The sequence below is a fragment of the Lagenorhynchus albirostris genome, chromosome 14, assembly GCF_949774975.1.
Source record: "Lagenorhynchus albirostris chromosome 14, mLagAlb1.1, whole genome shotgun sequence".
NCBI classification, from domain to species: domain Eukaryota; kingdom Metazoa; phylum Chordata; class Mammalia; order Artiodactyla; family Delphinidae; genus Lagenorhynchus; species Lagenorhynchus albirostris.
The window spans coordinates 47700511-47772599 of record NC_083108.1 but is presented as its reverse complement, the minus strand read 5'-3'; positions in this window follow the sequence as shown (position 1 = coordinate 47772599).

Sequence of the window (72089 nt, the reverse complement as noted above, 5' to 3'; positions counted from 1 at the left end):
AAAAAGAACGAACCATCAGGACGTGTTCTGCACCAGACACTTAATAGGCACTATCTGTATTGTTGGCATAATTTCCCCCTTGTGCAGGGAGAAAACTGAGACTTGGAAAAGTTCAGTAATTTGCCTAAAGACCCAGAAGGTTATAATTTCCAGGTCCATATTACTTCCCTGATACCTGCCTGTGGAAGCATGAGTGAGAATGCACAGGGCACAGACCAGGATCTTGGGCAGAGGAGACAGAGCTTCCCAGGCTGATGTCTGCCAAATCACTTGTGGCCTCAAATCCAGTTTTCCAAAAGCAGTATTTACTACTGCTGACAACCCTACCTTCCTTAGTTTGATCTGTTTTCTCTCTACCATCAACACTGTCTTAAGTGGTAGCTTCTTCCCAGAAAACTAATTTGAAGACTTGCTCTGACACTGGTCTTTTCTCTGTTTATAGAATTGACCTGGAGTTAGAAGCCCGTGAGTCCTTGATATTCAGCCCAGGTGTGGAGGCAGTTTGGCCTCCACCATCCAGCTTGGGCAGCCTTGATAGCACAGCGACAACAAGACAAACGCTAACATTTACTGATGATTACGATGAGCCAGGCACCGTTCTAATTGCCTTGTATGTATTATTTGATTTAATCCTCATAACAGTCCTCTGTGGTACCTATTAATGCCATTTTACAGGTGAGAAAATGGAGGCACAGAAAGACCGAGCAACTTGCACAAGGTCATACAGCACAGCAGACTACGACCCATTACATCCCTAGGGCTCTGGGTTGCCTTTCTGAGCAAGCTTGGGTAGATTGCTATGACCGTGGGTTCCTGCGTGTGTGCTGTGTTTACCTAATCTCTTGCCTTGGGTTGCAAGGTGCTTGGTCCAGGACTCAGGTGTTCCACTCTCCATGTGGCCCCCACGGTACGGAGAAGTTCTGAACAAACAGGTTGTGTTTAGTGAACAGGGTTGACTTTTCCTACATGAAGCACTGATGTCCAAGTGCCTATTGGTGAAGGCAGAGAGAAGTAGCCCATTCTTAGTGGCATGTTGATGCCTCAGTGTATGTATATCAAAAGGGAAACCAGACTTTGACATTCAGTACTGTTATGGGTTAAATTGTTTCCCCCCAAATTCATATGTTGGGTTTCTACACCCTCCACTGCCCGACTGCATACCTTAGAATATGACTGTACTTGAAGACAGGATCTTTAAAGAGGAAATTAAGTCAAATGAAGTCATGAGGGTGGGCCCTAATCAGATTGGTGTCCTTATAAGAAGATATTAGGACACTGACAGACATAGAGGAAAGACCATGTGCAGAAACAGGGAGAGGATGGCCATCTGTAAGCCAAGGAGAGAGACCCTCAGAAGAAACCAATCCTGCTCACATGTTGAGACACAAATTTCTGTGGGTGAAGCCACCTGATCTGGGGTGCTCAGTTATGGTGGCCCTAGCAAACTGATGCAGGTACATTTGGGCAGAAGGATGTAGGGTCTGCCTCTCTTGGCTAGTGGTAAAGGGAGTCGTGGGAACATGGGCTGCAATTTGGGGTATACACACCACAATTCTGGAGGTGCTCTCTCTTCTGCAGGCCTGGCTGGAGAGGAGGATATGAACTGGGGTCAGTAGAGGAGGGAGGTTTCGTAATAGCCTGACACCAGATTTTTAGAGCATGTTTACTTGTTCACTAAAGAAATACCTAATGACCACCTCTCTATCATGTGCTCACCCTGTGCTGAACCTTGGTGACAGATGGTGACCCAGATGGACCACATGGTGGCCCCAAAAACCTTACAATACAGAGGCTCAAGTAGTTGTAATAGAGCGTGGTCAAGGCTGGGCTCTGTCCTGGGGGGCAGCACGTATACTGTTGTGTGTAGGGGGAAGGCTCATCAGAGCAAAAGCATCAACGTTGGGACCTGAAGGTTGGATGAGGAAAAGCTAGCCCAGCAGGGAGGAGAGCACAGAGAGTTACAGAGAGAGGATAGATAGCTCTGAGGTCTTGCTGGTGAAGGAGAGAATGACATTTCAGGAAATGAAAAAAAACATTTTTTTTTAATTAAAAATTTTTTTTCCAGTTTTATTGAGACACAGTTGACCTATAATGTTGCATAGAAGGTGTGCAACAAGAGTTGATATACGTGTATATTACAAAATTATTACAATAAGTTCAATTAACATCCATCACCTCACATAATTATAAACTTTTTTCATGTGGTGAGAACTTTAGCAAGTTTCAAATATACAAGATAGTCTTGTTAACTATAGTCACCATGCTGTACATTACATCCCCAGAACTTATCTTAAAAGAAAGATAACTTTTTTATCTTAAAAAAAAAGTTCAATATGGTTAGAGAAGCACATGTCATGAGCGGCAGGGAGTGGTGGATTGTGGAGGGGTAAGGCCCCGAGCTGGGCTGGGCCAGTGGCATTGAGGCATATGCTTCCTTAAGACAACTGGAGGTCACTGAAGGATGCTGTGCTTGGTCACTGGTGTGTTTGTGTGTGTGTTCTCTCCAAAACTAGCTCAGATCCAATAACAAAGCCAGGAGCACCAACCAGCCTGTAATAACAAATAATGATGGTTAACATTTATGGAACTTTTCTATGTATAAATCACTGTGTGTGTGTTTTGTATGCACCATCCCCCCTTTTTTGCTCACCGTGTTTCCATGAAAGATGTGTTACAATTACCCCTGTTTTACAGATCAGGAGACTGAGGTCAGAGAATTTAAACTGTGAGACCACAAAGTCAGGCTGCAGAGCTGGGACCCCAAGCCACGGCACTGCTCTGTCATGCATGCCTCTTATCTTTCCAATTTTCTTTGACTTGGGATTGAACCTGTCAGGAGGATAGATACACCCATAATTTATTCTGTCACCTAGTACTTCACCGAGCAGGGAGGGACACAGGATTTGAGGGCTGCCACAACCAGTTTGTAAAATTTCAGCTTCTACTCACCCCGGTTGATGAGCTGCTGCCGTGGCTGCTTTCCCTTTTCAGGAAAAGCTTCTAGATAACATCCAGTCGAGGAGGCCTTGTTCCAGGACAATGAACTACCTCCTTCTTCAGCTTAGAGCAAGCTGAATACATTTACCAGTTCCTCCTAGGCACTAGGCCTCGCCAACCCATGTGAATTTGAGTGTGTTCTGCACACAGGCAAGTGTCAAACTCTTATAGGCCTGCATGAACGTTCTAGGCCCTGCATCCCTAGAGAAGCAGAATCTTTTCCAAATTTCCCAAAGATTCTTCTCCCCACAGTCTCTGCGGGCTTCTTCCTGGCTGGTGGACGCTTAGTCTCACGTTCACTTTCTCCAAGTGAAACAGATACTATCACCCAGGAGGTTATGGCTTTCTGTTCTTTTCTTTCATCCTCTCCTTCGTGTTTTTGATCTTAAACCTAGATGACAGTCTAAGGTGTTGAGGTATTAATTTATACCTTCGCTTTTGGAGCTAGAGGAAGCCTGATGGAATTACTAGCGTATCTCCTGCCTCCATCCCAAGAAGCAAGTCAATTTTTGTTCCGAGTTTTGAGCTCCCAACCTCAGGGAGTTGTTAAGGGCTTTTGTGTCAGGGCCACAAAGAGACGTTATATATTAAAGTTGTGTGACTTTAGGGAGTTACTTAATTTCTCCAAGCCTCAGATTTTCCCATCTGGAAAATGGGAATAATTATAGTGCTATCTCACAGACTTGTCAGGAGGATAAAATAAGGTAATGCCTGGAAAGGCCTATAATATAGATTTAGATATTGGGGGAATCCTGCATGATAGGACTACACTAGTGGCACTAAATATAGCTATTGGTATTGCTTTTGGGGTCCACACTGACTAATGCATAACTTGTTTGGAAGGTCCATGACTGGGGGTAAATGATGGCCAGCCTTTGGGTGGATGAAAGAGTTTGGTCACTGGAGTGGCGCAGATTCTTGGAGATTAAGTAAGAGGTGTATTTTTTTGGTGGGGTCCACAATTTGTGGAGAACTGTGCTCTGCTCATGAGCTATGTCCTTCCATGGGGTGGGAGGGACTATAGCCTTTAAATGATGAGGCCCTGAGTAGTGTGGTGATGGTGGGAACCAAGGGAAGGCCTCTCCAGGGCCCCACCAGAGTGCCAGCACCCGCTGCACAGCCATGTCTAGATGCTGAAAGGATGGTGGTAAAGATGGGAGACTGAGCACTGAAGGTCTGGTTCCTTCCTCAATTTTCTGTACCCACTTCAACTCCTGATTCCATTGAGGGACAAGAGAGCTCCAGGAATGATGGGCATCTAGCCTGCCCTGAGCCACTGGGCCTCAGAGATTTGATTTGATTTAGAGAAATAAAAATATGTGACATTTTTTTGCATCTGAGCATTGCATCCCAAACTCATACTGGTTGCCATTATTTAGTTATTTTATTTTATTTTTGTTTATAAAGATTTCAAAAACTCACTTTGTAAAATTTGGAAAGTAGAGAAAAGCATAAAGAAAAAATAAAAATTGTAAACCCACCACTTGGAAATAATCACTTTAATATTTTTCTAAGTTTGCACTGTGTGTATATAATACATATATAGTTACTTAAGTGAGATTGTACTGTGAATAGTCTCTATCCTATTTTGTATTTAACATATATTTTCTCATATAAATTCTTCATAAAACATTTAAATGCTGCATGATATTCTGTTCTATGGGAGTGCTTCAGATGATTTAACTAAATTGTGTTTAGAAAGATTGTTTCTAGTTCTTGCTCTGTTAAATACTATTGTAATGACTATCCTCATATAAATTTGCATTCCCATTTCATTTCCTGAGAGCTAGAAACTATTCTCTCTCTTAAATTATTTCCAATGCAATATTTCCTTTTATTTTTTAAAAAACTCATCCTGGGCTTCCCTGGTGGCGCAGTGGTTGAGAGTCCGCCTGCCGATGCAGGTGACACAGGTTCGTGCCCTGGTCCGGGAAGATCCCACATGCCGCAGAGCGGCTGGGCCCGTGAGCCATGGCCGCTGGGCCTGCGCGTCCAAAGCCTGTGCTCCGCAACGGGAGAGGCCACAACAGTGAGAGGCCCGCGTACCGCAAAACAAACAAACAAACAAACAAATAAAACCTCATCCTGTGTTTTCTTAAATACATTCTAAATCCAAAAATATTTCTTCAAAGAACCTTCATTACTTCATAACATTTACTCCTCACCAGTCATTCCCAAAGACCCTCATTTTGAGATGGTTGAGGACTGTCCACGTGGCAAATTAGCAAGATTAGGAAAACTGCCATTCAGTTGTTTAAATTAAAGAGTTTCCTTAAGCTGCAGCCAAACCGACACTGCCAAAATTCATCCAAAATTAAGCTTTCTTAAAAATTAAGATTATTTGGTTTTGGTGCTGTTTCCACATCTGGCCATACCGGACTCTTGCTGACATCACAGCGTCTACTATTTTGCACAAAACTGCCTTCAGCAAAATTGTAAGGGAATAGGAAGCTGTGGCCCGGAAGTAAGAGCAAGATGCTGCTTCATCATCATGTGTTAACCGGTTGTTGCTTTTCACTCTTTCCTGAAGCTGTGTGCTTGTGTGTGCGTGTGCGTGTGCATGCGTGCGTGCACCCGTGCATGTCTGCACACGTTTGTGTTTTGTGTGCATGCGTGTTTGTGGGCACTGGTAGCAAGGAGTTTCCTGTAGGTGTTTTACTTAACCAGAGCACCAAACTGTCTGAGGCAGTACGAGACAGTCTATAATGCTGGATATCTGAAAGCATAATGGATCCTCACTACAGAACCAGCATGGATACGCCCTACCCTAAAATTCTGTCCTTGTCTGCTCTTCTATTCTTAGTGTGAAATTTATGACTTTCCTAAGAGTTGCCAGTTCAACTCACAATGAAATAGAAGAATACAACTCAAGGGTATTATGGCCATAACAAAAGAAAGCTGTCCTCCCTCCCCGCCCCGGGGCTGCTCTGCGATAGAAATAGCGGCTTGTCAAGGATGATTGTGCATGGAAGATGTGTTTGTCCATCCTTGTCAGGCTTAGCCCACTTCAGACCAGGCCCTGCTTCCCATGGTCAGAGCCAATGGTGCATTTTGCTCGCTTCTGATGAAAAGTAACAAGCACTTTGGTTTTAGGAATCAGATCAAGAGTGATTCTCTTTGAAGCTTTCACAAAGCTGGCAAGAATTTCACACCATTTTGAGTGCTGCAGGTGAAGAATTTAACAGCTGGTGGGAGTGCAAATTAGAGCCAATTATAATTTGATTGACCTGCCTTGACAATAAAACTGTCTTCCCTAATTTAAGATGCCTAGCAGGAGCCTCTCTGCCCTGGAAAGGTGGCGATTCAAACGCAGAGCAGCTCAAACTAGGAAATTCTTTTAACAACACTGTGACAGTAATAAAGATTTATTTATGTAGCCCATTTTTTTCTCTTGGACTGAAATGACTGTGTTCAAACTGAGGGATAGGACATTATGTACAGAAATGAAAAGGGACTGGGCTTGGCAGAAATGGCTCTTGAGGATGGTGGCAGCCGCAGAGAAAACACATGTAAATTTTGGAAAGCAGTGAAGAAAGGGGGAAGTGTCTCGGTTCCTAAGTGTGATGCCAGTTGTCATAATATTTTTGAAGAAACCAAATGCAGAATTGAAAAGAATATTCTTTGAAACTGCTTAAAGCGGCATCGTGGGAAAGCCTGTTTTCTTCCTGTGTTTGATTTTGGAGGCTAATTTATTGTCACCTTATTCAAACAGGTCAAAGAAGGCTTTGAACTCCAGCTCACATGCAACCTCTCATTCCCTTCTACTTATTCACACTAGCTCGGGTTTATTTAACTAGTTAAACTTTACAAGGAAAGAAATGGGTTGCTTTGCATTTTTCATTTACCTTGAGTCAGATCTCTGGGTCATTTTCATTGACCTTTAATCCTGATGCCTGTGATGTCATACCCTGGGCTTTCCCGTTCTTGGAAGGCAGTGCTCACCACCAAGCAGAGATTAAATTATCTACTCTCCAACCCCACCTCTGCCACTGAGGGCTTACTTGATCTTGGGCACATTACCCCTTGGTCTTGGGTCTTCATCTACAAAATGGAAATAATAAAACCTCCCTCGTGGGGTATTGTGGGGATTGTTGAGATACGACAAAGATTTTTCTCCTTGACGAAACCCTAGCCAGGCTCCTCTGAACCCTCTTCCCTACTAGGCTGGGCCTTCACCTACAGAGACTTGAACAAACACAAACATAGTTTCTCACAGCTTAAGGCTGATCCCTAGGCTGACACCAGCCTCCATGAAAGTATCTGCCTGAGAAAACTCAAGGCTGCCCAAAGAATTTACTGTTTGTTCAGCCAACATCTGAAGATATGGCCCCTGTCTCCCAGCCTCTGTGGGAGGGTAGGAGCCTGGCTTTGATAAGCACCAGTTAGCAAACCCGGATAAGTTCGGACCAAACCCCGCTTCCTGCTTTTTGTAATTTTCATTTTCCAGACTCTGCGGCTGCCCTGCTCCCCCCTCTCCCTCCTCCCTCATGCTCTCTTAAAAACACCCAGTCACTTCTGTGCAGGTCAGTTGAGTTGAGTTGAGTTGAGTTCCTGCTGGACTCTTTTCCCAGTCGCAGTAGCGCATCCCTGATTAAAGTCTCCCTATACCACGTTAGCCAGGGTTTGCTTTGCTGACCCTTGACAGATACCGCCCCCCCCCCCGCCCCATACACTGGCTTGGCATAAGGCCTCGTCTAAGCGGCTCTCGGGAGACGAGGTTATTCTACCTGTTAGGACCTGCTTATCCTTATCTCTACCATGGAGCCTGCCCAACCTTATTGCTTTATTCTCTCTTCTTGCTGCCAGTGAAACTCTGCAATGAGTGCAGGAGGGAATACGGGCCATGAGGAGGGCTATTCTCGCCTCCTTGATATCGGACTTAGAATGAATTTCACCAAGTAACAGTGTTCTTCCTGTTGTAGAGGTTCTTATGACACTAATATAATTTGGACCCGCTGTATGTTAAACATACCTTTATGATTGGCTTAGAAATTTATTTTTTTTATCATAAAGTTTATAGAAAAGTAAACAAAAATGTTAGGGAAATCACTGTAATAAAGGCCATCAGTTTTATGTCATAGCAAAAGACATGGAAACTCAGTTTTTGGATGCACTGTATCAGTATGGGTACAACCTGAATTTTACTGCTTTCAATTTTATGACAAGTAAAGTTGCCAAAAGGGAACAGAAGCCTGAGGTCCAAACAGTCAACTTAATATACAAACTTCTGGCTTATCGTATTGTAAGCTGTATACTGCATGTAACCGAGTTTCATCTTAATGGCCATGAACCATCAGGAAGCTTCTCTTTAAGGGGGACAAATAAAGCGCATGGGCTTTGTGGCAGTGTTCTCTCTCCTCTTTTAAGGTTAATTCTGGATGAGGATTAGGGTTTCTGGAAGTTCAGCCTTTATAAAATGAGACTTTTCTTCTCTAATTATTAATGTGGCTTCCAGAGTCACTTTCTACTAAAAAAAAATTACTACTAATAAAGATCTATGTGGTGATGGTTGTTTGTATCCTTGTACACATCCATGAAACTGAAATTTCTTGTGGGCAACACATCTGGTTTAAAAAAATTACCTATAGGGATATTAAATGGCAGGCAAGGATCCTAGTAACCAGTCCTGGAGTGTAGCCACCCCCAAGTAATGAAATGATGATTTCTGCAAGCAGGCTTGACTGCACTGGACCTGTGCAGATGATGGAGAGGGGCAGGATGCTCCAGCAGCTGCTGTCTGGTGAACTGAGACGGGGCATGCACAAGGTGGGCAGACAGATGCTGTAATGACCCACTAAAGAATAACCGTGTGCAATACAACATAGCTGGGAAACAATGGCAGCAGATGGACAAAAACCTGGCTCACAGCAAGCAGGGGAAGGCAGCTCATTTATAGCAAAAAGCCCTGCGTAGCTCAGGGAGGGACAGGAATCCAGACCCATGCCCAGCCTGTAAGTAGCAACAGGCCCTGTAAGCAGCATTCATCCTTTTCAAATATATTTATTGACTGCTCGCTATGCATACCACCCTGGGCCCAGTGCTACGCTATGGGAGCGCAGGGGTGAAGGCAGGCTTACTGACTTCTAGGAGTTTAGAGTCCAGTGGTTTCCAGTGCAGTGGGTTTCTGTTTGTATGATACCATTTGGGAATTAAGTTACTGATATCGCTGCCATTTAATATTCTTTAAAATCTGGTTACTCTTTTCCTAGATCTTGGATGGCATAACTTGAAAACCAAAGGAGATGGAGTTTTAGAAGAGTAGAGGTTGCAAAAAAGAGTTGAAGAGTCACATCTCCAGTAACTCTGTGCTGACATTGTCCAATAGCTTAGGGTATTGAATGAGACTATTGTTCTTCAGTTTATAGCCACCCCGCACAGGGTCACTTCTCTTTGAATACACTGCAGGGAGGATGACCAGCCCTTATCTGAGTTTTAGCTTTATCCAAAAGGTATCTGTGCAAGAAGGGGCATTGTAGTTTCCAAATAGAAAGAGCAGTCCCATTCTGTGTGCGTGCATCTGTACACACGTGCGCATGCACGCACACACACATGCACACACACACATATTCTGGATTATGTGTTGTATTCTTTGGTTCCTAGGTAAACATTCTTCATCGCCATCATCATTATCAAATCATCATCACTGGGTTGGCAACTAAAAGCAGCTAAAAAAATCCCTCCCTGGCAGTTGAGTACTTTTAATTACCTGGACAGAAGGTATTTTCCATTTTTTGTAACGGTCATTAAAGAGAAAAGGGGATTGAAGTGCAATGTGAATTTTGCTTAAATATGGAAAAATTGTTGACTTTTGCTAGAATAGTTTGCAAGGGGTTATGCTATGAAATTGTTGCTCCCCCTCCCCCTACCATTTTTCCACACTAGAATAGACTAACATGGCTTGAAATAGTTTGGCTTTAGCCTGCAGACAGTGGAACAGAGATGACAACCTATGAATGAGTTATTAAAATAGCTGCATGTTAGCATCTTCTAGTTTGACAGATTTAGTCTTGACGATATCACCACATCATGACCAGTTTGATCATCCTCAGAAAGAGCACAAATAATGATGTAGATTCTACAAGGCATATACACATACAGCTTTTAGCCACATCCTAGAATACATACAAACAGTCTGCATTTCCACTAGTGCCTACCTGTAGGTGTTGTCTATGTAAAAACAAGAGAGAAACTTGTGATCAGGAGTAGTTCTCTCTTGTAACCTAAATGGGAGGGAAGTCCAAAAGGGAGGGGATATCTGTATGTGTATGGCTGATTCACTTTGTTGTGCTGTGGTGGCTAACACAACAGTATAAAGCAACCACACTCCAATAAAAATTAATAAAAAAAGAATAGTTCTAATTATGAACAATTTAAATACAAAATAATAGAATGTGCATAATATCTTCATCTTACACAAAATAGGACAGAGAAAACCAAAATATTTATGAATTTACCCTTATCATGTAAGAGTAATCAGGTGTTGGATAAAGACCATCGGGAAATCTTGTACACTGTAGGTGGGAATGTACAACCATTTTGGAGAACAGTTTGGAAATATCTAAAGAAAGCTGAAGATGTGCATACCATTTAAATGAAAAAACTTCAGTCCTTGACATGTATTATCCATTTTAAGTGTATTGTTACATGAGTTTAAGTGAATTTGTACAGCTGTGCAGGCATCACCCCAATCCAGTTTTAAAACATTTCCATCACCCCAAAAGTTCCCTTCTGTATGTTTACAGTCAATATATGCTTCTACACACCAGTCCCATGCAACCACTGATCTTTGTATTACTATAGTTTTGCCTTTCCTAGACATTATATATAAATCCAATTATGTAATATATAGTTTTTTTTCCTGTCTGACTTCTTTTAATTACCACAGTGTTTTTAAGGACTATCCATGTAGCATGTTGTCAATAGTTTGTTCCTTTTAATTGCTGAAGGGTTGTGTGGATAACCATATTTTGTAAATCCATTTACCAGTTGACAGCAGTTTGGATGGTTTCTAGTTTCTGGCTATTATGAATAATGCTAGTATAAGAAATCTTTGTGCGGACACATTTTCACTTCTCTTTGGTGAATACCTTGGGGTGAAATTGCTGAGTCATATAGTAAGTGTATCTTTAAATTTTTAATAAGCTGCTAAACTGCTTTTCAAAGAGACTGCCCCATTTTATATTCCCACCAATAATGTATGCAGTTTCCAGTTTCTCCACTTCCTTGTCAACACTTAGTGGTGTCAGTCTGTCTGATTTTAGCCATTTTATAGTGATTTTATAGAGGTATCTCATTGTGTTTTTAATTTGCATTTTCTCAATGACAGGATTTTGAGCATTTTTTTTAATGTGCTTATTTGCCATTTCTATATAACTTTGGAGAAGTATATTTTCAAATCTTTTGTGATTTAAATTTTTTCTCTTACTATGGAGTTGCAAGTGTAATTTATATATTCTGAATAGAAGTTGTTTATGAGATACATGCTTTGCAAATATTCTCTCCCAGTCTGTGGAGATTAATTTTTTAATGGTGTTTTGAAGAGCAAACTTTTCATATTTGAAGTCCAGTGATCAATTTTTCCTTTTCTAAATGGTCTATTGGTGTCATATTTTTAAAAATTTGCTTAATCTAAGTCAAACAATAATTTTCTCCAAAAAATTTTATAGTTTTAGCTCAGTCTTATATTTAGGGGTAACATTTTGAGTTAATTTGTGTTTGGTGAGAGATAGGAGTCAGGCTGAGTTTTTTAAATATATATCCAGTTGATCTATTGGTTATTGATATATCCAATTGATATTGATTCAGTATCAATAAAATATATGAATATCCAGTATAACTTTAGAAAATACTATTCTTCCTCCATCAAATTTCCTTAGCACTTCCATTGAAAATCAATTGACCATATATGTTTTGATTTATTTCTGAATTCTTTGTTCTCTTTCATTTATCTATGTGTCTGGGCTTATCCCTGTACCACATTGTATTGATTACTGTAGCTTTACAGTAAGTTTTGAAATCAGTTAGTGTAAATCCTAACAAATTTGCTCTTCATTTGTTTTTCAAAATTGTTTTGGATATTTTAGGTCCTTTCTTATTTCCATATAAATTTTATTTTAATTTGTCAGTTTCTATAAAAATGCTTACTGGGATTTTAATAGGAATTGTATTGAATCTAAATGGCACTGGGGAGAAGTGCCATCTTTTTTTTTTTTTGATGTTGGAGGTAGGAGTTTATTAATTAGTTTATTTATTTTGGCTGTGTTGGGTCTTCGTTTCTGTGCGAGGGCTTTCTCTAGTTGTGGCAAGCGGGGGCCACTCTTCATCATGGTGCACTATCTCACTATCGCGGCCTCTCTTGTTGCGGAGCACAGGCTCCAGACGTGCAGGCTCAGTAGTTGTGACTCACGGGCCCAGTTGCTCCGTGGCATGTGGGATCCTCCCAGACCAGGGCTCGAACCCGTGTCCCCTGAATTAGCAGGCAGATTCTCAACCACTGCGCCACCAGGGAAGCCCCGGAGAAGTGCCATCTTAATACGTTGAATCTTTCAATACATGGATGTGGTATATCTCTCCATTTATTTAGGTATTCCTTAATTTAAGTCTTGCTTTTCATTTGTTAAGTTTATTCCTAAGCATTTAGTTATTGTTGTTGTTTACATGAATGAACTTATGTTCTCAATTTATTTTTTAATCAATTGGTACTAGTGTATAATAATGCTCTGGATTGATTTTTATATATTGATCTTATAACCTGTGACATTACTAAACTTGCTTACCAATTCTAGTAGCTTTTCTGACTCTTCCTTAGTATTTTCTACATATAAGATTGTATAAGGACAGTTCTGTTTCTTCCTTTGCAATTTGTATGCCTTTTATTTATTTTTCTTGCCTTACTCTACAGTTTTGAATAGAAGTGGTACAAGTAAGCATCCTTGTCCTGCTCCTGTTCTTAGGGGGGTAGCCTTCAGTCTTTTACTATTAAATATGGTATTAGTTGTAAGTTTTTTGTAGATTTTTAGCATCAAGTTGATAAAACTCCCCTTTATTCCTAATTGTGTGTGAATTTTTATTATTAATATTTGCTGTCTTATGAAATGATTAAACTATATTTGTTGAGATGTTTTCTATCTTGAGTCCATTTTAGTAACTTTTGTCTTTAGAGGAATCTTCATCACAATCTCTAGCTAATACTAATTGAATTTGAATAAAATATAGCAGCCTTGCACTAGTACAAGGTCCTCAGCCCTTCTATTGCTGTATATGTTACAAACCTATTTGATAATATAGGTATAATTACATTGTAAGAATAATTACAGTATTATAATTATTGTCTTAAACAAACTTATGTTTTATAAAGAAATTACAAGAAGGAAAGGGAAGAAAAATATATACAATCTTCAATCTTTTATATTTACGCAAATATTTACACTTTCTAATGCTCTTCATTCCTTCCCATGGATCCCAGTTACCATCTGGTGTCATTTCCCTTCAGCTTGAAGGACTGAAACATTAGCATTTATTGTAGCACGTCTGTTATCAAAGAATTTTGTCAGTTTTTGTTTATCTGAAAGTGTCTTTATCTCACCTTATTTTTGAAGAATAGTTTTATTGAATATAGAATTCCTTTTTGACACATTCTTCTTTCATCACCTTGGATTTGTTTTTCCACTGTGTTCTAGCTTCCATTGTTTCTGAGGATCAGCAGCTATTAATTGTATCGTTATTGCTTTTTACCTGGTGAATCATTTTCTTTTGCCACTTTGAAAATTTTCTCTTTATTTTTGGCTTTCAGCAGTTTGACAATGATGTATCCATACATAGTTCTCTATGTGCTTATTTTATGAGATGCCTGTTGAAATTCTTGGATCTGTAAGTGAATGCTTTTTCATCAAGTTTTGGGAAATTTCAGTTTCTTTGAATTTTTTATCCTTTTCCACTCTCTCCTTTTTTATTGGCACTCCCATTACACACATATTGGAATGGGTGACATTATCTGGAAGGTCTCTGAGGACCTGTTAATTTTCTTTCAGTTTTTTCCTTCTTTGTTCTTCAGTAATTTCTATTGATGTATCTTTAAGTTTCCTCTTCTTTCTATTGTCATTTCAAGTCTGCTGTTGATCCTATCTAGTGGATTTTTTATTTCAATTATACTCGTCTAGAATTTTCATTTGGTTCTTTTATATAACTTTTGTTTCTCTGTAAAAACTCCTTATTAGTCAACTAATTGTTAGCATATTTTTCTTTAACTTTTTAAATATACAATTTCTTTAATTCTTTGAACACATTCATAATAGCTATTTGAAGTCTTATCTGGTAAATCCAACATGTAGGTTCACTCAGAGTTGGTTTCTAATGACTTTTTTCCACCCCTGACTGTAGGTTGCACTTTCTTGTTTCTTTACATGTCTAGTAATTTTAGCTGAATATTGGACATTTTGTTTAATATACTGTAGTAACTCTAGATTTAGGTTTATTTTCCGGAGTGTTGTTACATAGATTGATTAATTAATTGATTGATTGATTAAATGATTAATAACTTGTCTAGACTTACACTGTGGAGTTTGTCTTTCTTATAGTGTGTAACTGCTGATGTCTCTGCCAATTTGTTTTTCCTATTTTTATTTTTTAGCCTGGTGCACTGGTTGTGGGGGTAGGGGGATCATTTCTCCTTCTGTATAGCGTCTGTTCAACCAATGATTAGGGCTCAAGTTTTGTTCAGACACTTTGAACCCATTAGATTTCCACCCTCGAAGTGCCAATTGAGTTGTGTGTGGTTGAGGAGAACATTCACAGTTGCAACCAGTTCTCAAGTCTTTGGTTTTTACTTCTCTCGAGGATCCTTAGGATCTCCTCCACACATGTGGTTTCCCTGTCAGCCAGGAATGTTGAGGAGGAGAGCTTATCTTAGTCCTTTTATGATGCTCTAAATTCCAGTGTCTCCCTACCAGATTTCTGGCTGCCTGGCTGCTCATCTTAAACTGGGAAATACAACATTGGTCTAAAAAAAGCTGCAGGTTTTTATAGTCTATCCCAAACTAAATCTGCCGTTTCTAGCTGTGAATGTCACGGGTGTTTGCCTGCCTCCTTCCTCCACCCCTGCCCCAAGGCAAATCAGTCTTCTTTAACAGCAAAGTTGCTTTTTTATTGCAGCTAGCCTGAGTTGGTATGGCTGTAATTCTTGGAAACTGAGCTGGGGGAGGGAAGTATAGGAGCAGCCCCAGGCAAAGGGCACAGACTGTCACCATTCTTACCCAAAGTTTTATCATTTTTTGTGTTTCGGAATAAATGTTTCTTAATTTATTTTCTGCCTTTGGTAGGTGTCTACATGCTGAAACAATTTTTAAAGACCATTTTGTCCACTTTTATGCTTGTTTCTATGAAAGGGAATTGCCTGATCCCTTCATGTGACCATTACTAGAAGATCAAATCTGTTTTCAAAACAGATTTGTTAGAGAGTAGCATTCAATAAATATGTGTTGAGCATGGTTTATTGAAAGGCAGACTCTCTGCTGAAGAGCCTTCAGAGAGTGATAAACTCTGCATCTCGGGATGCCAGGTTATTCTGGGAGCTCCATAAATGTTTTTTGACTGAAAATATGATCTGAAGCACCAACCAACATTTTCTTTGCTTTTATAAGAGAGAGAAGTTGGAGAGTACTAACCCAAAAATTCCTTTGAAGCTTTGTTTTGATAATAAATGTATTGATTTACTTGAGGCATTGTATTAGATTCTGCTAAGATAATAAAAATCCCTTTCTCTTCTACATCTTAAGAAGCCTTTTTCAGAGGTTCAAAACCACTGGTTTTTCATCTCAATAAAAAAACAAGCAGAGAGACTACAACATAGGTAATCTTTCCCTGTAATAGCTTACACCCCTTTCTAGTTCAGACTTCTGCACAAGCTCTTTAGAAGCTTTGGTGATGTTCAGAGAACGTGTCAACAGGATATTTAATTTTCAGATGTTTCCATTTAGGGATGACAAACGTCTAAGTCTGAAGAAAGCCATCTTCATCCAGGTATTTCTGAACTATCTGAGGTCTATTCTTCTCTTTAGAAGGTTCACATAATCTGAAACTGTAGATCAGAGGTCTCAGATTGACAGCCTGAATCAGCCCACAAACATGTTTTATTTGGTCCAAAAAGTGCTCTAACAGTATCTCTTGTCAAATATTAAAAATCAGAGGTTTCATGTAACAACGCAGATTTCCTAATTTGAAGATCTCACAGTGCAGCCTCGTTTCCCCAAGGCAGCCATCGGCTGCAGCCCCTTCGGAAGATATGGGAGCTCTGCTCCCCAGTTTGCCTCGGTCCTGGCCTAGCCCAGCCTGATTCCCTTTTCATATAATGACCCTGCCCTTGATTTCATAACTTTGGGGACTGTGGCCTCAAAGGCAGGTCTGCTACCAGGATAACATGCTGGTAATCAGTGGAGGATTATGTTGTATGTATTTATCATAAAAGAACTTGGGTCAGGTAGAAAGCATTTGAACCCAGGGTAGAGGAGAATTTTGTAGCCAGAGTATATATCATGATATAAATTAAAATTGAATTGAAATGATATAAATGCCATACATTCACTTACTTACAGAATATTTATAGACTGAGTGGGTCTGATTCGCCATTGTCTCCCTCCAAGGCCAGATCAGTTCTTGATGTATAGTAAGCATAGTATTATAAATGTTCCATGCATAATAAGTGTTCCGTACATATTCTGTGAATAAATGAATAAGTGAGTGAATCACGTTCGTTTTATTTCATATCCCTGGAAAATGTGTAACTTACTTCCTCAATCTCTCCCCTCCTAGCAATCCTCAAATTTCAATTTTAATTGATTTACAATTGGTATCTAGTGGTATTAATAATAAAAACTTTTATACTGCATTAATGAAAATAAAGGGAGGAAAAAACCTCCTGAAATAGTAGAGATTTTACCTGTAATTGGGACTGAGCAGTCTGTGTCTCATGAGGCAGAAAAACCCACATTGGTGGAACCAGGTAGCTTATTATAGAGAAGACTGTGCAGCCTTCCAGTTTCTACATGAAACTGGGGAGAGTAATATTAGAGGCCAGAGTGGGCTCTTTCCTTGAGAAGCATGTTAATCCTTTAGTAACTGAGACTAGAGACCATGCAAAATACAAACCAATCTAAAATTGACTAGATTTACAAGATCTGTAAATACCAGGGAAAACACAGATTTTAAATTTAAGAATATTTGGATTTCTCCTCTCATAGTGTAAAGATATTGTGGTCAGAGGCTGGTAGTATAAGCCCATGCTCTGATAACTCCAGGAGGCAAGACTCTCCAGAGAGACAGAGAGTCAGAGAGAGAGACACAGAGAGAGGAAGGATTGGGAGCCCTTCAGAGAAAAGTCTGGGACTCTGCCACCCAGCTCTCCCCGGCCCTGGGAGGGTCCATGGCAGATGTTTGGTACGAGGCAGCTTGCTGGTCCCCCAGCGGCATTCTTATATAGTCAGCTCTGGTAAGTGATATTCTTGATACTTGATGTTTTGCCAGAAGTTAGAATATTGCTTTTCTCTTAAACGTACACATGCTGCTTAGAAGCCACCAGATCTTTATTTACAATTACAGATATCCCAGCAACAATTTGCAAACAACACGTAACGTGTATCATCAGTCCAAGCGTATGTAGGTATTTGGACTTAAGGAGACAGTGGAGTGTCATAAAGAAAGCATTGCATCGGGAATCAGGAGGCCTAGGGCCCAGTCTTTGACTCTGTATGACTTTAGCAAAGGGGCCTAACTTTGCTGAGGCACTTCTCTTCATAGTGGGATACCCCCCACCACCACCACAACGCGCCGCCGAATTGCTGCTAGCTCCATAAATTCCAGAGGAAAATGAGTGTAGAGCTGCAAGACTCACAGTCTCCTGGCCAGGATGTTAGACTCCAGTCTGTGTAAGAGATCCTGGTCTTTAAACAGAACTAGAAATGTCCTCAAGTGGAGAATACTGTTACAGAATTAAAAAAATAAATTGGAAAGACATTGTAATTTGCAGTAAGAAAAGCCTTGTAAAATGAGTCAAAATGCACAAGTCTAAAATGAATAAGACTGCCGGTTGCTGACTATGAATATCTGAATACGGTGCTTCTTTTGAATTGCTTCACTTGCAACAGAGAGAAATAAAATTGTGAGAGTGTGAAGTGTATAAAGGATTCTACCGCTGTCTCGGGGCTCAGAGACCCACAGATTGGAGAAAGTAAGTGCCTTTCTGACCATTGAATTCCTCACTCTTATTGCAAGTTAGAAAGGTCTAAGGAGGAGTTTAATGAAACCAGTCTTTGCACTTTGGAAAGATCAGAAACAGTTGGAGAGACAGCGCCACCTAGTGTCCACATAAAAAAACTCCGTGGCGGCCTTCCCTGGTGGCGCAGTGGTTGAGAGTCCGCCTGCCGATGCAGGGGATACGGGTTCGTGCCCCGGTCCGGGAAGATCCCACATGCCGCGGAGCGGCTGGGCCCGTGGGCCGTGGCCGCTGGGCCTGCGCGTCCGGAGCCTGTGCTCCGCAACGGGAGAGGCCTCGGCGTTGGGAGGCCCGCGTACCGCAAAAAACAAAAACAAAACAACAAACAACTCTGTGGCGATCGTCTTTGCAGTAATTGGCCCCAGTAACTTCCATGAAGTAGGGCAAAGAAAATAAATCCATCAAAGCTGACTGAGTAACAGAGAGAAAGCATTTTTGACTCTTGATGCCTTCAAAAGCCAGGAGACTTAATCCTGGCCTTATGTTTCTTTCTTCGTGCCCAAAAGCCAGCCAAGCTCGTCACTAAACCAAGGGAGGTGAAACAGGTCACCAAGTTTATAATGTATTTGGAAACTGGTTTTCATTTTTTCTCTGCATCCTGGCAGCGGGAGATAGGCAGCTTGTTATAACTTAGAGGGGGCTCCTGGAAAGCCTCCTCGCTGGGTGTATTTCTGTAGGCGTGGGCTCGCTGGGAATATTATTACCTCATGGAATCACGGATTTAATAGCATTTCTTCCACTTCATTCAGCACAGCACCGAGTTACAGTGACTCCAGCTTCAGCACATTACAGATGCACACTGTTCCCAACGGCATCACATCTTCACAGTCCCACGTGGGTCCTCGCCAGGCCGCCTGACGCACGCAGGGCACACGCTCCAGTCTCACGATTCAGGTGTTCTGGCTAGGGTGTCCACCTCCTTCCCCACCACACTGGTTTGCAACTCTCTCCCCACTGCCTTGCCCTCCCTTTCCTCCTCCCCGCTCTGCTCTATTGTAATAACTATCATCTTGGAGCACCTACCTTGTGCCAGGCACTGTGCCAGGTGCTTCACACAAAATTTGTCATTTGAGATATCCGTGTCCATCTTGTGGGTTAGGAGACTGTGGCTCTGAGTGAATCAGGGGAGAGGACTGATCTGCTCTCCATCCCCTCCCTGCTGGCTGCTTCTAGTCTCCTGACGTTTCTTCCATGTGGAGGGAGCTCCACCAGCAGTAACACACCTGCTTGCTTTTTCTGCCCCTCTCTCCATCCTCCCAGAATGGGTGAGGAGTGATTTAATCTGATGGTGGGTTTGGAAGGAGAACGGTGTTTCTGTAGCCCAGACCCTATTCCCTTTTACCCTGGGAGTGAGGATGCCCCTGGGAGCATGAATTCTGGTTTGTTTCCCATCTGTACATTTCACAGGGCTGACTCTGTCCTTGTGCTGCATGTCTGTGCAGTCTTGGGGTTCAGCAGTAGGAAAGCCCACTTGCCCACAGATAGAAATCACAACCGCTGCTTCCAACTCTGTAGGTGATGTTTCCATCTCCCAGCTCTCTGGGTTCAGAACCTTGATGTGTTCTTTATTGGGGCACCTTGAATGCCTAACACTAAGGAAAGTATTTCATTGCTAAATACAGAGCAGAGGGTTGGGGTTATTCGAATTCCAACTTCAGTTGATTCAAACCCAAATGAGTTTTTTTTTTTTTTAAGTTCAAAATCAATTTGCCCTGGTGTATAGAACATTCTGGACTGGCGATCAGAAGGTACGAGCTCTAATCTGGGCTTGGAGTCTTCCAGCTTTGCAACTTCGAGGGAGCAGCTGTTCTTGGCTTTGGTTTCCCCGTCTTAGCTTCTGTGATTCCAAAGTCAAGGGTCCATGATCTGGAGGAACTGTGAAGAGGTGATGCTCATCTTTGTGCAAGAAAGAAGACTTCCATGCACTTGAAACAAGCTGCTTTGACTCTCCCCTCCTTGGGAAAACTCATGCTGTTTTTCAAAGATTCTGAAAGCATTTCAGATCATTCATGGCAACATTTGTCTAAGAACCCCTCTGTCCCCTGCCACACTTAGGAGCAAGCCTCTGACCCTCTTTATTTGTTGTTATACACCCTGGGCAGGGGGCAGTCAGTACATTAGGTTTTTTATTTTGAGCCCTAAATGGGGACTCATGGATTGACAAATTAGTTTCTTCTTGATTTGTGAGTTTGTTTCAGAGTTACTTACTTTGAATCACATTTAGTTATGCATTTACTAATTGGCTTTATTGAGGAGAATGACATACTGTGGACTGTGGGGAGACTGTGGCTCTTAAAGTCACCCAGAGGGAGTATAGGAGGGTAGCAGGTGCATTGGCTCCACTCTGAGAATGCCTAACACTAGGCGTTTCCCAGAATAGAATATGGGAAAAGGGATGCAATTTGACTTTTCCAGTGTTATCCCTGAAGCCTTGCTCTTTATCCATGACCCTCACCTTAGTTTTAGGACATTTTAGCACCATTTTAGGTTATCATTTCCCTTGAAATAATTACTCGCTGCTACAGGCGCTCATACACTGAACACCACCCATGCCAGACATCAACTATATGCTGAGTGACAGCCCCACACCTTCATCCCAGGTTCACCTCTCTCGGCCACAGAAGACAGTCAGAATGGGCTTTGCCCTGGATTTATGGGGAATAGAAGAGTTGGAGTGGAATGTGACTAATGGGATGCATGCTGGTATTAATGCTAATTCTAGAAACTTGGAAGATGTAAGTCTCTTTGTTTGTCATCTCCTTTGCTTGGTAAACTCATCCCTTCCATATGCTGATAATTACAAAATTTGTGTCCCTAGCTTGGACCTCTCTTCCAAGTTGCAGACTCATATCTATCTATCTATCCGATATATGCCATCAGGAGAAGGAAACACTTGGATGCCCAACAGGTATCCCAAACTTAGCATGTCCCGAACTCAGCGCCAGATATTCTCCTCCTAGATGTGTCCTTTTCTCAGCCTTCCCCATCTCAGTAAGTGGCACCTTTCCAGTTGCTTGGACCAAACCTTGGAGTCACCTTTGACTGCTCTGTCTCTTGCATCCCATGTCTGATCTGTCAGCCAATCCTGTCCTCTCCACCTTCGAATTATATCCAGGTTTTGACCATTCCCCCCCGCTTTCACTGCTGCCACCCTGGTCCCAGCTGCCTGGACTTCTGCCATAGCCCCTAGTAGGTCTGCCTGCCTTCTTCTCCCCCCTCCCATCTATTCTCAGCCCAGAAGCCCAGGTGACCTTGTTAAAATATGTAAGCTCATGGCACTCTGCTCCAAGCCTTCCAATGACCACATAGGTTGATCAGACGCAGTCCTCTTAGCTGCCCCCCATTTCCTCTCTGCTCTCATTTCGTGCTTGTTCTGCTCCTGCCACGTCGGTGCGTTTGCCTCTCCTTGAACACGTGAGGCAGGCTCTCACTTCAGAATCTGGTACTTACTCCGTCCTCTGTGTGGGTGCTCTTCCGCCAAGTCCGCGTGGCTCACTCCCTGTGTCCAGCAGGTCTTTGCACACCTGTGGGAGCCCTCTGGCTGTTCTTCTAAAATTGCATCGCTCACCACCAACGCATCCTCACCGCCGCCTCTGCTTCATGCCCTCAGTGCTTCGTTTGATTGAACAGGTACATATTAAGCAATTGCCATGTCACTGTGCTGGAAGCTGAGGGCACAAAGATGGTCCATGTTCTTGTGTAGAGTAAAACTGAGGTAAGACATTTACATGTAAGTAGGTCATTTCAAGACAGAGTGGTAAGTAAATGCTGAAGCTTGCCATTTGGGGTCAACAATTTAGGTCTCCCTAGTCACTTTCACCTTAGATTTTTTTAAAACCAATTTCTATAGGAGAGTATATTTTGATTGGCAGGGACAGAAGGGAGAAATTATATACATTTACTCAAGAAGCACATCCTAAAAAAGAGCTTCAGAAAAAGGTAATTGAGGAAATCATTGTTAAATAATATATTAATGACATGCCCTCCTCTGTTAAGAGCTTGTTGTTTAATTTAAATATATCTTACGAACTCTCCGTGCCTTGTAAATTCTGTCTGCAAAGAGGGTTAATAAAATCTTCCTTCCATGAAGGGAATAGTGCACAGTGTGACTGGACGACCCCCAGGCTTCACCTCGATCTATACACATAATCAGCAGCTCATCCCCACAAAAGCCTGGTCCTCACGGCACCACTTTGAGGTGTGGCTGTACGTTTGTCTACTCTGTGCTCCTCGAGAGCCTGGTGTTGGCGGGGTAAAACTAAGACAGGGAAGCTTCCTGAGCAACATCGGAAGTCTTTCTGTACTGTGGGACTTCAGCAATGACAGTGATTTGCTGAGCACTAAACATCCTCTATGCAATTGACCCTGCTTGTCTAAAGAGTTACCTTGAGCTCGAATGCTTAACCGTCCAAGTGCCAGAGGTTATTTTTCTAGGGGCGTCTGTCCCCGCATCCAGTCTGGATCACGCGAGCCTCTTTGTGTGCCCATAGCACCCCAAATTTCCTATATTACAGCTTACCCAGAGTTAGGCCAAGCTTCGCAGATTGACTGCAGCTCTCTAGACCGCCAAGTCTGCCCAAGACTTTTGACACCAGCTGCAAGTTTGGGGGTCCCCGTGGACTCCCTCAGGTTTGATAATTCACTGGAAAGACTCACAGACCTCACTGACAGCACTATACTTAACCAGCCAAAAGAAGAGATGCAAGGGGAGAAGTTTGGGAGGGTTCCAAACGCCAGGCTTCCGTTGTCCTCAGGGATGTGTTATCTTCCTGGCACATCCGTGTGTAACAATACGCAGGGTATTGCCAACCAGGGCAGCTCACTCAAGCGTCAGTGTCAGAGTTTTAATTGAAGCGTCATTACACAGGCACAATTGATTGATCACTCGCACGTGGTTGCACTCAATCTCCAGCCCCCTTCCCCTCCCCAGAACTCAGGCAGGTATCATGGGGCTCAAGCCCCAACCCTCTAATCACGTGGTTGGTCTTTCTGTACCTGGGCCGCCCCCATCCTGAGCCATCTGTCAGCATTAACTTTCAGGTGTGGTTGGAAGGACTCACCAGGAATAACGAAGACATTCCTGTCACTGGGAAATCCCAAGGGTTTATGGCTTATCTCCCAGGAACCAGGGATAAAGACTAGCCCAGTTCTTTATTACAAACAGTCCCTATCACACTGTCTTCTGGCTGCATGGTTATCTGTCTGCCTCATTCGCTTGTTGAGGGCAAGGAATATGCTGCCTTGTTCAACATTGTCTTAGCACTTGACTCAAAGCAGGTGCTCAAAAAATAGTTGTTGTATGATTGAGCAACACACTGCAAGTATTAGGCTGATTTTATTCTGACATTCATTCTAAGCTATTATCAACGGGGCATTGTTAAAATCCTAACGCACGGTGAGCTGAGGTGGTCGTCCCAGTCTGAGTTCTACTTGTGCATTGTGTGCTTCTCTTTAGCCTACTGATTTTCTCCTATATCTCACGTCAGTCCACTCCTCTCACTGTCTAAGCCAGTTCAGTCAGAGCGATGGCTCTCTTATACCGAGATTAGTATACTCAATGCAGTGTGGAAATTAACAAAGCCTCCATCAACTGTATTTCTGTAGCTCTAGCTACTGCACACATCCTTGCAAATGGTGGAAGAACATCAAATTTCCTTTCTTAAATGCTTGCTCACAAGAAGCGGCCTGCTTTACTTGTTTTAATTCTTTCTGTTGCTGCGGTATGGCTAAAGTGGGGTGACCCGTGGCAGAAGGGTTTCCACTGCCCTAATGATATGAAAGGTTAAGTTATGAAGCAGTCACTTTTTTTTTTTTTTTTTTTTGCGGTACACGGGCCTCTCACTATTGTGGCCTCTCCCGTTGCGGAGCGCAGGCTCCGGACGCACAGGCTCAGCAGCCATGGCTCACGGGCCCAGCCGCTCCGCGGCATATAGGATCTTCCCGGACCGGGACACGAACCCATGTCCCCTGCATCGGCAGGTGGACTCTCAACCACTGCGTCACCAGGGAAGCTCCAAGCAGTCACCTTTTTAAGGCAAAAGTCTTTCTCCCTCTCTATGACTCAAAGCACCTTTATTCTGTGATTACCTTTTATGTTGCATTATTAACAAGCTCCCCGACTACCCCAATTATGCCTTCCCATTGGCTATGTTAGTCTAAGGTTTTATTTTTAACCTTTTCATGCCAACTGCTGTGTGGAATATATGCTGAGGCTACCAGTAGAAAATGGCAGGGGGACTGGACTTGGAGGTGGCGTGAAGAGCAAAGCATCCCTCAGAGGGTTTATAACAGGGAAAGAAGAACAGCTGGCAGCCGTGAATAGAAGGTGATTCTCCTGCTCCAGCAGTGGCTCCTGGCGTGTTCCCCGATAAGAGCTTTGTTATGCCAGAAGTGAGATGCCGTTAGCTTGCCAGCACCAGAGCACACATTCTTCTCTGGCCCTTGGCTTGCCCAGGAGTGTAAGAGACGTTGGAAGAGCCGGTGGTGTGTAGAGGCAGGTTTGTTGGGGTAAAGGAAGGGTATTTAACGAGCGCTGGCCTCATTTCAGTAGAATACAAAGAAGCATACCTACGAAGAGTTAAGATGGTGTAAAAATTGCTTAAATATTCCATATCCTTTCCAGAAATTTGAGAAAATGAAAATAAGCAAAAGATGTTCTTATCCTTATAAAACACTAAAAAATATATTAAAAGACCATTGCTTTTATCGAAGGTCATACATGTTCAAAGTCCAGCTCTTGGAGAACCTGTGATGTGAGAGACCACAGTGGTCCTTTTCTTCTTCTCACGTCTGTTTCTCTTCCTTTCATCCTTTGATACAGAACAATATAGACATGCAGACAATGGGGCAGGCTTGCGGCTTTTATAGGGAATGTGCTTTTGGAGCAAACCTGAAGGGATGACAGTTCTGTGAGAGGTGAGGTGAAGGGGAGCCCGGGTCCCGTCTGGATCCAACCCCTGATGGAAAGGCTGGCTTGCTATTGTGTGTGTGGAGTAACAGTGACATCCTGTGGCCAGTCTGGTCGATCTAAGTGGCTCCTTTATAGATAAAGAAGACCATTCTGTCTGCGCTGAAAGGTGAGCCCCACATGGCTCCTTCTTTAGACGGTGCACAGAAGAGGGAAGGGCAGGGTTCCCGCCACTGACTTTCCGGTGCCCCCGTCTCAGCTGCTGTCTCTGATTCAGGTTGGGGAGGTTCTCGGGACAGAGCTTCTGTCTGTTTTTATGCTTGATCAATTTAAATGTTACCATTTGAGTGTTGAGTGAACCATAATAATAACCATGAGAACAGTGTGAGAAAATAGATATGAAAGAGAAGCACTTTGCCTCTTTTTAAGACACCCCGGGGGAATTAATGCAGAATAATGTTACTTAAAAATGCCTAAATTGCTTGACATTTTGCTTTTTTAAAAAATGTTTTGGATGAAATAACTTTATTTTGACCTTTCTTAAGAGAGAAGTGGGCTGGGGAAGAAAACAGCTCTGATCTTCAGTTATTCTAACATTCCTAGGTAATCCGGCCCTGGGAGCCAAGTGCCTGGCTGTGCACACGGGGGAGTGCTGTGGTTCCCAGCCTGCCACGTGGAGCCTCCCACAGTGGTGAATAGAGGGGGGACCCCCCACCCCCAGGGCGCACCTGGCTTTGGGTGTGATGGAAACAGTGAGTGTGACTCTTCAGGGCTCTGGCCGGGCGTGAGCTCTGGGTGTGAGCTGAACAAACTCATTCTCCGTGGGGATGCCCAGCGTCTTGTGGTTTCTGTCCAAAGAGTCTGCTGCCCTGAGACACCCTCAACCTCGGCCCTTTCCTGGCTGCCTCCACAGCCACTGCTCAGGGCGTGGCTGCACAGGGAGCTTGGAAGGAAAGCGTCTGTGCTCTGGAGCACACAGACTGGGTTCCACCTGCCAGCTCTGTGACCCTGGCAAATCCTTACTGCCTGGAGTTGTACTTTGCTCAATGGCAGGAAGGGGTTAGTGAGAAGCACCCCCTTCTTGCGGGGGGGGGCGATGAATACGTGGGGTAAGGCAGGGTGATGGAGCGGATGGAGCCTGGGGCACGGTGAGAACCCACACGGGGAGCTGCTGGCTTGCTGCTGCGGTGCATAGGCCTGTGCCCCGGGCTGAGGCGATTTGATAGGAGGGCTCCCTGCCCCCGTTTCGCCGAGATTCAGCCAGAGATCCCTGCAGCTGTCCAGGGCAGGAGAAAGCGAGAAGTGCGTGTGTGTGTGTGTGTGTGTGTGTGTGTGTGTGTGCGCGGTGTGTGATATGTGCATGTGGTGTGGTGTGTGTATGGTGTGATGTGTGTATGGTGTGATGTGTGTATGGTGTGGTGTGTGTGTGTACTTTTGTGTGGTGTGGTGTGGCGTGTGTACACGGTGGCATGTGTATGTGTGTGGTGTGTGTGATATGTGCATGTGGTGTGGTGTGTGTATGGTGTGGCGTGTGTATGGTGTGGTGTGTGTGTGTACTTTTGTGTGGTGTGTGAGTGATACGTGGTGTGTGTGTGTATGGTGTGTGTGTGTACTTTTGTGTGGTGTGTGTGTGATATGTGGTGTGGTGTGTGTACATGGTGGTGTGTGTATGGTGTGGTGTGTGTATGGTGTGGTGTGTGTGTGTACTTTGGTGTGGTGTGGCGTGTGTACACGGTGGCATGTGTATGTGTGTCGTGTGTGTGATATGTGCATGTGGTGTGGTGTGTGTATAGTGTGGTGTGTGTATGGTGTGGTGTGTATGTGTACTTTTGTGTGGTGTGTGAGTGATACGTGGTGTGGTGTGGTGTGTGTATGGTGTGGTGTGTGTACACGGTGGTGTGTGTATGTGTGTGGTGTGTGTGGTGTGTGTGTGGTGTGGTGTGGTGTGTGTACATGGTGGCGTGTGTATGTGTGTGGTGTGTGTATGTGTGTATGGTGTGGCGTGTGTATGTGTGTGGTGTGTGTATGGTGTGGCGTGTGTGTGTGTGTGGTGTGTGTACACGGTGGCGTGTGTATGGTGTGGTGTGTGTGTGCTGTGTGCGGTGCCTGTCACACACGCGCACGGACCCATCTTACTGCAGCTCAGCTCAGCGTGGGCAGCTTGCACAATGGAGTGAGATGTGAAAGCTGCCCGGAGGTGATCTACAACACGTAGGACAGGAAAAGAAGAAACACAGAGGAAGGAACAGGGGTTAGGAAGCCAAGAAAATGCCAATGAAGGAAGAAAATGGGGAGGATTAGTGGAAAGTAAGACTTCAGCACTGAGTATTCTCCTAGGCTATTTTAAAGTTCTCCAAAATCATGATAACTTAATTCCTGCATCAATAATGGTTTCACATACTTTTTGTCTAGTGGTAGAAAAAAGAGCAAGGCCAAGTTTCCTCCCACAGGGCAAGAAACTTGCATTTTTAGTCCTTAGGTGACTTAACTGAGAGCATGAAAGGGATGGCTTGAAGCTATTCAAATCTCTGTCCTAGCCGATCAGCCAATTGTGGGGAAAAAAAGTGATAATTTCTCCATCTCTCTCTAAGAGAGACTTTCCTGCCTATTTCTTAAGTTTCCTTTTTTCTCCTCTTCCTTCTCCTCTCCCTTCTTCTCCATCTTTCTTAGTGTCTCCGAATTTGGGGGATGACTCTTGGCCTACACAAATAGCACTTACTGACTTTGTCTTGAAAAGTTTTTGCCTTGCAATTTTCTCACAAGTTTCTTTCTGCCTTTGGGCAGCCATCCTGTTTTACAAGTTTCACGCGAGTTTCTACTTTCACTAAGTGACAGATGGATTTCCCATGTCCTAGCTGTAAAAGAAAACCAATTTGTTTGAAGATAAGTTTACTTAGGTGTCAGTTATAATAAAGGGAAAATAATGTAGTATCTATTGGAGACAGAGTATGAAGTGACTGCATTCGTAATCACTAGGGAAAAAAACAAGAGTTGAAGTCCTTAGGAAGTGTTTGAAAGGCATCTTGGCTTGAAGATTTGACTGTAGTGATGGGAAGGCAGGGAAATAAAGCAAACCAAGTTTTTACTTGCTTGGATGGAGGTTTTGTTTACCCTGGTCATGTGAAGTCTGAGCCAGCAATCTCAACGATTTTGACCGCCCCTCAGATTCTCTGCATTTAGGCAGGGCGGATGTTAACGTGGGCCAGTTTGTTCACATGACGTGCGGGACAGAGCTCTCTTTTGGGAAACAAATGCTTGCAGTTTCTGATTTTACAAATAACAAAGCTAGTGACACATCACATTTATTTGTACAAACACATTAAGCCCATTTTTATACACTAATATTTATACTTTTAAGTATGTGGCTCAGAAGAGTGGCTGCAATCCAGGAAGTCCCTTCATGTAATCAGTTTATGCCCATATGGACAGCTCCAGGGCAGCCCAGGGATGATGCTCACACAATCCAATTGGCACTCTTCCCTATATCCTCCCTCCCATTCTGTTCCTTCCCTCTTTATTACCACACTACTGTTTCTCCAGTTTAATGAAAAGAGAGAGGGCTGGAAAGGCACCGGCAGGTGGGTGGACCTTATGATTTTCCATTCGCTCCTCCTTGCTTCTCTCACTCTTCGAAGGTGGAGCTAACATTAGAAGTGATGAAAGTGTTTCCCTCTCATATGAGGTCCAAATACATAGTGTTCTGACTTGTATCCTGAGTATCAGTAGAGATGTTTTTGGTTCCAAGGGACAGAAACTCCAATTTTTTGGCTCCTATATTTACACAGTCTGTAAGTAGGGTATCATCAGTGTGTCTCCAATGGTCCAATAGTATAAACCAGAACCCATTTATTTCCTTCTTTCTGGTTATTATCAGCTTCATCTTAAACCTGGCTCCCCTCATGGTCACAAAATGGCTGCCAGTGCCATTGGACTGACTACTTACCTCCATATGAGAGAGGAATAGAGGGGAAGAGAAAAGAGTGTGCATGCATACACACTCAGGGTTTTTTCTTCTCCTTTTCCTACTCTTTCTCCTTCCCTTCCTCCTCCCCCCCTTCTTCTTCTTCTTCCCTTTTCCTTTTCCCTTCTCTTTCCCCTTCCTCCTCCTCTCCTCCTCCTCCTCCTCCATCTTCTTCTTCATCTTCTTCTTCATCTTCTTCTTTTCTCTCCTTCCCTCCCTGTCTCTCTCTCTCTACAGTCAAAATCAAGGAAGTCAATCCCAGGTGTCTTTCTGGATGAATACAGTTAGGTTCTGTACCTGTCCTGAAATACTTGCTGAATTGCCATGCCTGGGGGATGTCAGGTGCTAACTAGTTTATGTCAACAGGACTTACAGGAGCTGGGGGAGAGTGCAGTGGGTAAAGAAAGCAAGGTGGCTCAAATAACATGCTGCTACCCAACACGGAAGGGATTTCCACTCCTTCTTATTCTGTCTTTGTAAACTCTGTTTCATCATCATCATCACGTGAGAGAACCCATTTGTCTGGAATGTATGTAGTATTAAGATCGGCAGATACTTACGTTATGAAATCAGCAGCGTGTATTTTTCATTATTTGAATTGTGTCCATAGAGTCTCTGTGTCCCGCTAAGGGCATTTCTGTGCCTGACATTTTTGGGGTCCTTCTGTGGGCAGAGCCTCAGAAACTTAGTGGAAGGATGGAAGATAGTGCTTCACTTGGTCATTTAACTGTGGTAACTTCTCTCTGGCATAGGATTGGCACCCGGGACGGAAGCCATTTAGAGTCTGGTAGGTGGATAAAACCATTTATGCTAGGTGTTGCAAGCTCGAGCTAAATAAATTCATTCTATTCTGAAGGATCTTCTTGAGATCTGGACCACTGGCAGAGCAAAGCCTCTTTAGGCTGAACTGGATATTTCATCACCTCTCTCCCTCCTCCTCCTTCTATTACTTTTTTTGCTTCAGAGAAGGGAAGGAAGTCAATCCACTGGCACTTCTGTGCTCACACAGTTTTGGTTTCAAAACTTGTAAGCGAACCAGGGACTGCATCCACTTCTTGCTAGAATGAACAGAGAAGGGGAAGAATTCTAGGACCAAAGTAAAAATAAAACACCAATTCTCATTATCTGATTATTTACACCAGTTTACTAATGGAGCAAGTGACAAGTATCAGGTTAAACTCCCACTATCATTGGAGGGTGGTGGTAGTGGTTTGGAAGTACTTGAACAGAGATGTGCCTGTCAAATGCTAGTGATGTTGGCTGCTTGGTTGTCAAATGGAGAGGAGAGCACTAGGTCTTGCCTGCTGCTTTGAGATGCTCTAGCATTCATTCCCTAGCAGTAAGTGAAAGGGTTTGGATTGGGCACTGTTGAATTCTGACAATCATTTCCTACCTTCTCTACTAATGAAAATTGAGAAGAGAAGCAGGACGTCAGCATGTGCTTTTCCACCTGGAGAGTAAGAAGTGACCTTGGGGAGAGCAGTGTCCACTACACCTGCAGCCAGTAACAAGCTTGCATCATCTCCATGGCAATTTCTGGAAGCCCCAGGGTTCATGTGCTAGTGTGAGGTAGGTTATTGGGGTGAAGGATGCTGGGGCTTGAAGGGTTGCAAGACTCCTCACAACTCACAGGTGAAGACTCATTCATTCGTTCTCCTCATGGGAGCAGGCAAACTTGGACTTGGGTCTCTTAGTTCTTGGAGTTCTGATCTGTTTCCATACAAATGCATGGATTCCATTCTAAGCTGACTTACCTCTTCGCAATTTCTCTTGCCAGGCAATCTCCTTTTGCTTTAAACATTCTTTCTGTAGCAATATTCATATATTTAATCTCTTGTGCTAGCTTAATGCAATTCTGTTTCTTTAAGGTGAGTTTGCTTGTCCTTGTTCTTACCTATTAAGAACCTATTAGGTTGAACTATTGAAGGCATTCTTCTTTCTGAGATCTTTGTAAGGGGGACCTTATTTTTGTACCTTCCTATCCATCCTTGACCACTGCCTTTTTCTTCTCTGGTTTCCATCTCATTACTTCCTCTTGGTTTCCCTTTAAATCTTCTCCATCAGCTTAACCTCTATGATGCACTTCATTGGATAGATCAGTGGAATGCCCACCAGCCAGGCACATGCTCCAAGCCCTAGACATGCCGGAGAGGGCTGGTGGGAGACTCCTCCCATAGTAAGCCTTGTAGGAGAGGGAGAAGCTGAGGCTCTCCACTCTGCTCTAGATGTTCCCTCCTTTCTCTCTCATGGCTCAGTATCCTTTCCCCCAGACCCCTGTGCCTTCAAGACTTTCTCACCCCCTCCGTGGTCTTCCTTTTGTCTACTTCTGCACTGCAACTTTCCCTCTCACTGGCTGGCAGTAAGTGTGCCTTAGAGGAAAGCACAAACCTTCCCCTCAGAAGGCCCTCCCTGGGCAGCATCCTGACCCTGCTAGTGGCGTTGGGGGTAAAGGGTACCAGAATAAGCCACCCCAAGATGGGCCACCTTGACCTAAGGATTATTTTGAGCTAAAAGCAATTGAGAACCAGCAGATGCAATAAAATAGTGCCTTAGTGCCTAAAAATAAAGTTCAAATTTCCTCTATTGTTAAGGAAATTTCCATTTATAAAGATGGCTCAGAGAGCTACTCCCCAGTGACAGGGCTTATCACTTGAGACTCTTATCTGCAAGACAGGTAACCCATATTTATCGTACATTTCCCCCCCCATCTAGAAGCTCACCCACTTTTCCTTTATTTAGCCTAGGATGGTATATAAATCTCAGTCATCTGGCTGCTTCCTTGGGTCTTATTTCTTTGTGAAACTCCAGCATGTAAGTACCTTATGACACATTTTTTTCCTCTTGTTAATCTATCTTTTATCAGCTTGATTCTCAAGCCCCAGTTGTTGAAATTAGGGGGTGTAGAAGGAAAGAGATTTTCCTTCCCTGTAGTGGCCATAGCAATTCGTTCTGAGCTGGCATCCTTGAAGCTCTCAACCTTACATGTATATTATAAATATTCATCTCTAGTCTTCTTTCAAAAACATTATTTCATGTTTCTGTGACTGAGGCTCCCATCCTTGAGATTGGGCTATGTTTGTATTAAGATGTGAGGTGTTACTGCCGTCTTCAGACTTCTTCCATATTATCTACCTCAGAGGAGGGTCATGTTGAATAGTCCAGGGTTTGCAAGAGGTCAAACTCCAATAAAGATTCCATCAGTGATGCCACTCCTGAGGGCCAGTGGCTCCCCCTCAGCCTCTCTGCTACTTTCATTTCCATTGTCAAAAGTGTGGTGGGCCTCCCTGGTGGCGCAGTGGTTGAGAGTCCGCCTGCCGATGCAGCGGACGCGGGTTCGTGCCCCGGTCCGGGAAGATCCCACATGCCGTGGAGCGGCTGGGCCCGTTAGCCATGGCCGCTGAGCCTGTGCGTCCGGAGCCTGTGCTCCGCAACGGGAGAGGCCACAGCAGTGAGAGGCCCGTGTACCGCAAAAAAAAAAAAAAAAAGTGTGGTACCAAGACGAATGGTGTCCACCAGGCTTTCCTTTTCTATATAGGTTGGTCTATCTCTTTGTCCCTGCTTGGTGACCAGAGCATTGGAAATGAGTTAGGACAAGTTGTGAGATGTGGTAATTCTGCTAAGAGTAGAGAAATCCTGGCTGAGCTGTAGCAAGAGAACAGCTTGATCGACCCCAACAGAGGCAGACGTTTCCGTCTTGTTGGAACTCTGCTTATTCAACGCTCGAGCAGCTCTTGGAACAACAGGATCCGGGGAGTGTCTCTGTGCACAAAAGACAAGCATGGTAGGTGTTACACTGGCATTCATTTATTGGAATCCATCTTGGGTATTTTCTTATTTCTCTCCTGGGAAGACATTGTTGGTGGCAGCTCTGAGTTGGATTTCAGACACTTACACCTCTTGCTTAGAGGGAAGTTAGGCCAGATTTGAAAATAAAGTTGATATTGTTGTCATAGCACTAACAAAAGATATTTGTATATCCTTGCCAAAGAAAAAATGAGTGAAAGATTTCTTTTTTTTTGGTCTTGGTTTTTGTTTTTAGCCGAGAAAAATGTCACGTGTATTTGATCTGCATTTCAAAGGGTGGAGTGCAACCACAGGACGCACACATCAGTCACGGGAAGAGTACCGCAGTCAACAAATGAATACAGACCATGTCTACCTCTTCTGCATTATGTCCTTCTTCTTGCGTGTGCTATTGATTGATATTCCTCAGGGAGGAGATTCTTCTGACTCAGACACTAAGCACGTTCCTAAAGAAAATATCAGCTTTAAAAGGGAATAGAGGAAATAGCAGCGGCAGCAAAAAATCGCTAATCTTTCATTTATAAGAGCTACCGAACATCTGGAGAGCAGGAGGCTCCTTTAACCCCCGGAGTGCAGGAACAAATGAGCACCAAAGGGCACCCCATGCTAATATAGTGCTATTAATTTGAATACAATGGAGGGCCCTATAATAAACATCTTCAGAGCCATCTGGGCATTCCTTTACACCTTGCCCGACTCCTTCGGGTGCTGGAGGCACAGCTTAATGGGATTTGGAGGTTGAAAAAGAGTGAAGATATGCTTAAAGAGCAACCCTGAGTTTAAAAGAAAAATGTATAATGGCCAAAGTGAAAAAAAGATCAAACAATGTATAGGAAAAATATGTTTTTTTTAAAATCAAAGTATAGTTGATTTACAGTGTTGTGTTAGTCTCTGGTGTACAGCAAAGACATTCAGTTTTTTATATATATATATATATATATATATTCTTTTTCATATTCTTTTCCATTATGGCTTATTACAGGATATTGAATATAGTTCCCTGTGCTCTACAATAGGACCTTGTCGTTTATCTCTTTTATATATAGTAGTTTGTATCTGCTAATCCCAAACTTCTAATTTGTTCCTCCCCTACCCCCTTTCCCCTTTGGTAACAATAAGTTTGTTTTCTATGTCTGTGAGTCTGTTTCTGTTTTGTAAATAACTTCACTTCTGTCATATTTTAGATTCCATGTGTAAGTGATATCATACGGTATTTGTCTTCTCTGACTTACTTCACTTCGTATGATAATCTCTAGGTCCATCCATGTTGCTGCAAATGGCATTGTTTCATTCTTTTCTTATGGCTGAGTAGTAAGGAAAAACATGTTTTAAGCTATCCATGGGGGTGTTACTGAAATTAATATTTATGTCTATTTCTCTCCAGCATGTATACCATTTTTAACCAAATGTCAATGTGCTGTGGAAGGATAGAAAGAACCACATGCATCAGGAATGATTAATGTAAAGTTCATATTTGGGGGGAGAGTATAGGGTCTGGAGTTTAGTTGGAATTGTGCAACTCTTTCTAGCACTTTTCTGGGAGGCACACCATCTAAAGAGTCTTTAACTCCATTGAAAAAAAACAGATATAGGGATTATAATACCTGCTCTCTTTTCTTTCCCTCAGTGGTCTCGTGGGATAATGTAAACATGCAGGGAAGTTGCTCTGAATAGAAGCCTGAGATAAACAATCAATGCACGAATTAATGTTGTTGTGCAGCAGTCGTTGCAGCGGCTCCAAGTTTTGAAATAGGAAAATATTTCTAAACACGTGCCTTCCTTCCATCCAGAAAGATTCCCCACATCTCCCTAAAGCGGAGACTGCACGCCGGCAGCCAAGGAATAGATCTGGGCCACAGACTGGGCAGGTTGGCTCATGTGGGCTTTTGAAAGTTTTTGAAGGAGTTGCCAACATTGACAAGAATATCCTGATTTTTTACTTCTCTTAAGAAATGGAAAAATCTGGCCCCGATGGTGCCTTCAATGTGACACGGAAAAAGTCAGCTGGAGAGGAGATTGGCTGGAACCTGTAGTCAGCATCCTTTCTCTTGTTGCTGTGCTCATCTGGGTTTGTTTATAGGCATTTTAGTTTGTGCCACTTGTCTAGAGGAAGCTATTGAAGATGTTTTTCAAAAAACAGAGTAGCACGCTGTACTAGTCAGGGCTCTCAGCCACCAATAGTATGTGTGTGTGTCAATCAGTCTGTAAACAAACAGATTTATTTTAAGGAATTGGCTCGCACGATTACAGAGGCTGAGAATTCTAGACCCAGGAGAGCCAATGGTGTATGTTACTCCAAGTCCAAGTCCAAAGGCAGGAGAAGACTAATGTCCCAGCTCAAAAGAGAAAATTCTTTCGTACTCAGCCTTTTATTTTATTCAGGCCTTCAAAGGATTCCATGAGGCCCACCCACATTGGGATGGCAAACTGGCTTTACTCGTCCTACTGATTTAAATGTTAGTCTCATCCAGAAACACCCGCACAGGCACAAGATGCACCCAGAAATAACATTTAACCAAATATCTGGGCATGTCCTGGGTCCAGTTAAGTTGACATATAAAATGAGGCATCAAACACACCTAATAACCTTTTAGCTTGCATGAGTAGAGTGCAGATCTCCCATGCGTTTGCCATGTATCTAAAGCCTTGCCAAGAAGGGTTGGAAAGGCCTCTCAAGGAGGCAGGCATCTAGTGTGCAGTAAGAGGGGCTGGAGAGAAAGTTTCAAGCAGGGCAGGTCCTAGACAAAGAAAACAACTAAACAACTGCTGACAGATGCCCGTGTTAATTTCTTTCTCAAAGTTGTCTATGTCCCTTCACTTCTGATGTCAACAAGAGCCAGTAAACGGTTCTGAAAATCTCTGTACACTTATGAAACCAGCATGTCCACACAGTGAGGACTGTGAGGGTCCACTCACAGGGACTCTGGGTAATTAACTGGGCCTGGGAACCCTGCCTAGGGTCTGGGTGCAGAACTTTTCCGTGGAAACCCTGGTGAGAGGAAGAGGCTGCCCTTTTGGGACATGTGTCATTATCCATATTGGCTAAGGCTGCCTGGGTGTTGGAGGTGTTTAAGACTGGATGAGAAGGAACCAAGCATAGCCTCGGTCCTTCAAAATAGTGAGGATCGTATGTAGAATATCGGTCCAACATCTTAGACATGGTGAAAACAATTTTCACTCAAAGGCGAATTTAAGGGCACTAGTAGTAATTCTATTCTCCACTTACTCTGAGTGAGTTGGGAGTGGATATGTCAGCTAAACTAATTATTTATCAAAAGCCTTGAAATGAGGTAGCCATGTATATAAAAATGCTGTCCATGCCGTGAAAAACAAGAAGAATATATGTTAGTTTAGTGCTCTTTCTTGAGAGAACTATTGTTAGCATAGAACCGTAGACAGTTTCTTTTTCTTCCTTTTGTAAAAAGCATTTAAAATGAATGACCACTGGTGGCTGACTTCCATCAGCATTATTCTGTCAGACGATGCAGATCTTGAAATCCTTGCCCTGTTTGCTTTTTGCAGGTGTTCCTGCCTGCTCAGCCCCCTCCAGGGCTGTGGGCATCCCTAGCAGGGCTAAGAAAGGACTAGAACAGCCGTTCCCCTGTCTCTCAATGAGAACTCCCTCTCCAGGCCCGTTGCCTATCCCCTGCCCTTCAGACAGGGAGGCCAACCTGTCCACGTGGGCATGAGCGGTCATGATTTAAGCAGTGCCAAGTGCTCTGCGCTCCGCCGGGAGCAGAGTTCTCTGCCTCGTAGCATTCCTGGCCATCTGGGCTGGGAGAATGAGACCACCGTGGCACCGGAATAACCTTGGCCAGTTCTTGCGCAGCTTCTGCTCTATGAATTGCCGTGCTTGCCACCGTGGCGGGTGACGTCGGGAGCACGGACGCTGTGTGAGCTGGAGGGGCGCTGTCCTGTTTTCTCTCCTGCAGTGCCCCTCTCTTCTAGCCCTGCCTCCACACTCAGCATTCTGCTTCCTAAGCTCATGGAAGGAGCCTTGCTTCCCAGGATGCCAGACGGGCAGAGCACACACACACACGCAACACCTGCCTTCCCCACAGGAGCAAAAGGGCACCTGCAATGACCAGTGAGGCTCCAACTCACTGAGGCCTGCAGGAAGCAAGGGGCAGTCAGGCTGGAGAGAGAGTTTACTAAAGTCTCGGGGGAGGAATGATATGGGGTTTATTCTGCTGAGGCCAGAAGTTTTACTGCACATGGTCTCAGTTACCATTACTCTCTTTGTCTTGAGAGCAAGTTTTCCTCTTTCTATCTATCTGCCGGCACCACTTACTACACACAACTAGCTATTACCCCAAAGACTCCAACCATTATAACGTATTATACCAATTAACGTATTATCTTCAATTGTTTCACATTGAATTTCATGGTCCTCCATGATCTTTCAAGTTGAATAGATCCTTAAGGCTACAGAAAATTTAAAAAAGTTTGTGTGTGTGTGTGTGTGTGTGTGTGTGTGTGTGTGTGTGTGTGTGTGGCGGGCAGGTGGGGCACATGGTCATCTCTCCTGCCACCGCCCTAGTCCAAGCTGCTGAACTTGTCACTGGGCTGTGCGCTCGCCTTGTGACTAGTCTTCCTGCTTTGTCTTCTTCAATCTATTCTCCACTTAGCAGCCGAAGTGACCTTTCAGAAATGCAAACTGTGTATTTCCCCTTCAACGGAATGAACACATATTTATTGAGCACCTACAATGTGCCAGGCAATGTTCCAGGTGCTAGGAAATTGTAATGAATGAGACAGGTAAAACGCTACCCTATCTCCTTATGGGACTTACATTTTAATGACCCCCACAGCTCTTAGGGTAAAGTCACAAGTCTTAAAAAGGAACAAAATTTGTAATGAGTTATTTGTAATGAGGTGGATGGACCTAGAGTCTGTCATACAGAGTGAAGTAAGTCAGAAAGAGTAAAACAAATACCATATGTTAACACATATATATGGAATCTAAAAAAAAAAAAAGGTCATGAAGAACTTAGGGGCAGGATGGGAATAAAGATGCAGCCCTACTAGAGAATGGACTTGAGGACATGGGGAAGGGGAAGGGTAAGCTGGGACAGAGAGAGTGGCATGGACATATATATACTACCAAATGTAAAACCGATAGCTAGTGGGAAGCAGCCACACAGCACAGGGAGATCAGCTCAGTGCTTTGTGACCACCTAAAGGGGTGGGATAGGGAGGGTGGGAGGGAGGGAGACGCAAGAGGGAAGAGATATGGGGATATATGTATAGCTGATTCACTTTGTTGTAAAGCAGAGACTAACACACCATTGTAAAGCAATTATACTCCAATAAAGATGTTAAAAAAAAAAAGATGGATTACAAGGCTGTACTGGATGTGGCCTCTGCCCAGTCCCTCGCTTCGTCTTGCACCTCTCTTTCCTGCCCCCTCTGCCTTCTACCACACTGGGATATGCCACGATCTCTCCCCTCAGGATCTTTATGCAGGTGGTTGGCTTTACCCCACTCTGTCACCTACTGGCTGCCTCATGTCTTTCATATCTCAACTCACTGTCCTTTCCACGGTGATGTCTTCTCTGGCCCTCCCAATCTACATGCAGTTCTCCTCTGATATTCTTTCTCTTAGCACCCTTCCCTTCCAGTGTTTTCCATGATCCCAATACTATATCCCTGATGGCTACCTTCCCCATTAGACTGCAAACCTCTGGCGGGTAAGAATCTGGTCTGTTTTGTATTTTGCTATATCACCTTTTAAGTAGTATTCAACACACATTTGAAGAATGAATCAATTAATGAATGAATAAGAAAAGTGGAAAGTGCAGACAAACTGGAAATGGCTTTGTAGGTATATCTTAGAAACATTTAGATTGTTACCGAATTCCCCAATGTTTAATCCTTCTTTTTCTTTTCTTTTTTTGGAGAGGAAGATTTATCCAAAATTATATTTCATGACTGTCAAGAATGATAGGGATCTGAGCTTCTACCTACTTGCAAGCTAACAGGTTAGCTTGTCATAGTTTCATGGATTCTCACATTGCCACGAGACTCCTGGGTTAGAGACAGTGGACTTTATTACTCACAGAATGGAAGCAGCATGACCGTTAGCATATCTGTGTCGGTTCCCCCTGCCCCCACATCCCATAGGGATGATGCGGATGGGCCCAGACCAGTATGTCACAGGAGAGGGTTCCTGAGCCTAGGGAGCTCGAATCTTTTATAATGCACAGTAAGCATATCTGCCTTTTGCTCCAGAGGAAGGTGCTATCTTCGTTTTCTATGACTGTGAACAAATCTGCCTGTTGCTCTGGAGGGAGACACAGTCTCTATCTTCTAAGTCTGTTTGTTTTACAAAGACCCAGGAAGATAGTCTGGAAGGAAGGCATTTAGTGCATTGCTCACAAGAGGTGCAGAAACATTAGAGACCCACAGAGAATTTTCCCCTAACAATATCTGTCCCTCATTTTTTTAAAATAAATTTATTTATTTATGGCTATGTTGGGTCTTCGTTGCTGCACCGGGGGCTTTCTCTAATTGTGGCGAGCGGGGACTACTCTTCGTTGCAGCGCGTGAGCTTCTTACTGCGGTGGCTTCTCTTGTTGTGGGGCACAGGCTCTAGGTGTGCGGGCTTCAGTAGTTGTGGCATGTGGGATCAGTAGTTGTGGCTTGTGTGCTCAGTAGTTGTGGCGCACAGGCTCGGTAGTTGTGGCTCATGGGCTCTAGAGCACAGGCTCAGTAGTTGTGGCGCACAGGCTTAGTTGCCCCACGGCATGTGGGATCTTCCCGGACCAGGGCTCAAACCCGTGTCCCCTGCGTTGGCAGGTGGATTCTTAACCACTGCGCCACCAGGGAAGCCCTGTCCCTCATTTTTACGCCATCTTGGCTTCTGGTGAACTTTCCATGAGCGTGCCAAACCTTCAGTGTTTGCGTGGGAGGTGCAGGAACTGGAGCCATCCTCTGCTATTTTGCTAGACTTATTAGAGCCATCTGGTGGAGGACAGCAGACCTAGAAGTTGGTTGAATTGAAGGTGCTTGCATCAGTTTGGGAAGGTAGCACCAGGGAGTTTTCCTTCATGAAGAAGGGTCCAGGGAGTTTATGAAAGACAAATATCATTAGTGTCCCTCACTCCCCCATCCCTCCTGGACTCTGAGATGTTCTCCTCAAGTGCCAAGGTTGTTTTTACCCTTACACAGACACAAAAGTGGGGTGTTCCTTTCCAGGAGCTGCCATATCAATTTTCTGAATTATCCCCTATTTACACCCAGAGGTTTCATTCAGAGGGGTCAGGTGTGAGAGGCACAAGGACATTTTTAATAAAACTTAGAGACTCATCGTTTCCCCCACCTTGCATGTGTGGGCCTCTGTAGGGGGACTCAGTGAATAGGGCACTCAGCCAAGTAGTCAGAATCCTTGTGCTCTGTGACCATGTCAAGCCAATGAGAGAATTACGGTGGCTACACTAGAATCAGGTGTGAGGCCCTGTGCTACCACCAAGAGGGTGGACCAACCAGGTAATCCTGGGATTTCTGTTAGGAGAAAGAAGGGAGCTTCATGCCCAGGAATGGTCAGGTAGAACCCAGAATTTTCAAAATAGGTTTATATAACCCCCCAACCATTTTCATCCTAATTATTACCCAGAAAGTGGACAAGAGAAAATGATCCCTTTCTGGGAACAGCCACGTTCAGTGACCAAATTGCCTTAAGAAAGTATATGGGCCAGGAGGAGGTGATGGAGACCTTTTCAAGTCTCAACAATATCATATATCTGTGAATGATAGGGACCATGGAAGGTCTGTTGAATATCTTGACAATTAGCCTACAACTGGGTAGTTTTTATGGTAAAAGGTTCATCATTGTCAGACCAAATTGGTCCAGAAAGCCAAAAACATGACACATTAGCTTCAAGGGTTGCAATGTGGCCTTCCTCACTGGGAGATAAACAGTGGAACTTTTGGCCTGAGTCACAAGTCTGGCATGCGGTGGTAGCTTATGCATCAGAAACACAGAGACCTTTCCTTTGTGCCCAGACCATGATGGTGGATATGTTGCTGTGTCTGGGAAGATGATGGATCCAGGCAACAATGGTGGCAATCTGGACACTGCAGACCCAACCACAAACTCGATTCCAGATGATCTGTCAGAGCACAGACTCTTACTGAAGGCAGCGATAGGAGTGACCCAGATGGTTTGATTAGCAGTCATGATATGTTTTCACATTTCATGGCCCCAAAGAGGAGTGTCTTTAATCTGCCAGCCTCTAGTTTTCCAAATGGCAGAGCAGACAGCTAAGCCATTGGCAATAGCCCAAGAGTCAGGAAAAATATAATGTGGTGCATCAAAGGGAGTACTGGCCGGAGTTATGAGAATGGCTTTGCGTTCTGCCCACTGGGCAGAGCAATCACATCCCAGTTCTGCGTAGCTGGCAGGGAGGTTGAACAGCCCCAGCAGTCCCCATGGACACCTAGGAACCAAGGGTCCCCTAACCAGTGGCTTTGCTTCAGGTGGTGGAATGAGGAGTAGAGTTTTCCCAAGGGATGGTTACCATTCGTTCATGTAAAGCCAAGGTGCTGTTGGTACCAGGCTGACTTCATTTTTTTTGGACAAGTGGGGTGTTACCTTCTCACCTTGTTAGTTGTTGAGTTCTAGTTGACCCACATTAAAACAGGAATACAGAGAATCACAGCCCTCTGTGAGTCAGGTGTTCAGTTTTGACCAGAGCCCTGTAGCAAGCTAATAGCTGCTTCCCCCAAAGGATGTAGCTGGCAGTCAGGTCAGAGAGATGACAAGTCCAGAACCCCAAGGGGCACCTCTGAGTGGAAGCTGTTTCCCTTCACCAGAGGCTCCAATAGGCAAAATCATGAGTCACTGAGACTCAAGATCGCTTTAGCTTCTTTTGCTCACTGTTAACCTTGCTCAGATCCCGTCAGTTGAATTTGGGTCCTGGCTTCTCCCATGGGACCAGGTATAATAGTGACTTTAGTGCCTGTATCCAGCAGTGTCATACAGTTAGATTTCTACTCTTTCCACAAAACTCCCTAGTATACTCAGACGGGTGCACATGGCCTTTAAACCCACCTTAAATCATCTTCCTTTAAAGTAGCTGCAGTCAGGGTAGAGAGAGGGACGGCCCAGGGGCCAGGTAGGTTCACTAAGCAAGGCTTTGCCTTCACTTTCACTTTCCAGTGGCCATCTGCTCCCGTTCCCAAGTTGGTTGGCTCAACCAACCAACTTCTCATGTTTTCACTCCACTGAAAGCTCCACACACTCATTGTTGACACCGTTCATTTCAGCTTTGGGGACTCCATGCTCAGCAGTCACAGCCATGTTGCCTTTTGCCTGGGGCTGTGGGCTGTTGCGCTCCTGTAGTGGCAACATTCTTCTTCCACTCCTCTGAAGGAGAGTGAGGAAGAACCTCGGCACTGTTTGGGTACTTGTTCAATCCTACCTCTTTCTCCTCATCCTCTAAACATTCATTGACATCTGTTGCTCCCCATTTGCCCACCACTTTGGCAAGAGGATTCTACATGTCTCAGAGAGTCCTCTCGTGTCCTCAAACGTGGCCTGCAGGGCCCTTTTTCCTCTTCTAGAAAGCGAAGCCAGGTGTCTGTCAGCGTCCCTTTCTCCTCACCAATACTACCAAGAACTGAGAAGAGTCTGAGATTTTACCACACTCGGCAAGCTAACAAGTTGCTGCTATGGAAGTGTCCTCCCAAATTCATATGTTGAAGTCCTCCCGCTCAAAGATGATGGTATTAGAAGGTAGGCCTTTGGTAGGTGCTTAGGTCATGAAGATGGAGCCCTCATGAATGGGATCAGTGCCTTAACAAAAGAGGCTTCCAAGAGATCCCTCTCCCCTTCTACCATGTGAGGGCACAGCAAGAAGGCACCACCTATGGACCAGGAGGAGGGCCTTCACCAGAACATGACCATGCTGACACCTCAGTCTTGGATTTCCCAGCCTCCAGAATGTGAGAAATTAATTTCTGTTGTTTATAAGCCACCCGATCTGTGGTATTTTGTTATAGCAGCCCTAATGGGCTCACACGTTAGCCTATCAGAGTTTCGTGGATGCTGACAGAAGACATGGTTTAGAGGTAGCATGGCCAGCGAGCCACATGAGCATCAGTACTTTTGTGTCAGTTCCCTTTGCCCCCAGTGCCCCATGGGGAGGTGTCAGTGGGCCCAGAGGGATGCCTGTATGGGCAGTAGTTTGCATTACAGGAAAGGACCCTAAATCTTTTATCATGGACAATAGGCATGTCTACCCTTTGCTCCAGGGGGAAGCACTATCTCTATCTTCCAAGGGTATTTGCTTCATAAATACCCTTAAATAGATAGTTAAGAACAAAGGACAATTAGTACTGCACTTGCAAGATGTGCTGAAAGACAAGAGACCCTTGGTGAGTGGTGTTCCAATAACAACTAACAATCGGTAATGGAGAGAGCTTGTTGAATTAATGAATGAGTGAACAATCCAGATCTGGGTTCAAATCCTGATCCTATTTTGAACATCTCTGTAACTTTAGGACTGACTGAATTTCAGTTTCCTCCTGCATAAAATGACATAATAACAGTAACTCCTGGCTGGGTCCTTGCTATGCCAAGTACTGTTCTAAGTGTTTTTAAGACATTACTTTATTTAATCCTTACAATAATCTTAGGAAAAAGTACAATTTTTTTCTGTTTCATAAATGAGGAAACAGGGCACAGATACGTTAAGGTACTTGCCCAATGTCACACACCTAGGAAGCACTGAAGCCAGGATTTGAGTCCATGTAGTTTCCACTTCAGTTTCCATGGTTTTAAGTACCTCTGCTTCCTACACAAGACTTAACCAAAAATCCCTGCCTCACTGGTGTGTTTTGTGAAGACTACATGAATTGTTAGGTGATTAATCAAGGACAGTTTTCTTTATCTTTCTACAGTTGCTTAATTTAAAAAAAATTTAACTTCTTGGAATCCTCTTTTTAAAACATGATTACTATTCCTTTATCAAGTAAAAGTGGAAAAATATGTTCCCCCCACAAGAACAGGGGAGAAAGGCTGAACATGGGGTACAGTGGGGTAACAGGGATTTAGCCCAGCTGTCTCCAGGTGTGGAGGAAGAGCCACCCACGATGGTGCCTGGACCTCCAGGGGTCTGTGAAAGGCTGTATAGAACTACAGATTCTGGCCCTGAAATTGTTCTTCCTTCATCAAGTCCAGATGAACCAACCCTCAGAGAGAACAGTGTGAAAGAATTGCCCGAGAAACACTCGGAGAACTAACAATGGGGCCTGTAATTCAGAGCAGCCTAGAACAAGCCGGGTCTCTTTGTGCTCTCATCTGGGTGTCGTGGTGGTGGTAATCTGAGCTGCCCGCTATCAGCACCAGATACACGGTCCCGGTGTGGGGCTCCGCTCCATCTTCAAAAAAGAAAAAAAATCTTGTGGTTTTAAATGAGACTCGGCCAAAAACGTAACTTTAAAAAGCCTATATATAAATTTAGTGAATGCATAACAAGTAAATTTGAAACATATTTAATGGAGATACATTTATGTGCCATTAATTCTCGTGGAGGCTAATTTATGCATCCCTGCGTAGTGTTGGCCTTCAATAGATATTGACGTCACACTGCTTAGAATTGTTTCAAACAGACACTTGGGCAAAATGAATAAAATGACACTTGATGGATTTGATGATCCAATTATTCATTCCCAAGATATGTATTTTCTTTATAATTACACGCTCTTTAGATAAATATGAAAGATTTTTGGTGTGGATTTAGTAATCTTAAAATTCTCATTGCAGTTCACTTGCCAATGGCTCCTACTGGGACAAAGGTACTTGATTCAAGTGCTATTAACTGGGCTGGAGTGAAAACTAGAGATAGAAAAGGGTAAGGTACACTCTTCCCATATTACTCCCAATTTACAGGTCCTGAGAAATCCTAGTCCCCAACCAGAGATAATGAATTGAAGACTTTGTTGTACTTACTGCTGCCTCAGAGAGCTAGAACCAGTCAAAGCCTGAGGAATCACGTTGAAGTTGTGCTCAAATGCCACTTTGTACCTTCCACTGTTACTGCACCTCTTTCATTCTTATTTCTCTCCCTGCCTATGTCCCCTTCTGGGCAGTCAGTTCCTCAAGGGCCATGACCATGTGTAAGTCGTCTTTGCATCCTCGTGTCTGGAACGGACAAGGCTCACGACAGATGCTCCCTCTTTTAGGTCTGGCCACCTTCTTTCCTTTGCCATAAACATTGCTTTTGCTAAAGGGCATACACAATTAATTACATCATCTGATGCCCTTGGTTCTGTGCTCATGCTGCTCTGTCTACCAGCGACGCTTTGTTCCCCATGTGAATCTCACTACCTCCTACTTGTCTTTTAAAACTGAGCTTGAGAAGCTTCTCTTCCTGGAAGCCTTCTCTGACTCCTCTGCTCTGATTTCATGCTCTTTCTCTGTGTTGCCCTGGCATCTGTGTAGATGTTTATCAGAGCTCTTACCATCCCATCTGCAGTGGCTGACTGACCTTGTGGGCACAGGTCATGTACCATTTGGTTTTGTTCCTCTACCATGTAGAACGTCTTCAAACTCACTGCAAATCCTCAGAAAAATGCTTGCTGAACTCATGAATGGATAAATGGATAAGGAGCAAATAACAGAAACAAGCCATGTTAACACTTAGAAATTTGATACCATGTTTGGTGGTTCTCATATATCAACCCTAGAAGATTAGGCTTTGATGAAATTATCCTAGAAAACACTATTAGAAATGTTACCTATTTGATGGTCATTACTCACTTTCATTTGGTATGAAAAGTGTCTCTAAGCTTGGGGACTGTAACAGATGCTGTATGTGCCCCACCCATAGCAGCATCACTTCAGTTGTCACATGACAACTGTTTTATGAAGTCCTTATTAGGTATATGTCTTACAAATAATGCTCCTAATTTTCACTCTGGATAAGAAACCAATTTTGTTTATAAAGTCTAATGCAGCAATTATTTCCTGTATGGGTACTGTTTTGTGTGTGTGTTGTCCAGTTTAAGAAATCTTTGCTTACCCCCAGGTTAGGAAGTTATTCTCTTGTGTTATCTTTGAGAAGCTTTATTGCTTTTCCTTTTGCATTTTAGGTCTATCATCCATCTGGAATTGATTTTTGTGTTTGGTTTGAGGCATAGATCAAGGTTCATTTTATTCCCATATAGATATTCAATTACCCCAGCACCATTTATTGAATAGACGATCCCTTCCCCACTGAATTGCAGAGTCTTTGTCATTAATCACATGACTGTGTAAGTGTGGATCTGTTTCTGGACATTCTGTTCTGTCCCTTTGATCTCTTTGTAGGTCTTTGCACCAATACTACTCTGTTTTAGTTACTGTGGCTTTATAATAAAACTTGATATCTGATAAGTGTTTCAGCTTTGTTGTTCAAGATCGTCTTTACTACTTTTGATCTTTTGCATTCTGTATGAACTTAATTTCCATAAAAATTGATGGAATTTTAATTGTAAATGCATTAAACCTAGAAATCAAATAGAGTCAAATATAAATTTTGGGGAGAAAATCGACATCTTTACAATATTGTCTTCCAATTCATAAACATATATATATTCCTCCATTTATTCTTCTTGAACTTCTACTGGTATTATTTTATAGTGTGTACGGTTTGGTACATCTTTTATTAGATTTGTTCCAATATTTGATATTTTTATGTTAATTAATTTTTGGCTGCATTGGGTCTGTTGCTGCACGCGGGCTTTCTCTAGTTGCGGTGAGCGGGGACTACTCTTTGTTGCGGTGTGCAGGCTTCTCATTGTGGTGACTTCTCTTGTTGTGGAGCATGGACTCTAGGCACGCAGGCTTCAGTAGTTGTGGCACGTGGGCTCAGTAGTTGTGGCTCTCAGGCTCTAGAGGGCAGGCTCAGTAGTTGTGGCGCATGGGCTTAGTTGCTCCGCGGCATGTGGGATCTTCCCAGACCAGGGCTCGAACCTGTGTCCCCTGCATTGGCAGGTGGATTCTTAACCACTGCGCCACCAGGGAAGCCCTTATATTAATTTAAATGGTACTTTAATAATGCAATATTGTTACTACCATATAGAAATGTATTTGATTTTGGTGTATTGTATTTACAACAGTTGCTAAATTTACTTAATCTAGTAGTATTTTTTTAAATCATAAATTAGTGTTGAACTTTTGAATTTATTGAAATGAACATAAGTTTTCAACCGTTTATGATAATGTGGTGAACTCTATTGACTGATTTTAAAATGTTAAGCCAGGCTTGAATTTTAAGAATAAACCCAACTTGATCATGATGCATTAGCCTTTTAAAATATTGGTAGATTATATTTTCAAGTTTATGTCTAAGTGTTTTGTGTCTATTTTGATGAGAGATAGTATTGGCCTTTAATTTTCTTTCTTGTGTAGTTTTGTCAAGTTGTGTTATTAATATTATAATGGCCTCATATAATGAGTTGGTAAGTATTATTCTCTGTAAGAGTTTGTGTAAGATCAGTGTTATCATTCTCCCAATTTTTGGATGAAATCATCTGGCCCTGAATTTATTTTGTGGGAAGATTAAAAACAAAAAATCAGCTCCTCAGTCAAAGTCCAGACAGGAGGCAGACACCATATAGTAATTTGAACAGAAAAAGTTTAAAATAAAGAATGATTAGCTCCTTACAGTGTTTTACTATTCAGAAGGAATAAAAGAGAACTCTAAAGAAGACCCTAGGGCTGAAGCAGAATACCCAAGGCAGGAACAAACTTGGAAGTGAGGTGTACCTTCTCTTAGTCTAGGATTCAAATTTTGTGGAAGAAGGCATGGCTGCAACCCACTGGATACTGGAGAAATGTTTTTCTGGGGCAGAGCTGGTCCACAGTTAGTGGGCTGGGGTGGGCAGACACAGAAGCATGGGTCAGAAATGGCAGACTGAAAGCCTCTAGCTGAGTGCTAGCTGGCCATGACTGCCATATAGGAAACTGGCAGTAGGGATCCCTTAATGGGATGCAGGCAGATGGAATGCTGATGGGCAGTGAACTGTGGGCCAGGGCTTGCAAGCTGGAAGGTGAGTGCCTCTAGGTGTCTGCCTGCTGCTGGCCATGTGCACCGTAGGGGAAGAACTCAGAGCAGCATGCTGGAACCAGGAAGAAAGGGTGTTTCCCCCATAAGTGTCCTAGCACCCTCTATTAACAAGCTTAACGTTGTGCCAGCCTGCAAAGGAGAAATATTCCAGTATCTCAAGCAAAGCAATGAAGGGTGGATTTCGAGCTGAGAAATAATTGGCATAATTAGGTTCAATTTTGTAGGCAAATGCAGGGATATTCAGATTTCTAATTCTTATGTCAGCTCTGATAAGTTGTGTTTTTCATGGAATGTGTTCATTTCATCTAAATTTTCATTAAAGTCACAAATTTGCTTATAATAACCTTTTATTGTTTTATTTTTTTAATAATAACCTCTTATTGTTTTAAATGTCTGTAGGATCTGTAGTGGTAGCCTCTTTATTATTTTTAATATTGATAATGTGTTCCGTATTCTCTTTTTTCTTGATTAGTCTTACTAAGCAGTATTAATTTTATTAATAGTTTTGAAGATTCATTTTGTTGCCTTGATGATTTTCTCTATTGTATATTTGTTTTCTACTTCAGTATTTTCTGCTTTCATCTTTATATTTTTTCTCACATACCTCTGCTTTCTTTTGGCTTTATTTTCAGTTTGTTTTTTAAACTAACTTCTTGACATGGATGCTTACATTGCAGATGTTAAGCCTTTTTTCCTTTCTAGTTTATGCATTTAAGGACATACATTTCCTACGAGCACTCCTTTACTTTCATCATGCAAGTTATGATATATTGTATTTTAACATTTAATTAACAGTATTTTCTAATATCTATTATGATATATGTTTCTCATTTATCCATGGATTAGTTAGAAGTGTTTTGCTTAATTTTCAAGCATTTGTAGATTTCTAGATTAATTTCACTGAGGTCAGAGAATGTATTCTGAATGATTCAAATTCCTTTGAAATCTGTTGGAGCCTTCCTTAATGGCCGAGCATTTGACCTATTTTAGTAAATAATGCCAGTACACTTAAAAAGGATATGTATTCTAAAGTTTTTGGATGCAGTGGTTTCTTATGTTAACTAGGTTTAGCCTATTAATTATGTTATTCTAATCACCTGTATTATATTTAGTAATTGTCTTGGTCTGCTTGTTCTATTAATTACTAGGAAAGTTATAAACTTACAAGTATGTGGATTTATTCATTTCTCCACTTAGTTCAGTCAGTTTTTGCTTTAAATATTTTGAGGCTATATAAATTGCTGCATATAGTTTTGCTGCATAATTCTAATATATAATAATAGGATTATTATATATTCTGTGGATTGATGCTTTTATCATTATGGAATATCTCTCTTTACCTCTAGTAATACTTAGTGCCTTAAAGTTTATTTTGTGTGACATTATTATAGCTGTGACAAACATCTTTTGGCTTTGGAGTACATAGTGTGTATTTTCCAATCCTTTACTTTCAACCTTTAAGGTAAATCTCTGTCTCTTTTAAGTCCAGATAGTGAGATTTTATTTGCTTTATCCATTCTGATCCTATTAGTCTTTTTTTTTTTTTGGCCACGCTGCACACGGCACGTGGGATCTTATTTCCCCAACCAGGGATTGGAACCCGCAGCCCCTGCAGTGGGAGCACAGAGTCCCAACCCCTGGACCACCAAGGAAGTCCCCATATTTGTCTTTAATTGGGGTATTTCTTCTTTTTCTGTTCTGTGTAATTACAGATATACCTGGATTTAAATGGATCATCTTATTTGTTTTCTGTTTTTCCATATGTTCATTTTTTTCTATTTACGGTCTTCTTTTGCATCAATCATACAATTTTAAAAATTACTTCATTTCCATCATTAGCAGGAAGTTATATATTCTTTTTGTTATTATTTTTAGCAATTCCAGAATCCATTCTTGAGTGATGAATGTCTAGCTTAAATTAATATGTTTAACTTATGGATGAGGTTTTATAATACTCTAACTCCATTTATCTGTTACCCACCTTTGTGCTAGTGCTGTTATGCACTTTGATTCTACATATATTTTAAGTTACAAAAGACATTATTACTATTGTTACAAAAAGACAATATTCATTTGGAGTTACTGAATACCTATCTCTTCTGGTTTTCTTTGTTCCTTCCTGCATGAACATGTTCTCATCTGGGATCATTTTTTTCTGCCTTAGTTTTTAAATTTTATTTTTTAAAAGTTCTGCTGGTTACAATGTCTTTAAGTGTTTCTTGTTTGCTTAAAAATGCCTCTATTTAGCCTTTATTTCAAAAGCTGTTTTCTTTGTGTACACAATTCTAGGTTGGCAATACTATTTCTTTTAGCATTTTAAAGACATCATTCCATTGTCTTTTTTTTTTCCTTCATAGTTGGTGTTGAAAAGTCTGCCATAATTCTATTTTTGCTCCCCTAAAAGTCATGCACTGATTTTCTTTTTATGTTTATAAGATATTCTTTTCTTATATTTGTTTTTTTAGCAATTTCACAAATATAATTTGATTTGTGTTTATCTTGGTTGGAATTTGTATTGTTTCTTCAATGTGTTAATATCTTTTGTTTGTTTTGGAAAATTCTCAGAATATCTCTTCTGTTCCATTATCTCTCTCCTTTCAAGACTCCAACTACACTTATGAACGTGTTTTTCATCATGTTGCATGTCTGTTAAGCTCTTCTGTGCTCTTTTTCTTTTTGTTTCTCTGAGGAAATCTCAATCTTAATATTTTCTACTGACCTATCTTCCAGTTCACGTATCCTCTCTTCTGTTATGTCTAATTTGTTCCTAAACCCATCTTTGACTTTTTAATTTCAATGTTGTATTAATGGACTTTATGTTTTCTAATTAATTTTTTTTCTAATTAATTTTAAAATAAATTCCAGTACTCTGCTCAAATTTTCCATCTTTTTTTCCTATTTTGATTATGTTATTTATAATTCTTTAAAATTCCATGTCCAATAATTCAAATATTCACCTTTGAACCTGTTTCTAAAGTCTGTTTTTTTGGGTTTTTTTTTTTAAACTGTTAGTTTTTGGTCATTTGGTCCTATATTCTGGCTTATTTGGTAAATTTGATCTAATGCCAAGCATTATGTATGGAAAATAGCTGCTATGGATGATATCTCTCTTTAGAGAGGATTTGATTTTCTTCTGACAGGCAGATCATCTTGATCCATTGGACTTAGGTTTCAGACTCAATGTGAGGGCTGGTGAGCTCTGTTCTGTTTCAGGTTTGTCTTTATTCCTAGAACCTACCTCTTCAAGGATCTCAAGGATAAGCCTGGTGTTTTTATTAGGGATTCTTTCTTGGCAGACTATGAGCTTCAATTTTTGTCTTCTTGGAACCAAGAGACTACTGAATATCTGCTTAGATTTTTAGCTTTTCAGCAGCTTTATTCTGCTTGGTTTCTCAGCACTTTGCCTCACACATGTGTAGCTTAGGAGTTGGAAAATACCTCAAGGAAAAATTACACATATACTATTCACTCTACATTTCTGTAATTAGTTAGTTTTTCTCTCAGATCAAGTCCTAGCTTCTGTGGTAGCACTGTACACCAATTTGCAACTTCTCTGTCAGTGAGACTGTTACAGACTCTTAGCTGCTGCTCTTTGCTCAGCATCTATGTTCCAAAAAGAAAATTAGCAAATGCCCTGAGGGGCACAAGTAGTAACTACTGTAGTGCTCATCTCTATGTGTTTTCCTTCTCTCCAGCATTTTGGTCTTTCAGGACTGAGGGGACACTTGGAAAGTATCATGGGACTCCCACAGCAGAGTCTGTGTAAAGTAGACTGCAAGAAAACCAGGGGAGGGTGGTGAGGATGGGAGTAGACAAAAGAAGAAGAATAAATCTAGAATCATAGAAGTTGCAGCCAGGTGAATCTCAGCAAAGTAGTCTCAGATAAGTGCACAGAAATGCCCGCAAGAGACCAAGAATCAGCTTAATCATCTGCTTGTCCCAAAAAGCAAGGTGCCATCTGCTATGGAATGAATGTTTCTGTTCCCCCAAATTCATATGTTGAAATTCTAACTCCCAAAGTGATATTTGGAGGTGGGGACTTTGGGAGGTAATTGGACATGAGGGTGGAGCCCTCATGGATGGGATTAGTTCCTTTACAAGAAGAGACATGAGAGCTTACCCCTATTCTTTGCTCTCGCCACGTGAGGAGAAAATGAGAAGATGGCCGTCGGCAAATCAGGAAGAAAGCTCTCATCAGTCACTAGATTAGCCAGTACCTTTATCTTAGATTTCGCAGCCTTCAGAACTGTGTGAAATAGATTTCTGTTGTTTAAGCCACCAAGTCTATGGTAATGTTTTAGCTGCCTGAGATGACTAAGACACCATGTTAGGGTAGCACTGGTTCAAGTAAGGGAATGGCTTTCTTATTCTCTCTTTTCTCCCCAGTTCCAACCAATTTGGACTATTAACAGCAAACAGATAATGTGTGTTAGATTATAGTAAGAAAGAAGAACCTTATCCTCTCTTCCAAGAGGAGGCTGGCTTGCAGTATGTTCATGTCAAGAGTAAATAGTCCATTTATCGACATATAGTTGCTTGTAGTAATCTCTCATGATCCTTTGTATTTCTGCAGTTGTCAGTTGTTACTTCTCCTTTTTCATTTCTAATTCTACAATCTGGAAGAAATGGAAAAATTCTTAGTAAAGCAAAACCTTCCGAGACTGAACCAGGAAAAAATAGAAAATATAAACAGACCAGTCACAAGCACTGAAATTGAAACTGTGATTAAAAATCTGCCAACAAACAAAAGCCCAGGACCAGATGGCTTCACAGGCAAATTCTATCAAACATTTAGAGAAGAGCTAACACCTATCCTTCTCAAACTCTTCCAAAATATAGCAGAGGGAGGAACACTCCCAAACTCATTTTACGAGGCCACCATCACCCTGATATGAAAACCAGACAAAGGTGTCACAAAGAAAGAAAACTACAGGACAATATCACTGATGAACATAGATGCAAAAATCCTCAACAAAATACTAGCAAACAGAATCCAACAGCACATTAAAAGGATCATACACCATGATCAAGTGAGGTTTATCCCAGGAATGCAAGGATTCTTCAGTATACGCAAACAATCAATGCGATACACCATATCAACAAATTGAAGAATAAAAACCATATGATAATCTCAATAGATGCAGAAAAAGCTTTTGACAAAATTCAACACCCATTTATGATAAAAACCCTCCAGAAAGTAGGCATAGAGGGAACTTACCTCAACATAATAAAGGCCATATATGGCAAACCCACAGCCAACATCGTCCTCAATGGTGAAAAACTGAAACCATTTCCACTAAGATCAGGAACAAGACAAGGTTGCCCAGTCTCATCACTGTTATTCAACATTGTTTTGGAAGTTTTAGTCACAGCAATTAGAGAAGAAAAAGAAATAAAAGGAATCCAAATCGGAAAAGAAGAAGTAAAGCTGTCACTGTTTGCAGATGACATGATACTATACATAGCGAATCCTAAAGATGCTACCAGAAAACTACTAGAGCTAATCAATGAATTTGGTAAAGTAGCAGGATACAAAATTAATGTACAGAAATCTCTTGCACTCCTATACACTAATGATGCAAAATCTGAAAGTGAAATTAAGGAAACACTCCCGTTTACCATTGCAGTGAAAAGAATAAAATACCTAGGAATAAACCTACCTAAGGAGACAAAAAACCTGTATGCAGAAAACTATAAGACACTGATAAAGAAATTAAAGATGATACAAACAGATGGAGAGATATACCATGTTCTTGGATTAGAAGAATCAACATTGTGAAAATGATTATACTACCCAAAGCAATCTACAGATTCAGTGCAATCCCTATCAAACTACCACTGGCATTTTTCACAGAACTAGAACAAAAAATTTCACAATTTATATGGAAACACAAAAGACCCCGAATAGTCAAAGCAATCTTGAGAAAGAAAAATGGAGCTGGAGGAATCAGGCTCCCTGACTTCAGACTATATTACAAAGCTACAGTAATCAAGACAGTATGGTACTGGCACAAAAACAGAAATACAGATCAATGGAACAGGATAGAAAGCCCAGAGATAAACCCACGCACATATGGTCACCTTATTTTTGATAAAGGAGAAAAGAATATACAATGGAGAAAAGATAGCCTCTTCAATAGTGATGCTGGGAAAACTGGACAGCTATATGTAAAAGAATGAAATTAGAACACTCCCTAGCACCATACACAAAAATAAACTCAGAATGGATTAAAGACCTAACTGTAAGGCCAGACACTATGAAACTCTTAAGAGGAAAACATAGGTAGAACACTCTGTGACATAAATCACAGCAAGATCCTTTTTGACCCACCTCCTAGAGAAAGGGAAATAAAAACAAAAATAAACAAATGGGACCTAATGAAACTTAAAAGCTTTTGCACAGCAAAGGAAACCATGAACAAGATGAAAAGACAACCCTCAGAATGGGAGAAAATATTTGCAAATGAAGCAACTGACAAAGGATTAATCTCCAGAATTTACAATCAGCTCATGCAGCTCAATGTCAAAAAAAAACAAACAACCCTTGGGGCTTCCCTGGTGGCGCAGTGGTTGAGAACCTGCCTGCCAATGCAGGGAACACAGGTTCGAGCCCTGGTCTGGGAGGATCCCACATGCCGCAGAGCGGCTGGGCCCGTGAGCCACAGCTACTGAGCCTGTGCGTCTGGAGCCTGCGCATCTGGAGCCTGTGCTCCGCAACAACAGAGGCCGCGACAGTGAGAGGCCCACGCACCGCGACGAAGAGTGGCCCCCGCTTGCCACAACTAGAGAAAGCCCTCGCACAGAAACGAAGACCCAACACAGCCAAAAATAAATAAATAAATTTAAAAAACAAACAAACAAACAAACAACCCAATCCAAAAATGGGCAGAAGACCTAAATAGACAATTATCCAAAGAAGATACACAGATTGCCAACAAACACATGAAAGAATGCTCAACATCACTAATCATTAGAGAAATGCAAATGAAAACTACAATGAGGTATCATCTCACACCAGTTAGAATGGGCATCATCAGAAAATCTACAAACAAATGCTGGAGAGGGTGTGGAGAAAAGGGAACACTCTTGCGCTGTTGGTGGGAAGGTAAATTGATACAGCCACTATGGAGAACAGTATGGAGGTTTCTTAAAAAACTAAAAATAGAACTACCATATGACCCAGCAATCCCACTACTGGGCATATACCCTGAGAAAACCATAATTCAAAAAGAGTCATGTACCACGATGTTCATTGCAGCTCTATTTACAGTAGCCAGGACATGGAAGCAACCAAAGTGTCCGTTGACAGATGAATGGATAAAGAAGATGTGGCACATATGTATAATGGAGCCGTAAAAAGAAATGAAACTGAGTTATTTGTAGTGAGGTGGATGGACTTAGAGTCTGTCATACAGAGTAAGGTAAGCCATAAAGAGAAAAACAAATACTGTATGCTAACACATATATATGGAATCTTTAAAAAAAAAAAGGTCATGAAGAACTTAGGGGCAGGACGGGAATAAAGACACAGACCTACTAGAGAATGGACTTGAGGACATGGGGAGGGGGAAGGGTAAGCTGGGACAAAGTGGGAGAGTGGCATGTACATATATACACTACCAAATGTAAAACCAATAGCTAATGGGAAGCAGCCGCATAGCACAGGGAGAGCAGCTCGGTGGTTTGTGACCACCTAGAGGGGTGGGATAGGAGGGTGGGAGGGAGGAAGTCGCAAGAGGGAGAGATGTGGAGATATATGTATATGTATAGCTGATTCACTTTGTTATAAAGCAGAAACTAACACACCATTGTAAAGCAATTATACTCCAATAAAGATGTTTAAAATAAAAAAGACCAATGCAGCCAAAAATAAATTAAAAAAAAAATGTAAATAGTAATGTTGTGGAATTACCTACACTCTTCAGTTATTCACTAGGTTTTCCCAGCCCAGTTTCCAGTGGATAAACACCTGTATCACTGAAGCTTGGGTTCCAGTCAGCTCTACGCAGCAGCTGTATGGAAGCTCTCAGAATTCTGAAAGGCAGAATGGATCTGAAGACTGAAAGCCCAGTCCCTGCTGAAGAGGATCCCCAAAGAGCAGAATTGAGCCCAGTATGCTCACATCTTTACTGAATCATGGACTTGTTCATTCTGGGCTTATTAATTCTACCTCATTTCGAAACAAAAAAAAATAGGGACACTGAAAAAAGGTGTTTGTGTTCCAGTGACAAATATAATCCATTTAGTTGTTAAACGGGAAATTCCAGAATCCTCCTATGGCCTTGCCTCCTATTTTGCAGGAAGAAGTTTTTCCCCAAAGACAGAGTTGACTGGAGCCTCATGTCCCCAGAGGGCCTCATTGGAAGTTGGTCTTTGGAAGTTCTAACATAAACATACTCCCACCCACCTGGCTCATGTACAAACCGTGAACAACTTGGCTTTTCTTCCCAGCAGAGCAGTTTTCTGTATGAGTCACTTACTTCTGTCTCTTTATTTTGGACTTTTTGCCTCAGGGGATCATGAGAATTCATCCAATAATGTACTGAGAATGCTTTCAGCACTCAGTAAACAATGAACAATAGAAAACCTTCTAAAAAGGCTGACTCCCCTCCTCAGTGTGCATGGACCTGGTACCCCGTTCGATGGAAAAGCAAGAACCTGGGCCAAGGTAACACACTGATGCATAGCACACAAAGGAATACGTCAGGAGATGAAGCTTTTGGTTTCACAGCAAGGGAGACAGGTCAGTTCAAGTCTGGAAAGCACAGTGTGCCAATGCTGGGGAGTCTTGGAAAATCTTCCATGGGAGTGGTCATAATCTGTAGACCATTTCTATAGTCGTTGTAGGAGATCTTGCCTGTTCTGAAAAGAGTGGGCACGCTGCAGAGAACCTTTGTCTGTGAAGAGAAGGTTCAGGAAGCAGATACAAGAGGGCTCAGGGTGGCAGACTGGAACACACCCTTCCTGTAAGCATCCTTGGCTTGGTGCTTTATGTCTTCCAGAGGTTCGCCCTGATGGACTTGGAGTAATATCACAAACTATTTGGCTCTCTGCCTGTTTTCAGATCTTGGAGAAAGCACATGGGACCAGAAATATGTCCCTGCACAAGCCAAGTATAGTAAATGAGTTTTTATGCTTGTGGAATATTTTTAATATTGTGAAATGAGAAAGGCCTCTCCTCTGCCATCTTAATTTTCTGACTATGTGAACCATTATTAGCATCTTGGAACCCCTGGAAACATCTAGGCTCCCTATTGGTGCTTCCTTGAGCATGGACTCACTAACATTTATTTGTCTGTCTAAAGTGAAAGGTATCTCTAATGATCCCAGCTGACATTTATTCAGTGCCTTTCACTCAGTGATCCCAAAGAGCTCCACAGGCTGATTTACGGGCCGTCCATAGAGTGGAAGTGAATTGTAATGACCACAGTGATGAAGATGGTGATGGATCGCCCAGGCTCTGACATTTGATATGTCGTGTTGTTTCTGGGGCGTTTCCAATTTCCTGAGCTTCCTGGTGATGAGAAGCATGAGGGCAAGAGAGGGCTCTGTCCATTTCATGCTGCATTTCTCAGTGGAGATGGCTCTGACTGGGGCCTGGGGAGGTCTTAATTCTCTGCCTCCCTCACACAAATTTTAGGAATCAGCAGAGAGCAGACCTGATGAAGTGCTGCAGCGGGGCCAGTTTGTATCCCTCCTCTTACCCTGACCTCCTTTCTTGTATCTTCAACCACCTGAAACTCTCTTGGGATTTTCTGCTCCGTGGGGAAAAGGGAGGAGACAGAAGCCAGGATAAAGTCTGTTGGTTTAGGAGGTTTACAGTAACATAATCTGCACGGTGCTTTCCAGTTTTTTTAAGCCATGGAAACCCTCACTCCCCCTTCTTTTTTTTTTCAAAAAAAATCCTATGGGGAATTAACATGTGAAACAGATAAAAGTGAGCTGTTCTCCGTACCCTCACCGACCCCCACCCCATCACAGTGACCCTTGAGACCTAGATTAAAAACCACTGGCTTCCTGGAGTGCTGGGTTGTGAGCTGTACACAGGAGATCTGAATTTCTTTCTAGGTTTCCCCCCTGACTTTTGAGTAAACTATTGGAACATCTACATGCTCCCTTTGTTTTAACTTTAAAATAGAGACTAAATACTCTTCGTTAAATATTACAATTAAGGCTTTTAAAACTGAGGATGCAAGTGTACTAGAACCATAATAATGATGGGGATTATAAGGTTCCAGGCATAGTTCTAAATACTTTCCTATATAACCTCATGTAATCCTTATAACCTCCCTATGGGGCAGGTACTATTAGTATCCCCACTTTAAGTTGGATAAACTGAAGCACAGAGAGGTTGTACACATTTCCCCAGGCGACTCAGTTTGTAAGTGGTATAGGCACAATTCAACACCTCGATCAATCTTAACCCCTGACTCCTGATTTTTAAACTCGGTTGCACGTTAGAATCACTTACGGATTTTTCAAAAATTCAGAAGCCCAGGCATCCAATACCAATGTCTGTGGTGGGACATTACTGACAGTATTTTTAAAAACTCCTTTTAGGAGTTGAATTATGTCCTCCAAAAAACATATGTTGGGGCTCTAATCACCCGTACCTCAGAATGTAACCTTATTTGGAAACAGGATCATGGCAAGCTGTAATTACTTAATTAAAAATAAGGTCATACTGGAGTAGGGTGTGCTTTTAATCCAAATGACTGGTATCCTTATAAGAAGACAGCCGTGTGAGGACAGAGACACACAGGGAGGAGGCCATGTGATGCTGAAGACAGAGACTGGAGTCAGGCAGCTGCAAGCCAAGGAATGTCAAAGATTGCCAGCAACCCACCAGAGGCTAGGAGGAGACCAGGAAGGATTCTCCCCTACAGCTTTCAGAGGGAGTCTGGCCCTGCCAATGCCTTAATTTCGACTTCTAGCCTCCAGAGACAGTACATTTCTGTTGTATTGTATGTTGTAGGTCTTGCCACGGCAGCCCTAGGAAATGAATACAGCTCCCTACGTGATTTCAATGTGCAGACGAGTTTGAGAACGTCTGCTATAAACATTAATTCTCTTTCCTTAAGAATTTACTGTGTAAATGGGGGGAAAGAAACCCCTATCAGATAACCCAGTCTTAATTAGGGCTGGTGTAGGTTTGCCATCCTTTGCTAATACTGCCTGTGCTACCTTCTAGAGCAGGGACGGTGTTGATCAGGTATGTAAGATGGTTGGTGTGAGCAGAGATTTAGAGGGTCATTCTCAGTGCTGCTGACCATGGAAGAATCTGTAGAGGAGGGTGTGCACCTGGGCATAAAGTAAGATGTGCCCAGAGAAGAGCGTGGAGGATGGAAAGGAGCAAAATGAGTGCTTCCCCTAAAGACAGTGCTGTAGAAAACCTGTGAAACCATCACAGGGGGAGAAAGAGCGATCAATAAGGCTACGTGCAATCAGAGATATGGCCACAGGTAAAATAGAGCCCTATGAGAGGTGGCCGGGGTGTCTGGAAGAAGAGGATGTTGGAATACTTCTCAGAGAAGGTGGTGTTTAAACCCGAGAAATGGGTTTTGACGGGTGGCTATGAGTGAAGGCTGTTCCAGGCATAAGGAGAACCTTAAAGGTGGGGAGGGGGAGAGCAGGCAGAATGGGGGCCTGGTGAGTTGTGGGTGGACTTCACGCTTAGAGCAAACTGAAGAAGAGAGCTTGGGCAAAAGGAAAAAAGTCCAGGAAGGTAGGTTAAGGCGGTTTTCTGGAGGGATTTGAATATTGCTCTAAGAGGTCCCCCAGGCTTCATTTTGTAAGCAATATGGAGTCAACAGAGGCTTTTGATTAGGGAAGAAACACCATCATTAACTTAAATGATCTTGATAACATTTCGAAGGATCCTTCCTCTGTGACCGAAGCTGAGGAGTCTCATGTAATTTTCCCAATGACCTTATGAGAAAGGTACTAACATTACCCTAATTTAATAGATTTATGAACTGAAACTAATGGAATTTCAGTTACTGCCCAAGTCACATAGCTGGTCAGTGTAGGAACTGGATTTGAACCCTGGCTTTCTGAGTCCAGAGTCTGTGGGCTTAACGGAATTATGACTGAGGAGTCCCAATATTGGTGTTGAGGAAAGCTAGCCCCAACTGGAGGGATGAGGCAGGTGGACAGTGGAAGGCAGGAGGGAGAGAATGCGGACAGAAAGGGCAGCATGGAAGTGACTTCAGAATGGTATGAAGTATCTCAAAGGAAGACCAAAAATGATTTATCAACTGGTTATGTATTGTGGGAGATATCACCCCACTCCAGGATAACTGAGTAACGAGGAGAGCTAAAGAATGCAGGAGGAGGAGTGGGTCGGGTGGTAGAACAGATGAGGTTTCTTTAGATGTTTCGAAATGAAGTACAGTACTTACATAATATTTATGTCAGAGATACTCAGGAAGTACATGGAAACGTGATTTGAGGTCTTTACCCTGCAGGAGAGATGGATCACTGCACCTAATGCTGAGAATTTAGAGACTAAATACTGCAGAGACAGTATAAGTGTGGGGTTGAAGCCCGCAGGCTCTGGGGCTCAACGGTTTGAAATTCCTAACCAACCGTTGATTAGCTGTGTGTTCTTGGACAAGCCTCAGTTTCTTCCTCTGCAAAAGGGGGATAATAGTAGGACCTATTTCATAGTCTTCATGCAGAGGATTAAATGAGATAAGACAGTGGAGCTCTTGGCAGAAAGCAAAGTTTTAAGAAACAGGTGTGGCCTTACATTTGCCTCTGCTTCCTGCCACCCAGAAAGCCTTCCCTTGACTCCACACCTCCCTCTTCATCTCTTTCCCCACCTGAGACTTTTCTATGTCCACATCAGGACTTCGTTCTACTTGTTCAACCTTCAACTTAGCAGCTGCCTTTTTCTTAAAGATCAATCTCTCCACTAGCCCAGGAATATTTTGTAGTTTTTCCTCTTCTTACTCCTGGACTCAGTGTGGACATGATTTTCTTCTGATGTAGCCACCTTACCTTACGGTGTTCTGTGCCTCAAACCAAGGAGGGGACCAGGCAGCCCATGTTGCTCAGCCCCACTGGTTATCTGTGACGGTACAGCTGGTTTATTGGCTCTCCGGTTACCTCTGAGCAATCTTCAGGCACTGATTTGGGGATTGTCTTTGTATGCTGCATGTGCAGTGCCTGGTACATGACAGGGGCTCAATGCATAAATCCGAGGAGAGCTGCTCTCTTAGGCAGGCGTGAGCTACATCAAATAATAATAACAAAAGCCCAAGGTTGGTTTTCTGGTCTTTTAGTTCTAGAAAGAGGTGTCTGTAACAGAGGAGAGAAGCATGGAGGAAGTGATTCATTGTCACCATTTCAATTTCTTGGTGCTCAGAAAAGGAGCTGTATTTGTGGAGAAAATAAAGGATATGCTGTGTGGGGGAAGGTCATCTGTTGCTGGTGATTTTGGGAGACTGAAGATAGAAATCAGTTTGAAAGAATGATTTTTGTGGATCAGTGCAATTGCCTCAAAACTTATGTCCTTCCATGGTTGTTCTTCCTTCCTGTCCCTCCTAAATATTGACTTGATGTCTCTCCTTGTATTCAAAATAGATAACCAACAAGGACCTACTGTATAGCACGGGGAACTCTGCTCAATGTTATGTAGCAGCCTGGATGGGAGGGGAGTTTGGGGGAGACACATGTGTATGTATGGCTGAGTTGCTTTGCTGTGCACTTAAAACGATCACAACGTTGTTAATCGGCTATACTCAATATAAAATAAAAATTTGAAAAAAACACACACACACTTTTATCAAGTCACCCTCCAGCTAGAAATTCCTTTAACGACTTCTCTTTTCCTTAAGAAGTGAGTCTCAAAACTTTATGGGTACAATCAAAATCCTCTCCCCTCAGCCTCATCCTATCTCTCCAACCTGCCCTTTCTCACACTACTTCCATCCCAGTGAGTCAGAGCTTTTTAACGCTCCTCATTTCCACCTCCATGTATGGCCTTTGCCCTTTTGCTGCACAAAACTGTCCCCAGAGTCAGAGTCATTTGCTAAGCAGTCAACAATCCTTAACTCTTTAGTGCAGTTTGACCCCCGGAACAGCGTTAGCCACCTACCCTGCCAGCCCCCTTACTTTTCTAGGACCCACAACTTACCTTCCTCTACTCTACCAGCATACTCAAGTTAAAACTTAGATTATTTACAAAAGATTAACAATCAAGTTGGTTAAATACATGTAATTGAAAGGAGAGTGTGTTCTGCAATGTTAAATTTGTAAAGGTCTCAGAGTGAGGACTGAAGCCTTTGAGTTTTATTTTTAAATAGCATCTGGCCCAGAACAGAATAGCCTCTTTGAGAGCTCCAGCCTTCTCCAGCCTTCTACCTGGCAAGATAAAGGGCTTGAGAGAGGAGAAGGTATCAAGAATATCCGAATAACCCAAGAGTATGAGTAGACTTCCTTAAACATTTAACTTGCTAACAGTGAGGGGCTTGGGAGAATCTGGTCCAGTAATTATCTGTGGTCTGACTGCCTATCTGAGTCACTCTACCCACCATCCAACGGGAATTTACCAGAGATCCTGATTGAGTTGATTCATATAAACTGTAGTGAATTTCTTTTTAGGCTCAGTGCTCCATGGAATTAATCAGACTTTGGGTTTGTCTACGGTAATCAGTTTGATAGTTGCTTTCTGCTCAGGGATGGCTCCTTGCCTTCATTAAATCAGTTACAAGAACAAACCAAGTCTTCCAGGCATCAAAGCCTTTGCTCCTGCTATCCCTCTGGCCTAGAATGTTGTTCCACTGGCTCTATAAACTGTTTATTTCTTCTTGTCTCTTAGATCTTAGCTGAACTTTCAATCTTTAGGGGTTTTTTCTCAGACTCTCCTATCAAGCATTGGTATCTGTTATTTTCCAACTCTTCCTATTTGTTTCTTTAAGAGTACTTACAACCTGCAAATGTGTAATTTACTTTTTTATGCGTGACAAGAATCTCGTCACTCTTGTTCACCATTGCAATCCCAGTGCCCTGTGTAATGAGAGTACGTAGAATGCTTTCATAACATATTTGGATAAATTAATTATTATTATCTGCATTTTACAAGTGAAGATGACAGAAAGCAGGTGATGTGCTCAGCGTCCATGGAGAGTGAGCGAGTGGCAGGGATTGAGTCTCTGACCACATCTTCTGACCCTGCAGTTTGTGCTTTGATTCTACATATTACAGGTGTTCATGTTGCCACCCAATAGACAGCAAAAGGTAATTTTCTTGGGATCCATTTTCCACCAGAATCCCGTGAACCCTTTCCTTTCCTGTCCCCACTAAAACCGAGTGGCTTTGCACCACCAGCAGCCCAGCTAGTTTACTCATTTTTCATTCTATAAAATGTTACTAGACTGCAGCACACAGATAAGTACTAGAAAAATTGCCAGGTTCTTTTCCTAACATAAAATTAGCCAATTTGCCTGTGTACGGATTGTAAAGGACGCAAAGCAACCCATTCAAGTGATTAACCTCATAGTTAATAAAAGCAACAATTTCATGTGTATAAATAATATAATAAAAGGAACATTCATATCAAAGTTATGTAGCCCTCCCCTTCCTCGGCTCATCTCCTTAATTGGTAAATAATTCATCAAACTTTGAAATGAATTGTACTCCCACCCACATTTCTTCATCCAATTATTGTGAAATAGGAAAGCAGCCTCCTTCTTTCTCCCTTTGGAAGGCAGAGATAATGAAATCGTTCAGGGCTTCCCTGAGCCTGCACTTGGCTAGATAGAGAACCCGGCTGGCACAGGCCTAGCTGGTAACTGAGCAATGCTTCTCCAGGATCTGGAGAATTGGGCTTGTCCTTTTAGTTTGTCCTCTTTCTCCCTGAAGGTCATGTATCTGTCGTTCCACTCAAGCATCCACAAACATTACCTGTTGTGAAGGTGACTTTCAATGGGAGGAACAGGCTGGTGAAGCAGTCAGCTGCCCAAAGATTTTAATATGACTTTTGCATCAAATGAGTTGCATGGGTCCATTCTTACAATGCTGATGAGCCACAATTCTTAGGCGTGGAAGTGTCCTTTTATGTTGTAAATTATGTAAGATTATTGCCGCAAGTTTCTTGTGGGAGCTGTAATTTTTTCCCCTTTGGACTTCTTCATGTGTGGAAAAAACCCCTACATTAGATATAAATTAATATACTTTTGGGCTGATGACCTTTGGTTTTTTGCCTTTTACCTTTAAATTGAGGTAGAGTAATGCCCCACATAGTGTAATTTGCCTTTGCAAAACTCTTATATGTATGTCACCATTATTCCCAAGGATGGCCTTGCTAATAAATCCCATGAAAAATTATCTTTTTAGATCGTTTTGGTTCCTCTCATGAGTTCTGTTTAGAATTTTATCATTATCTGTACTCAACAGCTTTTAACTTTGTTGCAGGTAGAGCACAGAGGTTGTATACTGAACTTACAGTAGCAATGTTTATACCTGGGGTTTCTTTATTTTCCCTGCAATGCATTAGAATTTTATGGAAAAAGATAAAACTGTTACTGCCTCCTTTTTGAATAGCCTCTTCAGCTTGAAGTTTATGGCTGCCGAAAAATCATCTTAATTTGCAAATTGCACAAGCAGTGTTCTCTGGGTCTTGGTACTATAGTCAAGCAAAGAGAGAAATGGAAATGTCAGCAGCAGCATTTATGACTGACTCGGTGGGGAAACCTTTCCTTCTGAGTCCAGATGGAGCATGTTGCCCAAGTGTGCTGCTGAAATGTGGCTGAGACTTGACCCTGAGCTTCCATCCTTCTCCATTGCATCTATGGTCAATTGAAACCATCAGCTTTACCTTTTGTACTATTTGCACTTGTGGCAAAGCCTTTCTGTTTAAAAACCGGAGATTGATGACTAGACCATTTGATTCCTTCCTAAAGCTTTCCCCTTCTCTTTTCAAATACATAAGCTATTCTTCACTGTTGCGTGAGGAACACTGTTGTGAAATTCTGCTTATTCCTACTACTTATTGCTGCTCTACAGAGACAAAGACATTTCTGTAGCAATGAACATTAGTAAAAAAACCATGCTGGAATTGGATTGACTGGACTTCCTAAAGCAAAAATGTCTTAATCTTAATTAACCAGCTTTTGACATCTGGATGTGAGGATTGCTGGCTCTGTCACATAAGTACTTTATAATCAGTGTCCTCTGGGTGGCTATCCTAGAATTTTTCTCTATAGAGTAAATTCTTTCTATCAAACACTGCACTGCAGTATCCCAAACCACAGCAGGGAAACTTTGATCAAGGTCAGGACAAATGGACTTGGAGGAGTTTCTAGCTGAGAAAGGCAGCTATTCTCTATGACTGCCTGGAGAACTGCTTTTCTTTATCTGGGAAGGCTGTACCCTTCAGAGCAAGGTGCAGATGTGGGAGTGGTCTGCCCACGGCACACTGAGCAGGAAGGGATGCCTGCCTAGCCAGCTTGATCAGCAGGCAGCTTTCATCTCCTTGGGTCCAACCCTGGATCATTGTTTAGAATCCTAACCTGATGGCAGTGCTCACCCAATGATTGGAGAAGAAACACTCTTCCTTGAACTGGCCTTTGGCCAACAAGATCATGAAACAGGCAACACTGGTAACATATATTTTGGTGTCCCTCTCCCTGACCCCCAGTCTCCTTCCTCCTGCCAGTTCTGTTTCTCTGGGTTCCTTTCCCTCCTTTTGCCTCACCTTTAAAATCTAGTTATCCATTACCTTAGCCCTTAAAAGTCCTGATTACTGCCACCATGATCCTAGAAGGGGAACAAATGGGGAGCTAATATTTACTGAGTACCTATGGTGATTAGCCATCCTTTAAGAAGGTGTACATATGTTATCGCATTGGATCACAGCTGTGCATGTGAGTTATTTCCATTTTACAGATGAGAAAACTGAGGTTCCTAGAGACCAATTGACTTTCCTAAGGGTACATAGCAAACAAGGAGTAAAGCCAGAGTTGGAATTTAGAAGTGTCTGACTTCACCAAGCGCCATGCTCAACTAACCCTTCATCATGTAATCACTGCAAGGTTACATGCTTTCTTAAATCAGCTAAAATTCTCTTATCCACATATAATCCTTTGGAGTCAAGTCTTCAGTCTGAGACAGGTTTATAGGGAGGATCTTTATGATCAGATCAAGTTCACACTCATAAGGGGGTCCCTCAAGTATTGCCACATGGTGGACTGATTTTCCTTGTAGATCCAGTTTTGACTGGGACCAGATCATGACCAAGAAAATGTGGTTGATTTCATAGTCCCAGAATCCTGTTTCATTAGATGACATTTGCGTGTCCACTCTTCCAGACCTGACCTGCTTTTGGTGACTCTGATGCTCTCTGTGGATTAGTACATTTGACTTTCTAAACCTGGCCCTATTCATCAGCCCCAGAATGACCTGGGTTGTCCTATTCCGACACAGCCAGTGTCCTCACCAGTGGTTTCACCTCATGCATTGATTTCATTATGTGTGTGTGATGATTTGTTTATACTCCTGTTTCCATTGTCTCACTGGTATAATCTTCTAAAACGCAGCCCAGCCTTTTTTCTAGTTTATTATTCCTTTTGCAGCCCGTTCCTTTTGTGCCATTGACTGCATCTTCCTTCCTGTATTTTGCAGTATTGATATGCGCTAACTTTTATTTCTTACACCTGATTATTGAGTGGGACTTTCTTTGTGACCTCAGAACTAGAACCCAAACCCGAGGACAAATCACCATTAATTATCTCCATCTTCTACAGGGATCTGTGTTAGTATACCAGGGCTGCCATAGCAAAATATCATGGTCTCAGTAGCCTAAACAACAGACATTTATTTTCTCACAATTCTGGAGGCTAGAAGCCCAAAGATCAAGGTGTTGGCAGGGTTGGTTTCTTCTGAGGCTTCTCTACTTGGCTTGTAAATGGCTGTCTTCTCCCTGTGACCTCATGTACATACCTCATGTCTTCTCTTTGTACATATCTGTGTCCTAATCTTTTTCTTACAAGACACCAGTAAGATTGGATTAGAGTCCACCCTGATGACCTCATTTAACCTTAATTACCTCTTCAACAACCCTAAATCCAAATACAGTCACACTCGGAGGTACTAGGTATTGGGACTTCAATATTTAATTTAAGGGGTCACACAATTCATCCCATAACAGGATCTAATGACAGTCATGTCCAGATAGCTCCTGAGAGCTTCTCAAAAGGTGGCCATCCCTTCTCTGCTACCTTCCCAATCACCCCACCCCAAAATCTGTATGAGAAAATCACTGGGTGAATGAGTGAGAGGTCTAGGGAGGTGGTCAACTGGAGAGCAATATTTGTGGTCAAGAGGTTTTCTCTTCCTTTCCCATGGTTAGGAGGAGAATGGGGTGCTTACCTCCTCTTCCTCCAAGGCACATAAGGGAAGTGCCAAGAGCATCACTTGCAAGGATTGGATGTGCCTGGAAGAACAGGTAATGGTAACTGTCATCCAAGCCTCTTGCTGGGTACTTACAGAGTCTGCCCTGGTGCTTCCCAGTGGAGGTGAGGCAAGCATGGTTAGAACGTTCCTGAAAGAGTCTGCTGTTTCTCCTGAGTTTTGGAGGCACCCATGACCCCAGTGACCAGTGCCCATTTTGGTCTCTCTTTAATCTCCAAAGGTAAGAAGCTTGATGGGATAAATTGCAGGAAGAGACTATGAGAAGAAGATGGGGGCATTAAACAAGGGCCAGTTCCCTGAGGATCTTAGAGGGCATAGAAAATCCTCACTCGTCTTGACTCCAAGTGAATAACCATGGGGATTAAAAAGGAGGTATGAACCATAGGGTATTCAGGGAACTAACAAGAGTTACTCCTCCCGCCTGCCCAGAGAGGGCTTGGGGGGCACTGAACAGTGGCAGGGTCCAAAGAAAGGGGTGACTGTCCCCTCTCTAAAGAGGTCCTTAGTACACTGGAGGCTGTTCCAGGAAAAACCATGCACACCATTGATACATCAGGATGCACTGCACAGAAGATGAAATCAGACCAAGCCAGAGGAAGACTATCCCAGAAGTCAGCCCATTGTATCAGACAGTATCTGCCGTCTCTTCTACCCTGTTCCCTGCTTCAGCACACTGGAGGGGTTAAATGTCCAGAAGAAAGACAAGTTTGACGGGTCCCAGAGAAGACTATGCCCCCCAATCCAACTCTAAGTTTGGGGAAGAAGAGATTTGAGAAGATTATGTAACTTTTCCCTTGCGCTGAAGCCAAGCTGCCTCAGAATAACTAGAAAAGTTAAATATTAAATTGGAGAAGACATTACAATGTTGGAATATACTGGGGTGAGTATTTGATAACTGAGAATGCCTGGAAAGCTGTGGATTTTGCTGGGATTTGGGGGTCTGGAAATGGAGATTTGACAAGGTAAAGACAGCCATTGGAGAACACAAAGCTATTGTATCTAAATACTGTTCAGACTGTTCAATCATAAGTTGTATTTGCTTGCTGTTGAAAAGCCATAGTGAGTACTGCTGCTTGACAAGGATATCTCCGTTGGTCAGTTGGTTAGATTTTAGAGGCAATGAGATTAAAATAGAAAACTGGGATGCCACACATCTCCTTGTGCTTCAGAGTGGATTGATCTGATGTGAAGCAATCACAATGTTAGTTGTAAGAGATTAGATTGAAAAACTAGAGATTAGATTGAAATAGATTAGACTGAAAAACTAATTCCCTTATTTTAATTTGCCTTTTTTTAGACAATGTAGTAGAATGGAAGGTGTTAGGGTTCAGAGGATCTGGGTTCTACTGTTGGCTCCATCCATAATCATCTATATCAAAGCAGTCACATCATTGGAACTTATGGTATCTTGATTATTCCAATTCAGTAAGCATTTACCAAGTCTCTTACGAGGATAGTGGGCTTTACGGTTAGACTGTGTAGGTTAGAATCCATGCTCTACCACTTACTGGCTCTGTGATCTTGTTCAAGTTACTTTTCTGAGACACTGCTTTCTTATCTTTAAATGGCGATATGACAATTAAACTGAGACAGAGAATCAGTAGATTTTCTTCTGTAAAATGGAGCATTTGAACTATGTGATCTTTAAAAATTCTTTATTTCTAAAAGTCTATTCTATATAAAACTGCAGGGAAGGAAATGTATTTAAGCAGAATCATGTGGCTTCAGATTGTAAAAAAGAATTTCCTGGTTAGAAACCAGATGTGATACTCGAAGAGGTTCTGGATTTAGTCTCCTAATTAAAGTGACTTGTCTGGTTGGAATGGTTTTGCTATGATTTCGCTGAAAGTTAAAGAGATGGAGTAAGTCAGTAGGTTTCAAACAAGTCCAAGAATGGAGAGCATTAGATTCAACTGGGGAAGTTTTTATAGTGTCATTCAAATCTCTATCCTTACTGATTTCTTGTCTACATTTTTGGGGTGAATTACTGAGTGCTAAAATCTTCAGCTTTAACTGTAGATCTGTTTCTTTCTTATTTCTGACAATTTTTGCCTCAAGTATTTTGGAGCTCTGTTATTTTGGTGCATACACATGTAGGCTTTTTTCCTTGAAAAAAAAATTGACCTTGTTATCATTATGAAATGTCCTTCTTCATCTCTGTTTTGTCTTGAACTATACTTTGTCTGATACCTAACCTATATGGCCATTCCAGCTTTCTTATGATCAGTGTTTGTATAATGTATGGTTTTTATTCTTTTACTTTTAACTAATATGTGTCTTTTTAAAAAATTTACCTCTTTTAAACAGTATGTGTTTGTGTCTTTCTTTTCATCTAGTCTGTTCATCTCTGCCTTTCAATTGCAGTGTTTAGTCCATTTAGATATACTGTGATTATTAATGTGGTTAGATTTCAATTTACCATCTTGTTATTTGTTTTCTATTTGTCCCATATGTTCTTTGCAATCTTTTCTCTCCTTTTCTGCATTCTCTTGGATTAATTATATTATTACATATTATGTCCACCATTGGCTTATAGCTGTATCTCTGTTTTATTTTTTTAAAGTGTTTGTTCTAGGTTACAATATGTATTCCTAATTTATCAGAGCCTACCTTGAATTCCCATTTTACCATTTATCACATATAAGGACCTTACAATGGTATATTTCCATTTGCCTTATTATAGTATACTTTCTCTCATGTATGTTATAAATTCTGAAATACATTTTTAATATTTTTGCTTTAAAAAATCAACCACTAACAAAAAAAAAAAAAACAAGAAAAATTCTTTTGTTTCCCAGCATATTTGCTGTTTCTAGCACTTTTCATTTTTTTAATGTAGGATTGAGTTCCGGTATCATTTCTCTTCATCCTGAAGAACTTCCTTTAAAATTTTTTATAGAGCAAGTCTCCCCTTGATGAATTCTCTCAGCTTATGTTTATCTAAAAGGGCCTTTTTCTTTCATTTTGAAGGGTACTTTTAGTTAGATATAGAATTCTAGGTTGATAGCAATTTTTCTTTCAGCATTTAAACGATATCATTCCACTGTCTTCTGCTTTGCATTATTTCTAAAGAGAAATCAACTTTTGTTCTTATCACTGTCGCCCTGAATGTAATATGTCTTTTTACTCTGGCTGCTTTTAGATTTTATTATATTTGGTATTCAGTAATGTTACTATATTATCCCCACATAGAGTTGTGGGTTTTTTTGTTTGTTTTAATATTTATCCTACTTGGGGTTTGTTGAGGCTTCTTCTATTTGTGAATTGATGTCAAATTTGGAATATATTTGGTTATTATTTCTTTTTTTTTTTTTTTAACATCTTTATTGGAGTATAATTGCTTTACAATGGTATGTTAGTTTCAGCTTCACAACAAAATGAATCAGTTATATATATACATATATTCCCATATCTCTTCCTGCTTGCGTCTCCCTCCCTCCCACCCTCCCTATCCCACCCCTCCAGGCGGTCACAAAGCACCGAGCTGATCTCCCTGTGCTATGCGGCTGCTTCCCACTAGCTAACTACCTTACTTTTGGTAGTGTATATATGTCCATGCCTCTTTATCGCTTTGTCACCGTTTACCCTTCCCCCTCCCCATAGCCTCAAGTCCATTCTCTAGTAGGTCTGTGTCTTTATTCCTGTTTCACCCCTAGGTTTTTCATGACTTTTTTTTTTAAATTCCATATATATGTGTTAGCATACGGTATTTGTCTCTCTCTTTCTGACTTACTTCATTCTGTATGACAGACTCTAGGTCTATCCACCTCATTACAAATAGCTCAATTTCGTCTCTTTTTATGGCTGAGTAATATTCCATTGTATATATGTGCCACATCTTCTTTATCCATTCATCCGATGATGGACACTTAGGTTGTTTCCATCTCTGGGCTATTGTAAATAGAGCTGCAATGAACATTTTGGTACATGACTCTTTTTGAATTATGGTTTTCTCAGGGTATATGCCCAGTAGTGGGATTGCTGGGTCATATGGTAGTTCTATTTGTAGCTTTTTAAGGAACCTCCATACTGTTCTCCACAGTGGCTGTATCAATTTACATTCCCACCAACAGTGTAAGAGGGTTCCCTTTTCTCCACACCCTCTCCAGCATTTATTGTTTCTAGATTTTTTGATGATGGCCATTCTGACTGGTGTGAGATGATATCTCATTGTAGTTTTGATTTGCATTTCTCTAATGATTAGTGATGTTGAGCATTCTTTCATGTGTTTGTTGGCACTCTGTATATCTTCTTTGGAGAAATGTCTATTTAGGTCTTCTGCCCATTTTTGGATTGGGTTGTTTGTTTTTTTGTTATTAAGCTGCATGAGCTGCTTATAAATTTTGGAGATTAATCCTTTGTCCGTTGCTTCATTTGCAAATATTTTCTCCCATTCTGAGGGTTGTCTTTTGGTCTTCTTTATGGTTTCCTTTGCTGTGCAAAAGCTTTGAAGTTTCATTAGGTCCCATTTGTTTACTTTTGTTTTTATTTCCATTTCTCTAGGAGGTGGGTCAAAAAGGACCTTGCTGTGATTTATGTCACAGAGTGTTCTGCCTATGTTTTCCTCTAAGAGTTTGATAGTTTCTGGCCTTACATTTAGGTCTTTAATCCATTTTGAGCTTATTTTTGTGTATGGTGTTAGGGAGTGATCTAATCTCATACTTTTACATGTAGCTGTCCAGTTTT